Here is a 72,089-nt window from a genome sequence, read left to right as displayed (position 1 = left end):
AAATGTTCCTCATGGGCATCTTCTTCTGCCCGCTTCATGAGAACAGACTTAACTTTGGCCAAGTCATTCATGATGACAGCTTGTCTCTGTTCCAGCATTTGAATTTGTTGGAGTATCTTAGTATTCAGATCTGAAAAATTGTAAAGTTAGATTGTTATATAGCAAAGGATGCTTTATGTCTGTATAAATAAATAATGTCTAATTGATATATCACATACCAAACAATTTCTCCATGGTGACTTTGCATTTTGTTTCCTTTGGTTCCTTCCCTGTTATCAAAATTACATACATTGGTGGTTCACTTTAATTGTGGGGACATTTGCTACAATGTAAAAAAAAAACACACACGCACACACACACAATAAATCATATTAAATTATAACTCACCTGAAGAAGCAGAGCTTTTGGGATGATCATCCTCATGCATTGCCACATTTCCCTGAAGAGTATCTGTGAGAGTCATGGCACAAAATTCTCTTATAAGGTACCTTGTGATGTGTTTGCATGTGTTAAAGGGAATATCTATTGTCTCACCTAAGAATACTGGGTTGGGCTGGCTTGAGTTTAAATAACTGTCATCAGGGCTTTCATTGTTATCATCCAGACAGTCACCTGAACAATGTGAATTAGAATGATCAAATTAGCTTAACCAGATTCTATTTAAGAGAAAAAGTGTTTCATACTCACCAGATGTTTTGACGCACAGAGCTTTCTGAATAAGTGGACTCTTGACTACTTTCAAGAAAAGACATAAGACATTCAAAATCTGCAAATAAAATTATAAAGCTGATTCTGCTAAGTTCCTTAGATAAGTTAAAACACAAGCTTACCATGGTATCTGGGAGTTTTGGCCAGCTGAACATTCTTTGTCTTCAGACCAACTCGCTTCATTGCATTTCTTGACTTCTTTAAATGCACATCATCTGTTTATCACATTAAAATTAGTATGATCACCTAATCTTTTGCCATAACAAACCTTGTATACACAATGAATAAACAATGTATACACACCTGGTATCCTGGTTTGCACTGTAATTTCTTTATAAGTCATGTGATGTTGTTGAAGATCATGAAATTCTGAGAGGAAGATATAGAAGTAAGTGGCTTAATGTACATCAATACATGAATGCATGGGTTTTCAAACCCGGGGTCAGGGGACCCACAACAGGCCTCCAGAGGGTATATATATTAATATATTCAAACATTGTTACAGTCACATTTTTAAGTTTTTGATAGAGACATTTAGTGTTTATATTTGTTTTTTATCTGTAGTATGGGATTTGTATTTCTTTGTAAAACAGAATTCTTTGTAAAGCTTCTATAAAACTAATACATTTGAACTAAAAAGGTTTATCTTCAGGTTTACATGTCCAACATTACTCCTAAGCTAAAGGTTCATCATATATGGTGGGATTTGGCAATATAAAGTGTAAAAACCTCTGCATAGTAACACATTATAGACACCATTAATACATGAATTTATCTTTTGTATATGTGTGTATATGTTTAAATCACCTGAGACATCAGAGCCTGTGGGCTTGGGATCATCCTCATCTTTTTTCCCACTTCTCTGAAGAGTATCTTTAAAGATAGCTCATGCAGAAGAAAAATATTTTTTATTAAATAAAAGTTTAGTTAAAAAGTTAAGACACTGTCACACTGAACTTTCTGAATGAGCTGAATATTGACTAATGTTCAAAAGAAGAAAAACACAAACAAATAAAAAATGGATTGAAAAAACATAAAAGTGCTTTAGCAAGTTCAAAGTTCTACATCAAAGTTAAAACAGGCTAACCATGGTATATAGGAGGTTTGAGCAATGGGACATTTCTTGACTTCAGACCAGATTGCTTCACTTCATTTCCTGACTGCTTCAAGTTCTTATCATCTGTTTAGTACATACAAATAAAGAATGATCACAGAGTTATGGCTAAATTGTTTTCTGCATACCAATCATTTCAATATATACAGACCTTCACAGGAAGAGGTCTCTGAATTGATGTCACTTTCATCACAGAGCTTATTTTTCCTTTTTCTCTTCTCAGGTAATTCCACAACTGCAGGGTCTGTCATTGAATAAGTAATTAATTGAGTCCTCTGCTGCTGAGACCCCCGTTGTGTAATCTGAGATGTATTGATTTGCTTGATCATAGTCTCCTGTAAGTGGTAAATTTATGTATACTATGTGTATAATGGAAATTCTGTCAACTATTTATTCATCATAGAATACATAAATATATTATGATTAGTACATTTATAAGACCACCTATCATAATATTGAGAAAAAAAATCTTCCAGAAATGTTAAATACTTCTGTAAAACTAAAATTGTGATTGTCTTATATAAGGCACAACAACTTGAATTTGTGTTCTTATACCCCCATTTCAGCATCACATTCATTTTCAATTCAAATGCACCATTATTGCAATTTCTTACCAATTGATGGTCCAACGATCTTCACAATGTCATAAACCTTCCAGTTAGGGTTTGGTGGAGAATTGTTTTTAATGTTTGAGAGTGATGATGTCCATCGACACTTCAATGTTCCATGGTCATCAAAAATCCAACTGATTGGTACAACAGATGTCTGTCCATCACCGAATAAACAAATTCGATACTGAAAGACGCATGCACACGCACATGCACACACACACGCACACACACACACACACATTATTCATAGTCTTTGGATCAAAATCAGGATAACATGCAATAAAAAAGGCAAAAACCCTGCCTTACTGACTTACTTGACTAACTAATCAAACTGAATGCATGAGCGGTACAAGCGCTACCGCATTGTAATCATCTTTATCAATCACAAAGGTATCATGATTGCTTTATGTGTCAGTTGAGTGGTGTCAGTATGTAACATTTTAGTGTGATCCCGAAATCCTTTGAATATGCCAATTATTCTGGAGTCACATGGCTTAGTGTACAAAGGTTCCATTCTGCAAAAAACCTCACAAAAAATCAGATTTTCTTGAACTCCATGTATAAGGCAGTAGCTATCATTGGTCATTCTGTAACATTCTTTTGTCTTTGGCGTACCAGAGGTAACATTTGATTTCTTAGAACTTGATATTGCTTGCCTCTCTGCCAATCTGTTAGCTACTTGAATCAGTGGATCACTTGAACCGTGGATAAACCTCTTGATTTGACCCATATTGTTCTCAAACTTGTACGCTGAACAATAGTGTAATGATCTGTTGTAATTTGCAACATCAGTGAGATGTAGCAAGCAATGCACATTATATGAGATGAAACTCATGCTATACAGGCTGCTACCTTTTTCAACAAAATATGTTAACAGCTCATCTGCATAATCACGATGCTCCATTAGGTTTTCACTGTACAAGATGCGCATTCCAATACTAAGTGAAAGGAAGTGAATATACTTCTTCTTATCAAGAACATATTTCAAAATCACTGGTCCAGTATAAAGCAAAAATGTTCGGAATTCAGTTGCTTTCCAGTGCTTCAGTTCATCTAACCCCCTGGGTTTCCTATTGAATTCAGGAGGTATGTGATGTCGGACAGCTTGATGAAAATAAGTAATGGTGCTAAGATGTCCATCTGATAATCTATGGGCCAAAGGTCCTTCTTTCCACAGCATCAACATTCGCTTAGTCACTCCTAGATCTACACAATGCATGGGATCTATTGGGAACTTCCTGATCATATCAATGTCCAGATTCAAAAGAATGCTATCTGTTTTGTGATGTTCAGGATTTGTCTTCTGTCTAAATGACTCATTGGTTCTGAGATTTCCTTTATACAAAAAAAGCATTTTGCTCTCATGAACTCCCTTTACATCACAAAAGTCACAGCCATAGCGGCCATTAAACTGAACTATTCCTTTGATGAGGGCTCGTGCTGGTGCATCACATATGATGTTTTTGAGGACAATTCTCTTCCCTTTAAAGCCTGTTTCCATCAGTTCTTGCAGCTCCTCCATAAAATCCCTCAAAAACTCCAAATCACTTGGTTTCTTTGCTCCAGAAAACAGAGCAACAACGAAAGGACTGTTTTTCACTTCATCAACGTTGATGACAGCACACTGAAGTGGCCACATTGTGAGGTTTTTGGACTTGAAAATGGGTAGGCCATCAATATTCAAAGAAATCTCAAAGTGGTCGTATTTTGAAGTGTCTTGCTCAGACAGAGTATGTGTAAGACCTTCCTTTAATCCAAAATATGTGTATTTGCCACCTATCAAAAACAAGATTTTACAGTTCAGTGAAATTTCTGAATAATATTGCCAAATGAGTGCATGGACATTTTCAAAGTTAAAATGTACCTGATTTTTCTGTTATTCTCAAACTGCCAGAACGAGGTGTTTTCAATAGTGTTCGTCCGTCTGCTGGAACATCAATGTCATGTTCCTTAAAAATCTTAAGCAAATGAGTGAGAGAGGTCATGGAGATGTTGAATTTCATTGCCCACTCAGCTTTTTCTCCAGAGACAAAGCTAGCTCTGAGTTACTTTCACTGGTAACATCCATGGAATCATTTAGTCTATCAATTTCATACCATAGCACTTGATCTTGCATATTAATTATGGCATTCTGTTGTGATTCTGAATCATACTGTTCTTGCAAGTCTTCATTTTGATGCTGCTCCACAACATTCAGCATATTTCCTGAGTAGTCTGATTCAAGTTCTCTGGAGGAGTGTTCACTATCAGAAGTGTTTTCATTTTTTTTCTGAACAGCCAAAATGATCTTTTTTGATTTTCTACGAGCTTTTTGTTGCTGTCTTTTCAATGCCTTAATTTTTGTTTCCAAATCCTAACAGGCCAAAAAGAACTTCTGTATTAGTAAAACATTATATGAAACACATAAATCTTTTACAATTTTTTTTAGTTTGAGAAGACAACCTTAGCCACTTTCACTGATTACTGTATTTGATAATTTTTTAAGAAGTCTTCTTTGGACAATTGTTGTGTATCCTAAAGAAAGTGTGTATCATAAAGTACTTTAAACTACACTTTTGTAGATCTACACTTTACATTCTTAATGATGTAGTGTTGCATCTGATGTCTGGGTAAAGTTGCTTGTTATGTTAATAAGAGGATGAATGTCAGTCACTTTGAGTTTTGGTAAATGGGAAGTGACGTTGAAGCTTTTAACATAAAACAGCTACAGTTCCGCAGATAGAAGTTGTTGTTAAAAAACTAGTCATATAGCGTGGTGAAATAAGGCTTTTTATCTTTAATATGAGTGTCTAAGAGTAGGCGTACTTCATCTTTTTATCCAAAGAGCAATGATAGTTTACGCTATTCCACCAGTGCAGCATTCTTGCTTACTGTTGTTTTACAGTGCTTGTTAATTATTGAAATATAAGTATAAATAAAAAAGAATTAATATATTGAAATATAAAGTTAGTAATGTTGTAATGATCTGACATAACAGGCCTAACAATTCACAAATACTGATATGCAAACTAGCTGCAGCTAGCAATTTTGGTTTGATTACTGAAGATAAAATGGCTGGTGCACATGTAGAATGTGTGAGTAGTACTCTGCTAAAAAAAAAAAAAGACCAGACCACATTGCACATCTAAAAGTATGTAAATAGGCCACTCACCATTTCTCCGGTGTAACAATACCATGCACAACTTTTTCTTCTTCTTTACATGTTTTATGGTGGTTGGAAGACCAGCTTAGATGGTGCATTTACCACCGCCAACTGGACCGGAGTGTGAAGCATTCACAATGAGCTCACGCTTTACACACATGCTGAGGATCACAGTGTGAGGATCAGATGAACTCACGCTTTACACACATGCTGAGGATCACAGTATGAGGATCAGATGAACTCACCTTGAGCTCACGCTTTACACACATGCTGAGGATCACAGTGTGAGGATCAGATGAACTCACCTTGAGCTCACGCTTTACACACATGCTGAGGATCACAGTGTGAGGATCAGATGAACTCACCTTGAGCTCACGCTTTACACACATGCTGTGTCAGGAGAAATGGGCAGGATTCAGATGCGGGTTTACGCAAGGCTTTATTTAAAGCAGAGGAGGCAGATCAGATGAGTCACGTTCACAGGATTACTCGTAGTGACTGGAAGAATAGTCGAAGCAGATGAATCAAACCGATGAGTAACGTTCCACAGTTATTTGTACGACCACTGAGACCGGAGGGATGACACTGAAGCTTCCAAGAGCTCTGCGCTGGGGAACAGGGGGCAGAGAAAACAGCTAAGCACACTGGAGCCTGAGGACAAGACACGACAAAGGTGAGTGCTAAGAACAGCTAGAAGATCCGAGCTATTGAAGCGAGTAACAACAGTCTGACAATAGGCAGAGAAACACAGGGAATGATAAAGGTGTAAAATTAGAAGAACATAGAAAACAGGTGGCGAGCAATTAAGGTTCACAACACAGAAACAAGGAGGGCGGGGAAAACTCAAACAGGTAGACACGGTGAGCTGACAAGTGATAAACACACACACCAAAAAGGCAGGTGATTAGCCCAGAGACCCGACAGTACCCCCCCTCCCAGGAGCGTCACCTGACGCTCTAGGAAGGGCCCTACCTCGATGTCGCCGGAAGTCCTCAATCAACGAGCGGTCCAGAATGTCCCGGGACGGCACCCAGCACCTCTCCTCTGGGCCATACCCCTCCCAGTCCACAAGATACTGAAACCCCCTGCCGCGGCGCCGCTCATCGAGTAATCTCTTAACCGTATAGGTGGGAGATCCATCCACAAGACGAGGGGGCGGGGGGGTGGGCCGACTACAAGCAGGATTAAGGGGGGAAGAGAACACCGGCTTGACCCTGGAAACATGAAATACCGGGTGAACCCGACCAAAAGTTGGAGGGAGCTTGAGCCTGATCGCCACCGGACTAACCACCTTGGTGATGCGGAATGGCCCAATGAATCTGGGTGCCAGCTTACGAGAAGGCGCCCGGAGAGGCAGATCCTTGGTAGAAAGCCAAACCCGCTGACCACACACATAGGCAGGAGGAGAGGACCGGCGACGATCAGCTGCGGTCTTGGTTCGGCCAGAGGTTTGGATCAGAATCCTCCTGGCTTTCTCCCAGGTGCGACGGCAGCGCTGGACGAAAGCCAGGGCGGATGGAACCGCTGCGTCGGGTTCCTGTGAGGGGAACAAAGGTGGGTTATAACCAACAGAACACTCAAAAGGGGACATACCTGACGCGGCCACCGGAAGTGTGTTATGAGCGTATTCTGCCCATGAGAGCTGCTGGCACCAGGAACTCGGATTGTTGGATGCTAGACAGCGGAGCATTCTTCCTAGATCCTGGTTGGCCCGCTCACACTGCCCATTGGTCTGGGGATGAAACCCTGAAGACAGACTTGCGGAGGCCCCAATCTGTCTACAAAATTCCCTCCAGAACCGGGAGACGAACTGGGGACCCCTATCAGAAACCACATCCACCGGAAATCCATGGAGACGGAAGACGTGGTCCACCACCAGTTGGGCGGTCTCCCGGGCGGAGGGCAGCTTGGGCAGGGGGATAAAATGAACAGCTTTGGAAAAGCGATCCACCACCGTGAGAACCACAGTGTTACCCTTCGACGGAGGAAGCCCAGAGACGAAATCAAGGGCAATGTGTGACCAAGGACGGGAAGGGATAGGGAGAGGGGTTAGCAGACCATCAGGAGGACGATTGACCGGCTTACTTTGGGCACATGTGGGGCAGGCCAACACAAACTGTCTAACATCGGCAGCCATAGTAGGCCACCAGAAACGCTGTCGGATGGCAGACAACGTTCTCCGAATACCTGGATGGCAGACTAACCTGGATGAGTGACCCCACTCAAGGACCTCAGAGCGCAGCGCAGCCGGCACCGACAACCTGCCCGCCGGGCACTCTCCTGGCACCTGCACCCCTCGACCGGCCTCCTCAACTCGCTGCTCGATACCCCATGAAAGAGCCCCGACCACCACCCCCTCAGGAAGGATGGCCTCGGCCGCAACCTCCCCCCCTGGAGCATCGAACAGACGAGAGAGGGCATCAGGTTTGGTGTTCTTAGAGCCCGGCCGGTACGAGAGGGTGAAGTTGAACCTGGCAAAGAAGAGTGCCCAACGGGCCTGGCGCGAGCTCAGCCTCTTGGCCGAACGGACGTATTCCAGGTTCTTGTGATCCGTCCAGACCAAGAAGGGCTGCACTGACCCCTCCAACCAGTGACGCCACTCACCCAAGGCCAATCGTACCGCCAACAGTTCTCTATTGCCGATGTCGTAGTTACGTTCTGCAGGGCTGAGACGACGAGAGAAGAATGCACAAGGGTGGAGCTTCCCATCGTGGAGGGAACGCTGAGATAGAACTGCGCCAACCCCGACGTCCGAAGCATCAACCTCCACAATGAACTGGGCCTCAGGATCTGGAACTAACAGAACAGGTGCAGAGACAAAACGGGACTTTAAAATGTCAAAGGCTACCTGCGCCTCCCGGTTCCATCTGAAGGACACCTTGGTGGAGGTTAAGGCTGTGAGTGGTGCAGCGATCTGACCAAAATTTCTGATGAATCGCCGGTAGAAGTTGGCAAAACCCAGGAATCGCTGCAGAGCCTTCCGGGAGTCAGGGACCGGCCACTGGGCGACAGCTTCAATCTTAGCGGGATCTGGCTTGATCCCCTCCGTGGAAATAATGTGGCCAAGGAACGTAACTGACTCAGCGTGGAATTCGCACTTCTCCGCCTTGACAAACAACTGATTTTCTAGTAAGCGCTGGAGAACCCGTCGGACATGCTGGGTGTGTAATTGGAGAGAAGGGGAGAAAATCAAGATATCATCCAAATACACGAAGACAAATTGATTGATCATGTCACCCAACACGCTGTTGACGAGTCCCTGGAAAACGGCTGGAGCATTGGTAAGACCAAACGGAAGAACCAAGTACTCGTAGTGTCCCGAAGGAGTGTTAAACGCCGTCTTCCACTCATCCCCCTCCCGAATGCGCACCAAGTGGTAGGCGTTGCGCAGGTCTAACTTGGTGAAGACGCGAGCTCCCTGTAATAACTCAAAAGCAGAAGACATTAAAGGTAGGGGGTACCTGTTCTTAATAGTAATGTCATTCAAACCTCTGTAATCAATACAGGGGCGCAGGGAGCCGTCCTTCTTCTGAACAAAGAAAAAACCTGCACCAGCGGGAGAGGAGGAATGGCGGATGAGCCCAGCTTGAAGTGACTCACGTATGTATTTGTCCATGGCCTCTCTTTCAGGACCCGAAAGGGAATATAAACGACCCTTAGGCGGAGAAGAGCCCGGGAGAAGATCAATGGCACAGTCGTAGGGGCGATGCGGGGGTAGCGAGGTGGCCCGGGCCTTACTGAAGACCGCCCGAAGATCATGGTACTCCGCAGGAACACCGGACAGGTCAGAGGGATCCTCCTGAGGAAGACAAGACACAGAGACAGGAGGAAAAACAGCACCCAAACATGACACGTGACAAGACTGACTCCAGGCTAACACGGAATTGTTGACCCAGTCAATGTGAGGATTGTGTTTGTGCAGCCATGGGTGTCCCAGAATTAAAGGGGCCTTAGGGGAATCAATAATAAACAACTCAATCAGCTCGCTATGGCTATCAGCAATGTGAAGGTTTAACTTGGGGGTGATGTGAGTGATGGTGGTAAGGGGACGGCCAGCTAATGACCATGCTGATACGGGACTAACTAAGGGGATAAGTGGTATTCTCCATCGTTGGGCAGAAGCAGCATCGAGGAAGTTCCCCTCAGCCCCTGAATCCACAAGGGCGAGTCCAGCGTGAGATTGACTCTGGACGGAGAGTTGGAACGGCAGCTGAGTCCGTGCTGCAGGAGAGCTTGAACTAAGAACCGTGCCCACCAGGACGCTCCGCCTCACTGGTGGCCCCTGGCCCTTTAACGAACAGTGCAGAGCGAAGTGACCTCCCCCGCCGCAGTATAGACACGCCCCCGACGACAGACGCTCCTGCTTCTGTTGTGGTGTAAGCCGTAAACGACCCAACTGCATGGGCTCCTCCTCCGAGGGCTGTCGGTCGGCTGAACTGGCTGAAGAGGACTCTAGGTGGCGCCACGGGGCGGGAGTTTGCCGTTGCTTGCGGCGGCGGCTGAGACGGCCCTCAATACGGAGCGCGAGATTAATGAGGTTATCCAATTCCCGCGGGAGCTCTATGGCCGCGAGTTCATATGAAATGGCGAAATCCAACCCCTCAAGAAAGCGGGCGCGCAGCGCGCTCTCATTCCAGCCACAGGCCGCCGCTAAAGTCTGGAACTGGATGGCGTAGTCCGTGACAGAGCTCCTCCCCTGAGTCAGACGCGATAACTGGGCCGCCGCCTTGTCTCCCTGAGCTGAGCGATCAAATAATTTTGCCATCTCATGACTGAAGTCCGCGAAGGTTGCACAACAGGAAGCCCGCGATCTCCACACGGCAATCCCCCATTCGCGGGCACGGCCCGAAAGAAGTGTAAGTACGTACGCAACTTTGGCCTCTTCTTTTGCGTAACGCCGGGGCTGCAGAGCGAACACCAGCGAGCATTGGGAGAGGAACGCTTGACAGGCGTTAGGATCGCCATCATAGACCGGCGGATTGTTGGCATGAGGTTCGGGCTCGTGGAACATACCGGTGTGAAGAACGGATCCGCTCGTTGCTTCTCGCCGAAGACCGTCCACCCGTGCGATGAGCTCGGAGACCCGGGCAGTGAGAGTGTCCACTTTCCGCGCGGTGGTGCCGAGCTGGGTGGCATGCTGTCCCAACAAAACTCCCTGCTGAACGAGAGCCGAGCGGAGTGGATCAGATCCCGCTGAATCCATGATCTGGTCAGACTGTTATGTCAGGAGAAATGGGCAGGATTCAGATGCGGGTTTACGCAAGGCTTTATTTAAAGCAGAGGAGGCAGATCAGATGAGTCACGTTCACAGGATTACTCGTAGTGACTGGAAGAATAGTCGAAGCAGATGAATCAAACCGATGAGTAACGTTCCACAGTTAATTGTACGACCACTGAGACCGGAGGGATGACACTGAAGCTTCCAAGAGCTCTGCGCTGGGGAACAGGGGGCAGAGAAAACAGCTAAGCACACTGGAGCCTGAGGACAAGACACGACAAAGGTGAGTGCTAAGAACAGCTAGAAGATCCGAGCTATTGAAGCGAGTAACAACAGTCTGACAATAGGCAGAGAAACACAGGGAATGATAAAGGTGTAAAATTAGAAGAACATAGAAAACAGGTGGCGAGCAATTAAGGTTCACAACACAGAAACAAGGAGGGCGGGGAAAACTCAAACAGGTAGACACGGTGAGCTGACAAGTGATAAACACACACACCAAAAAGGCAGGTGATTAGCCCAGAGACCCGACATGCTGAGGATCACAGTATGAGGATCACATGAACTCACGCTTTACACACATGCTGAGGATCACAGTATGAGGATCAGATGAACTCACGTTGAGCTCACGCTTTACACACATGCTGAGGATCACAGTGTGAGGATCAGATGAACTCACGCTTTACACACATGCTGAGGATCACAGTATGAGGATCAGATGAACTCACCTTGAGCTCACGCTTTACACACATGCTGAGGATCACAGTATGAGGATCAGATGAATTCGCCTTGAGCTCACGCTTTACACACATGCTGAGGATCACAGTATGAGGATCAGATGAATTCGCCTTGAGCTCACGCTTTACACACATGCTGAGGATCACAGTATGAGGATCAGATGAACTCAACTTGAGCTCACGCTTTACACACATGCTGAGGATCACAGTATGAGGATCAGATGAACTCACGTTGAGCTCACGCTTTACACACATGCTGAGGATCACAGTGTGAGGATCAGATGAACTCGCCTTGAGCTCACGCTTTACACACATGCTGAGGATCACAGTATGAGGATCAGATGAACTCGCCTTGAGCTCACGCTTTACACACATGCTGAGGATCACAGTATGAGGATCAGATGAACTCACGTTGAGCTCACGCTTTACACACATGCTGAGGATCACAGTGTGAGGATCAGATGAACTCACCTTGAGCTCACGCTTTACACACATGCTGAGGATCACAGTGTGAGGATCAGATGAACTCACCTTGAGCTCACGGTTTACACACATGCTGAGGATCAGATGAACTCACGTTGAGCTCACGCTTTACACACATGCTGAGGATCACAGTATGAGGATCAGATGAACTCACGCTTTACACACATGCTGAGGATCACAGTATGAGGATCAGATGAACTCACCTTGAGCTCACGCTTTACACACATGCTGAGGATCACAGTGTGAGGATCAGATGAACTCGCCTTGAGCTCACGCTTTACACACATGCTGAGGATCACAGTGTGAGGATCAGATGAACTCACCTTGAGCTCACACTTTACACACATGCTGAGGATCACAGTGTGAGGATCAGATGAACTCGCCTTGAGCTCACGCTTTACACACATGCTGAGGATCACAGTGTGAGGATCAGATGAACTCGCCTTGAGCTCACGCTTTACACACATGCTGAGGATCACAGTGTGAGGATCAGATGAACTCGCCTTGAGCTCACGCTTTACACACATGCTGAGGATCACAGTGTGAGGATCAGATGAACTCACCTTGAGCTCACGCTTTACACACATGCTGAGGATCACAGTATGAGGATCAGATGAACTCGCCTTGAGCTCACGCTTTACACACATGCTGAGGATCACAGTGTGAGGATCAGATGAACTCGCCTTGAGCTCACGCTTTACACACATGCTGAGGATCACAGTGTGAGGATCAGATGAACTCACCTTGAGCTCACGCTTTACACACATGCTGAGGATCACAGTGTGAGGATCAGATGAACTCACCTTGAGCTCACGCTTTACAAACATGCTGAGGATCACAGTGTGAGGATCAGATGAACTCACCTTGAGCTCACGCTTTACACACATGCTGAGGATCACAGTGTGAGGATCAGATGAACTCACCTTGAGCTCACGCTTTACACACATGCTGAGGATCACAGTGTGAGGATCAGATGAACTCGCCTTGAGCTCACGCTTTACACACATGCTGAGGATCACAGTATGAGGATCAGATGAACTCGCCTTGAGCTCACGCTTTACACACATGCTGAGGATCACAGTATGAGGATCAGATGAACTCGCCTTGAGCTCACGCTTTACACACATGCTGAGGATCACAGTATGAGGATCAGATGAACTCACCTTGAGCTCACGCTTTACACACATGCTGAGGATCACAGTATGAGGATCAGATGAACTCACACTTTACACACATGCTGAGGATCACAGTATGAGGATCAGATGAACTCACGTTGAGCTCACGCTTTACACACATGCTGAGGATCACAGTATGAGGATCAGATGAACTCACCTTGAGCTCACGCTTTACACACATGCTGAGGATCACAGTATGAGGATCAGATGAACTCACCTTGAGCTCACGCTTTACACACATGCTGAGGATCACAGTATGAGGATCAGATGAACTCGCCTTGAGCTCACGCTTTACACACATGCTGAGGATCACAGTATGAGGATCAGATGAACTCGCCTTGAGCTCAAGCTTTACACACATGCTGAGGATCACAGTATGAGGATCAGATGAACTCGCCTTGAGCTCACGCTTTACACACATGCTGAGGATCACAGTATGAGGATCAGATGAACTCACGTTGAGCTCACGCTTTACACACATGCTGAGGATCACAGTTTGAGGATCAGATGAACTCACCTTGAGCTCACGCTTTACACACATGCTGAGGATCACAGTGTGAGGATCAGATGAACTCACCTTGAGCTCACGCTTTACACACATGCTGAGGATCACAGTGTGAGGATCAGATGAACTCACCTTGAGCTCACGGTTTACACACATGCTGAGGATCAGATGAACTCGCCTTGAGCTCACGCTTTACACACATGCTGAGGATCACAGTATGAGGATCAGATGAACTCGCCTTGAGCTCACGCTTTACACACATGCTGAGGATCACAGTATGAGGATCAGATGAACTCGCCTTGAGCTCACGCTTTACACACATGCTGAGGATCACAGTGTGAGGATCAGATGAACTCACCTTGAGCTCACGCTTTACACACATGCTGAGGATCACAGTATGAGGATCAGATGAACTCACCTTGAGCTCACGCTTTACACACATGCTGAGGATCACAGTGTGAGGATCAGATGAACTCACCTTGAGCTCACGGTTTACACACATGTTGAGGATCAGATGAACTCACGTTGAGCTCACGCTTTACACACATGCTGAGGATCACAGTATGAGGATCAGATGAACTCGCCTTGAGCTCACGCTTTACACACATGCTGAGGATCACAGTATGAGGATCAGATGAACTCACGCTTTACACACATGCTGAGGATCACAGTATGAGGATCAGATGAACTCGCCTTGAGCTCACGCTTTACACACATGCTGAGGATCACAGTGTGAGGATCAGATGAACTCACCTTGAGCTCACGCTTTACACACATGCTGAGGATCACAGTGTGAGGATCAGATGAACTCGCCTTGAGCTCACGGTTTACACACATGCTGAGGATCAGATGAACTCACGTTGAGCTCACGCTTTACACACATGCTGAGGATCACAGTATGAGGATCAGATGAACTCACGCTTTACACACATGCTGAGGATCACAGTGTGAGGATCAGATGAACTCACGTTGAGCTCACGCTTTACACACATGCTGAGGATCACAGTGTGAGGATCAGATGAACTCACCTTGAACTCACGCTTTACACACATGCTGAGGATCACAGTATGAGGATCAGATGAACTCACGTTGAGCTCACGCTTTACACACATGCTGAGGATCACAGTGTGAGGATCAGATGAACTCGCCTTGAGCTCACGCTTTACACACATGCTGAGGATCACAGTATGAGGATCAGATGAACTCACCTTGAGCTCACGCTTTACACACATGCTGAGGATCACAGTATGAGGATCAGATGAACTCGCCTTGAGCTCACGCTTTACACACATGCTGAGGATCACAGTATGAGGATCAGATGAACTCGCCTTGAGCTCACGCTTTACACACATGCTGAGGATCACAGTGTGAGGATCAGATGAACTCACCTTGAGCTCACGCTTTACACACATGCTGAGGATCACAGTGTGAGGATCAGATGAACTCACCTTGAGCTCACGGTTTACACACATGCTGAGGATCAGATGAACTCACGTTGAGCTCACGCTTTACACACATGCTGAGGATCACAGTATGAGGATCAGATGAACTCACGCTTTACACACATGCTGAGGATCACAGTATGAGGATTGTGTGATGTCACTGTGATCATCGCATGATCTCACATGTTGACTGGGAGAGTAAAAGCAATATTCCTGAAATGATTTGTTTGCCGGGCAACTTGTTTAAAAAAACTATGTTTAGCCTCAAATCTTATTGTCCATAAACCCACAAGAGGGCCAAAGCATGTGATCAAGTGCGAGTAGTGCTTAAGATAGTGGTGTTTAGGTTTCAGTGTTTCACCAGGGATTAGCTCAAGTAATCTCTCCCTGTGCTCCAACACTTTGACATCAAGGTAGGCGATTGTCTCTCTGGTGTGAACAGGTGCCACAACTAACTCTACAATTTCCTTCAGGTCTAGTATAACTTGCCCTGTCTCCTATCAGAAAGGGAAGTAAACGTATAAGGCACCAATTCTCATGAGCGTTGCCACCTACTGTCTTCCTTCTGAAACAGGTTTGTGGTATAGGATGAGGCCGATTCTTTTTGTCGCTCCACTTGAAAGGAAACTTGAGGATACGTGTGTTAAGAGACTCAAGACTGAAATACTTTTTAGAAATCAGAATGTTCAAACACAGTGCTAGCTCAAATGCGACTATCCCTTCAAACAAATCATGCACTAAGTCTGGGGGATAGCCTTTGCTGACATGAAAATGTTTGAGATGCTCAGTTAAAGGGCAAGCTCGCTTCACTCCAAAGCAACTTGTTTCAGTGTCCTGGGCAGTCTTCAGATGTGTGCCATGTATTTCTTTGGATTTCAGAGAAAATGCACCACAATAAACATCAGTTTTCTGGATCTCTACTTTTTGAGCAGTACAAAAGCGACAAATGTAATGCCCCAAGAAGCTTTCTAGAAAACCAGCCAAAGAATGGGCACCCAAATTGTCAGCAACTACACAGTACACTGTGCCCTTGACAAAACTGTGAAACATAAACACTGTGCTCTTCTAATGTGACAAGATCATGTAATAGTGGCTCTAATATTTTTTTATATCCATATGTCTTTACATAATTACTTTTGCACAAAACTGCTAAATAAATAGAGGTGAGTGCTGAGTGGGAACCGGGTTCCAAGTTATTGAGAATCCAATATATGCTGCACAACTTGTGTTTCTTCCTTGAAGTGCCCAAAGAATTACACAATTCAAAGTCATCAATGTATAAAGTTAAAGGGGGGGTGAAATGCTATTTCATGCATACTGAGTTTTTTACATTGTTAAAGAGTTGGATTCCCATGCTAAACATGGACAAAGTTTCAAAAATTAAGTTGTACGTTTGAAGGAGTATTTTTGTTCCCAAAATACTCCTTCCGGTTTGTCACAAGTTTCGGATGGCTCTGTGTGACGTTAGATGGAGCGGAATTTCCTTATATGGGTCCTGAGGGCACTTCTCCCGGAAGAGCGCGCGCTCCCGTATAGCAGAGCAGAGACGAGACATTCACTGACCATAGCGAGAGCGAAATGTCACAAAATAAGTGTGTTTTTGGTTGCGAGGGCAAGACAACACTGCACAGATTACCAGAAAAAAAAACATCAAGGGACCAGTGGACGGTGTTTATTTTTAAAGAGCATCAACGGAGTTGTGCAAGTGTTTTTGTTTGTTCCCTGAATTTCGAAGATGCTTGTTTTACAAACAAGGCCCAAAAGTTTTAGTGGAACTTATGTTACGAGATTTCGATAATTGGTTATGATATAATGTATTAAAGCAGTGTGAGTGAAATTAATTTTAATTTACTTGGCTATACTTGTGACATCACAATCCAGTAGCAGAACATCCTGTCCAGTAGAACACATTGTGACTTTGTGTAAATGTATGAAAAATACTTAAATCACAATTAGCCTTTTGTGCAGAGTATATACACTTTATTAAAAAATGTTTTAAATGGCTTTTCAACTCAAAACAACTGATAGCAGCTCTCAGTGATATGTGTCGGGTCCCCGCTATAATAGCAGCAACATTCACAAATGCTTACAGAACAAGCGGGAACCCAGTGTGCCTGTAGCAGGGGATATATTACAAATACAATAAAGTATACTTTTTTCACTAGGGTTTACATTACATATCTCAATCTTGAAATCTTGAATGTTATTAAACTTTTGTCAGTCAAGTTGTCATTTAAAATCAGGACATCATATGTTATTGTTTTAGTGATTATGCAAACAAAAAGTCATTTTATTTGTTGGTTGTTGATTTTTAAATATAAAACCTGGTTAAGTGATTTATGTGAATCTACTTTCCAGCACATTATAACAATACCATGATAATACTGATGACTCTGATCATTTTGGTCACTATAATCGTGATAAGAAATTTTGATCATGTTACATCCCTAGTCCTCTGTAACCTAAAAGTGTCTGAATTCTGTGCATCATAACTGAAGGTAGCAGGGTTTGTGGACAAAGGTTCATCGTCAGCAGCAGGATTTTGTGAGGTGCTGCTACTATTGGAGAGCATATGGCATCAGCTTACACGTTATTCAGCTTTTATAGTGGTGGGACATCACACACACACACACACACACACACACACACACACATATATATATATATATATATATATATATATATATATATACAGTATTGTTCAAAATAATAGCAGTACAATGTGACTAACCAGAATAATCAAGGTTTTTCGTATATTTTTTTATTGTTACGTGGCAAACAAGTTACCAGTAGGTTCAGTAGATTCTCAGAAAACAAATGAGACCCAGCATTCATGATATGCACGCTCTTAAGGCTGTGCAATTGGGCAATTAGTTGAATTAGTTGAAAGGGGTGTGTTCAAAAAAATAGCAGTGTGGCATTCAATCACTGAGGTCATCAATTTTGTGAAGAAACAGGTGTGAATCAGGTGGCCCCTATTTAAGGATGAAGCCAACACTTGTTGAACATGCATTTGAAAGCTGAGGAAAATGGGTCGTTCAAGACAATGTTCAGAAGAACAGCGTACTTTGATTAAAAAGTTGATTAGAGAGGGGAAAACCTATAAAGAGGTGCAAAAAATGATAGGCTGTTCAGCTAAAATGATCTCCAATGCCTTAAAATGGAGAGCAAAACCAGAGAGACCTGGAAGAAAACGGAAGACAACCATCAAAATGGATAGAAGAATAACCAGAATGGCAAAGGCTCAGCCAATGATCACCTCCAGGATGATCAAAGACAGTCTGGAGTTACCTGTAAGTACTGTGACAGTTAGAAGACGTCTGTGTGAAGCTAATCTATTTTCAAGAATCCCCCGCAAAGTCCCTCTGTTAAAAAAAAGGCATGTGCAGAAGAGGTTACAATTTGCCAAAGAACACATCAACTGGCCTAAAGAGAAATGGAGGAACATTTTGTGGACTGATGAGAGTAAAATTGTTCTTTTTGGGTCCAAGGGCCACAGGCAGTTTGTGAGACGACCCCCAAACTCTGAATTCAAGCCACAGTACACAGTGAAGACAGTGAAGCATGGAGGTGCAAGCATCATGATATGGGCATGTTTCTCCTACTATGGTGTTGGGCCTATTTATCGCATACCAGGGATCATGGATCAGTTTGCATATGTTAAAATACTTGAAGAGGTCATGTTGCCCTATGCTGAAGAGGACATGCCCTTGAAATGGTTGTTTCAACAAGACAGTGACCCAAAACACACTAGTAAACGGGCAAAGTCTTGGTTCCAAACCAACAAAATTAATGTTATGGAGTGGCCAGCCCAATCTCCAGACCTTAATCCAATTGAGAACTTGTGGGGTGATATCAAAAATGCTGTTTCTGAAGCAAAACCAAGAAATGTGAATGAATTGTGGAATGTTGTTAAAGAATCATGGAGTGGAATAACAGCTGAGAAGTGCCACAAGTTGGTTGACTCCATGCCACACAGATGTCAAGCAGTATGGCAAGCCAAATTAACTTTTATTCATTCGCAGGATATGTATTCTTGATATCAACAATTCAATTTTCACTAGTAACAATTAGAATTTTTGATATCAACAATTACATTTCCACTAGTAACAATGTAAATTCTTGATATCAACAATTACATTTCCACTAGTAACAATGCTAATTCTTGATATCAATTATTTTTAACCTGGGAATGCCAATAGGCAAGCGAAATTAACTTTTATTCATTCGCAGGATATGTATTTTTGATATCAACAATTCAATTTCCACTAGTAACAATGTTAATTTTTTATATCAGGAATTAGATTTCTACTAGTAACAATTGCTATTTTTGATATCAACAATTCAATTTCCACTAGTAACAATGTTAATTCTTGATATCAGGAATTGTATTTTCACTAGTTAAATGTCACCATAGGCTTCCATTCAAATTTAATTGTTGATATCAAGAATTGCTTTCTTACTAGTTGAAATTCCGATCTCACATATCAGAAATACAATTCTTACTAGTAAAGACCTTTATTTTTGATATCAGTAATCACATGGTTACTAGTAAAGACGTCTATTCTTGATATCAACAATTTAATTGTCACTAGTGACAATGTTCATTTCTGATATCATGAATGTGATTGTTACTAGTAAGAAAGCCATTTTAGATATCAGAAATTATATTGATATCAGAAATTATTTTTCAGATATCAAAAATAACAAGTGTAACATGTTGAAATACATTTACTGATATCAAGAATTAACATTTCAACTAGTAACAACTAAATTGTTGATATCAAGAATTCACATTGTTACTAGTAACAAAGTAATTATTGATATCAACAAAGGCAGTTGATATCTGAAATCGTCCTTGCAACTAGTGAAAATAGAATTACTGATATCTTAAATAACATTTTAACTAGTAAAAATACTTTTACAGATATGTAGAAATGCCATTTTTACATGTAAGAATAGCTATGGTAATGAGATCATGAATATTAATGAGATTTTCGACACTCCTCCTTTTTCAGCATTTGCCAAAGATGGCAGAAGAACGTCCACGTGCAGAAACGGCTCCTCTTTTATTTATTTTTGTCAGTGAAACTTGAAAAATTATATTATGGCCGGATTCATTTGTAAAAAAAATTGTTAATTGTAAAAAAAAAACAAAAAAACATTTATGCTGTTTCCTTTTATTGGCCACCAAGTCCTTCGGATAATTAAAGGAAAAGTGAACAAGGCATTAATTTAGTTTTATAATAACTTCATGTCGCTTTTTCAGGTGTTTATTTTTGTTTTTATTACACTTTCTTCTGATACATCAAATAAAAAACACATCTAAAGGAAAAAATATAACAGATAACAATGCATCATACAAACAGTTTACTGGACTTTTTTTTTTTTTTTTTTTTTGAATATCGTTGGCTACATTGAATGAGTCGTGTCCTAAAAGGAATAATTTTTTATATAACATGTTATCCGGTTCTTGAAGCATCGGTGGACAAGAGGAATGGTAAATATATGTACACTGTTATACAAGCTGTATACTCACTACTTTACATTGTAGCAAAGTGTCATTTCTTCAGGTACTGTCATATTAAAAGCTATAATAAAAATACGAAACGTGAGAGGTGTATTCAAATCCAGTCAGGCCATCAGTACCTACAATCTGTAATGCAAGACTCTAGAAAAAGAAAAGCACTTATTTTTGTTACACCCACAATCTATACAGGTGTTCCGGTAATACTTTAAAGTTAAAGTAATGCACAGAACCGATTAAACAAGGTACAATTCACAATGACGGTGAAAAAAAAAAAAAAAAAACATGTTTTATTAAAATAATCATTCTGAATAATTCATACATGACAAACAGCTGAAAACGATAATAAATACAAACATAACTGTATAAATAAAAGCGGAAAAAGATTAGAAACATGCACATCAGCACCACACTCTATTTAGCATAACACCGCCTGCAATAGGCTACTGGGTGAACTGAAATGTAGTGACATATTCCTAGTACACAGATTCCACATATTCCACATAGCCATTTCTCTCTAAATTGCTTTCGATATATAATCGAAAAAGTGTCTTAAATAAATGTTAAGTAATGTAACGTCATAAGTCTGATTGCAAATTTTAATCGATGTATTTCTAATGTATGCAATGCACACTAATGCTATTTAATTTGAAATTAAATGCCATCCAAACGGTAACTTTCCGGAGCTCCTACAACTAGCCCTAACCTTACCCAATATCCATGTTATTTTTCACTTTTCGATAATTTCGTTGAGTTTTATTGAATATACATGCCTTTCCGATGTGATACGGGACGTGGATACATAGACAGTAAAATAAATGGACACAGCGACCCCATTGGAACTCAATTGAGACAAATGAAGCCCAGTTTTAGCGTTTTTTAGCACTTCCGTTTCTGACGCGCAGACTCAAACTAAGCTCGATGACGTCAACAACCTGTCTGACAGATGTAAATCTTCTAGTAGCTGTGCGTGCAAACTGCCATCGTTAATCTTGCAGAGACGGCGAGCTTGAGCGGGGAGTTCTTTGTCGTGAGTGAGCAGGAGTAAGTATTCTGATTAATTATTTTGTATAGTATTTTAAAATGTAACACCAGTACGCCATATTAAGTTAATTGCCTGCGAGCTTCTCCTCCTGTCTGTACGGTAATGCGACAGAGAGCCGAGTGGTTATGACGCAATCGTTAGCCTATTTTTTACAAAAACTGTTTATACGGGGCCATAATGTAACATAGAAGGTAATGGAGCCCTTTATACATTGTCGTGTATCTTTAGAAATAAATAATGGACAAACAGAGTCTTTAAACGCCTCAGATGTAAAGTTATTCACTGTCAAAGTGACGCCAAAATGAATGGGAGTCAATGGGAATGCTAACGCAAGTGAAGTTCTGCTAAAAGATGGCAGCCCCCACCCGACTTCAACTTCCGGTCGAGTTCCTTGCCCCTTGCGTGAAAAGGATAAAGCAAGAGCTCGGCAAAAGGTGGAATCGAACCCAGGTCCGTCGCGTCAAAACGTACATGCTTGGCGCTTAACCATCTGCGCCACAGAAAACGATAATACTCCAATGTCTTTTAACATCTTTGACAAACACTAGCCTACGTTTGTAGGTGGAGTTAAATTGTCCCTGTCGAAATAAAAACAAAATAATTATTAAAAATAGCCTACAGGAGCGTTTTATTTTCATAAGAGGGCAATCGAATGTGCCCATTCTCTTTTGTGCTCTGTATCTTGAAGTTTATCCGCCATAAACATTCATAAAAGGTTGCACTCGTCATTAAATTATGCACATATCCAAAAAGGAGTTCATTGCTATGCACATATCCAAAAAGGAATTCATGATAACTAAAATAACAATTTTTACTAGTGAAAATGTAATTTTAACATGTAACAATTAAGTTAAAGATATCAAGAATTATGTGTATTACTAGTTGTAATTTCATTTTTGATATGATAAACGCATTTTTGCATTTCTGATGACGTCATTTGTGATATCAAGAATACGTGTCGTTACTAGTGGAAATGTAATTGTTGATATCAACAATTCAATTGTTGATATCAAGAATTGACGTTGGTACTAGTAACGTGTGATTACTGATATCAAAAATAAAGGTCTTTACTAGTAAGATGTATTTCTACTAGTAAGAAAGTAATTATTGATATCAACAATTAAATTTGAATGGAAGTCTATGGTGGCATTTAACTAGTGAAAATACAATTCCTGATATCAAGAATTAACATTGTTACTAGTGGAAATTGAATTGTTGATATCAAGAATTAACATTGTTACTAGTGAAAATTGAATTGTTGATATCAAGAATTAACATTGTTACTAGTGGAAATTAAATTGTTGATATCAAAAATAGCAGTTGTTACTAGTAGAAATCTAATTCCTGATATCAAGAATCAAAATTTTAACTAGTGAAAATCGAATTGTTGATATCAAGAATTAACATTGTTACTAGTGACAAATAAATTGTTGATATCAAGAATTAAATTGTTGATATCAAGAATTAAATTGTTGATATCAAGAATCGACGTCTGTACTAGTAACCACGTGATTACTGATATCAAAAATAAAGGAGATCATGAATATTAATGAGATTTTCCGACACCCCTCGTTCAAGCGTCAGCATTGGCCAAAGATGGCAGAAGAACGTCCACGTGCAGAAACGGCTCCTCCTTTATTTAATTTATTTTTTCGTTGAAACTTCAAAATTATATTATGGCTGGATTATTATTATTATTTTATTTTTTTGTTAATTGTAAAAAAGTAAATTGATGCTGTTTCTTTTTATTGGCCACCATGTCCTTCGGATAATTAAAAGGGAAAATAAACAAGGCATTCCTTTAGTTTTAAAAGTGACTTCATGTCGTTTTTTCAGGTGTTTATTTTTGGTTTTATTACACTTTCTTCTTATACATCAAATAAAAAATAAATAATAACCAAAAGGAAAAACATTAAAGGGGATAATGCATCATACAAACGTTTTACTGGACTTTTTTAAAATTTTTTTGTAATATCGCTGGCTACCTGAATGAGCCGTGTCCTAATATGCATTATGAAGCAGCGGTGGACAAGAGGAATGATAAAGTCTATTGAACCTCTTACTCATGTCTGTCTCAGCCATTTCACTGTTATGAAAGCCCATGAAACCTTGGGCTTGGATTTCTCCAGAGCTTCACATTTTGCCACTGGAGTCCTCTTCCAGATCTTAGAGACCTTGTGCTCTTCCACCTTCCATTTGAGGATGCCCATGCTTGACCAATCCATCACCTTTCACCTCAGCCTCTTTAGCAATGCAGTGGTCGTCTTGAAGGTGTGTTTGGGGTTGTTATCCTGTTGGAATACTTCCCTGTGGCCCAGTCTCCAAAGGGAGGGGGATCATGCTCTGCTTCAGTATTTCACATTACATGTTGGCATTCATGGTTCCCTCAGTGAACTGTATCTCCCCAGTGTCGGCAGCACTCATGCAGCCCCAGACACCATGACACTTCCACCACGCTTGACTGAAGGCAAGACACATTGTCTTTGTACTCTTCACCTGGTCGCCGCCACACGCTTGACACTATCTGAAGGGAATACGTTTATTTTGGTCTCATCAGATCACAGGACATGGTTCCAGTAATCTATGTCTTTAGTCTGCTTGTCTTCAGCAAACTTTTTGTAGGCTTTCTTGTGCATCATCTTCAGAAGAGGCTTCCTTCTGGGACGACAGCCCTGCAGACCAATCTGATTCAGTCTGAGCACTGACAGGCGAGGCTTGTTTTGAGTGAAACCTCTCCTGTTAAACCACCATGCTGCATCTCAGTTTCAGTGTCTTGGCGATGTTCTTATAGCCTACGTCATCTTTATGTAGAGCAACAATTCTTTTTTTCAGATCCTCAGAGAGTTCTTTGCCATGAGGTGTCGTGTTGAACTTCCAGTGACCAGTATGAGAGAGTGAGAGCTATAACACCAGATTAACACACCTGCTCCCCATTCACACCTGAGATCTTGAAACACTAACGAGTCACATGACACCAGGGAGAGAAAATGGCTAATGGGCCCAATTTGAACATTTTCACTTAGTGGTGTCCTCACTTTTGTGTGACATTAATGGGTATGTGTTGAGTTATTTTGAGGGCACAGTAAATTTACACTGTTATACAAGCTGTACACTCACTACTTTACATTGTAGCAAAGTGTCATTTCTTCAGTATTGTCACATGAAAAGGTATAATAAAACGTTTACAAAAATGTGAGGAGTGTACTCTGTATATTTATGTATATATGTATACTGTATATTTAATCAAGTTTGTTTTATTGGGGTAAATTATCTACAAGCTTTAAACATATTTCTATGCACACCAATAATATTAAACTACTGTCGCTACACTACGGTTATACACATTTATTGCATTTATTTTCAATTCAGTCAGAAACCTATGAGTTATGATGGATCATCAGTTAAACTTCACAGACCACATTGCTACAACGAGCCGGTCCTGCAGATTTGCCTTATACAACATTAGGAAGATTAGACCCTTCCTGTCAGAGCAAGCCACAGAACTTCTTGTCCAAGCTCTCGTACTCTCCAGACTGGACTATTGTAATGCTCTCCTGGCTCTTCCTGCATGTACTATCAAGCTTTTGTAACTGATCCAGAATGCAGCAGCAAGGGTTGTCTTTAATGAGTCAAAAAAAGCTGACGTTACTCCTCTCCGCATCAAGTTACACTGGCTACCAGTAGCCACTCGCATCAAATACAAGGTACTGATGCTTTCCTACAAGACGACCACTGGCATGGCACCAACATACCTAAACTCTGGTTAAATCTGGTTAAATCATATGTGCCCTCCAGAAGTTTGCACTCTGCAAGTGAATGACGCTTGTGGTGCCATCCCAAAGAAGTTCAAAATCACTCTCACAGACCTTTTCCTGAACTGTGCCCAGCTGGTGGAATGACCTCCCAATCTCAATTCGTACAGCTGAGTTTTTACTCATTTTCATGAAATATCTTAAGACTCATCTTTTTCGCCAGCACTTAACCAACTAATACTAGCACTTTTCTTTCTTTTCATATTTAATTAAAAAAAAAAAAACCTTGCTATGCATTCTGTACTAGACTAACTGAGACTTGTCATGGCACTTGTATACTGTTTTTGTTCTCTTGTTGACCTGACTGCTTCTATTGTTCTCATTTGTAAGTCGCTTTGGATAAAAGCGTCTGCTAAATTATTAAATGTAAATTTAAATAAAACTGAAAAAGGCTTAGAAGAATCCTTATAATCTGAAAACAACAGCCTTAATCTTCCAGTTGAATTGGCTGATAGTTTAGAATTAGATTTTGGCAGGGGCTATTTGAATACAATGAGTTATATTTACACTAAGTGAAAATAGCATATTTTATAAGCAATAGATTCTATTTACACTTTTTAATAAATATGAGTATTTTCTTACAGTAATAGTTTGATGCTGTTCATGCTACTTACTGCAAGTAGTGACCAATATGTGCACCTCATTATTGTTGTAGGCCACATTATAAAACAGTATAGGCTACAATAATATGATAGCCTATTGAGTGTAAATTATAATTTTTATTTACAAATGATTAAATGGCAGTGGTGGACAGTAACGGAGTAGCTTTACTTCGTTACTGTACTTAAGTACATTTTTCAAGTATCTGTACTTTACTGGAGTAGTTTTATTTTGAGCAACTTTTACTTTTACTTCACTACATTCCAAAGCATAAAATCGTACTTTTTACTTCACTACATTTCATAAAACATATCGTTACTCCCTATAATATCACGTGCTCCGACACGCAGAAGCGGTGTCTGATTCATCATGAACGAACTGAATCTTTTCAAAATAAACTTTTAAATCGGATCGCGAATCACACCAAACGATTCGTTTACGAATTAGAATGATCCGATTGCAGCTGTTCTGGAGTCGACCGCTCACTGATTCAAATGAACCTTAGTGCGAGTCACCAGAAGTAAGAACCGGGAGATCTTGTGAGCGCGCGTGCGTCTGACGTTGCTAAAAGTAAGTTATTAATGTCGAAATTTTGGATTAATTATTGTAACTGAAAATCATATTTAGGTCAAAACTGTCAGTTGTTTGGAAACTAAATCCGTTGTAAAGAGTGATCTATTTAAGCCCACTGAAATGCTCGAGTGCAGACGATGCAGACACATCAATTCTAGGTAAAAAAAACAACAACAACAAAAAAACCATAAAATAACACAGATTAAGTACAATAACTCGTGCACGTTCAAATTCCCCGCTGCCGTAATGTTAACAGTTTTATTAAAATGTCCTATGTTACGTCTGTTTTTATATTGTTTATCGACAGTAACGTTATACATATGTATATTGTTTGGATTAACTAGACGAGTAGACAGACATGAATGTTCATCGTACTGAAAATAAGTAAATATTGTTAGCTGATGCTAACTGTCTAGCTAACAAGCTTGTTGGTGCTAAATTGATGTAATTTTTATAAATAATGTCCAAATATTTTTATTCAGCCACCTATATATATATATATATATATATATATATAATATAGTTTACATCTGGTTAGAAAAGAAAGGATGTGATGTTCAGAACATGGTAACTACAGTAATTATCAGTGGGAAGAGATGCACCCCGTTTGGCCAGGGGTGTTTTTAAACCACAGACAAGATTTGAGAAGGAAAAAATCATTATCTTGATTTACATTTTTTTTTTAATTTTTTTCTGTAAAATGTTCTTCCTAACTTCAGGCCTTATTATCATGTCATATATACAGTACAGACCAAAAGTTTGGACACACCTTCTCATTTAAAGAGTTTTCTTTATTTTCATGACTATGAAAATTGTAGATTCACACTGAAGGCATCAAAACTATGAATTAACACATGTGGAATTATATATGGAATTATATACATTTCAAAAAAGTGTGAAACAACTGAAAATATGTCATATTGCAGGTTCTTCAAAAAAGCCACCTTTTGCTTTGATTACTGCTTTGCACACTCTTGGCATTCTCTCGATGAGCTTCAAGAGGTAGTCACCTGAAATGGTCTTCCAACAGTCTTGAAGGAGTTCCCCGAGAGATGCTTAGCACTTGTTGGTTCTTTTGCCTTCTGTCTGTGGTCCAGCTCACCCCTAAACCATCTCGATTGGGTTCATGTCCGGTGACTGTGGAGGCCAGGTCATCACTCTCCTTCTTGCTCAAATAGCACTTGATGCCTTGAGTGAGACTCTACAATTTTCATAGTCATGAAAATAAAGAAAACTCTTTGTATGAGAAGGTGTGTCCAAACTTTTGGTCTTTACTGTAACTTTGATATTCTGTAAAACAAACAAACTTTAAAATACTTTTTTCTTACTGGTGAAAATCAGATGGTCATCTCTGTTTTCTCTCGGGTACATCACAGTGTAAGCTTCACAGTGAACATTACTCTCATCAGCGTAGTCCATATCAACAACAAAAATATATCTTGACTCCATATAGTGGTTATTTTGAAAAAAATCCAAGGTATTTTGAGCAGTAGGATTATAAAAAGAATATGTGCTAATATAAAATTAAATTAAGTAGCCTATATAAAATTGCAAACATCTATCTTGCAGTACTTTTTTACTTAAGTACATAAAAACTCGAGTACTTTTGTACTTTCACTTGAGTAAAATTGAAAAAGGAGTACTTTTACTTTTACTGGAGTAATATTTTACCATATGTATCTGTACTTTTACTCAAGTACTTGATTTGTGTACTTCGTCCACCACTGTTAAATGGACACTGCCCCTACAACTAGCCCTAGCATTACAAAATATCCATGTTATTTTCCACTTTTCGATAATTTCGTTGAGTTTTATTGAAAATATTTGCCTTTCGATGTGATAGGGGACGTGAAAAGGGTGAAGAAACAGATCGGCAGAATGCGGAATCGAACCCGACGACTCCAAAAAGCAACTGCTTTGTGCTCTACCATCTGCACCACAGTGATCGATAGCTTACAGTCGTCTTTTTGCAGTTTTGACAAACACTACCTAACGTTGGTAGGCGGAGTTAATAGCCTCTGTCAAAATAAAATAAAACTATTTATTAAAAACAGCCTACAGGAGCGTTTTATTTTCATGAGAGGGCAATCGAATGTGCCCATTCTCTTTTGGGTTCTTTATTTTGTCGTCTATCAGCAATAAACCTTCATAAAGGTTTGCACTCGTCATTAAATTATGCACATATCCAAAAAGGAGTTCATTGATATGCACATATCCAAAAAGGAATTCATGATATCTAAAATAACAATTTTTACTAGTGAAAATGTAATTTTAACATGTAACAATTAAGATAAAGATATCAAGAATTATGTGTATTACTAGTTGTAATTTCATTTTTGATATGATAAACGCATTTCTGCATTTCTGATGACGTCATTTTTGATATCAAGAATACGTGTCGTTACTAGTGAAAATGTAATTGTTGATATCAAGAATTCAATTGTTGATATCAACAATTGAATTGTTGATATCATGAATCGACGTTGGTACTAGTAACCATGTGATTACTGATATCAAAAATAAAGGTCTTTACTAGTAAGAATTGTATTTCTGATATGTGAGATCGGAATTTCAACTAGTAAGAAAGCAATTCTTGATATCAACAATTAAATTTGAATGGAAGCCTATGGTGACATTTAACTAGTGAAAATACAATTCCTGATATCAAGAATTAAAATTGTTACTAGTGGAAATTGAATTGTTGATATCAAAAATAGCAATTATTACTAGTAGAACTCTAATTCCTGATATCAAAAATGTACATTGTTACTAGTGGAAATTGAATTATTGATATCAAGAATTAACATTGTTACTAGTGGAAATTGAATTGTTGATATCAAAAATAGCAATTGTTACTAGTAGAAATCTAATTCCTTATATCAAGAATTAACATTGTTACTAGTGAAAATTGAATTATTGATATCAAGAATTAACATTGTTACTAGTGGAAATGTAATTGCTGATATCAAAAATAGCCATTTTTACTAGTAAAAATTCAATTCCTGATATCAAGAATTAACATTTTAACTAGTGAAAATTAACAATTTCCCATAAGTCTATGCTCAATTTTGGCGCCTGCAACGTTAGTTGTTCGTTTAAGATGGAGGAAGAAACATCTACATTAGGGCAGGAAACGGTGGATTCGGCTGTTTCTGCCTTTGATAGAATTTTTAATGTCGCAAATAGAGCAAGAATGGAACTTATACAGAGTTCATCGAACGAGAACTTGCTTGCTGCTACAAGGAGGCTGTTTCGTCGGTCTCGAAATCGACATTCAGGTAACGTATCTTTTGCCGTTCTAAAAAGCTCTTTTTCCACCGAGATACCATTCCTATGCATGGGGATGCAATACATTGAACTTTTTCTGCATTCATTCAATCTCATTAAATTTGGATGTTTATTTTTATATATCGCTGGGGAAAAAATTAACACTAAGACTAGTTATGTGTGCAATTTTTTTTGTTAATTTTGATTTCATGTAGACTAGGGCTGTGCAAAAAATCGTATGCGATTTTCAGGCACATTTCATCAGTAAAGACGCTCCAGTAATTAGAAGTATATACCCAGCACGTGTGTTCAGATCAGGGTTGCCAGGTTTTCACAACAAATCCTGCCCAGGTGTTTCTTAAAACTAGTCCAAAACTAGCCCAATTGCGCTTTCAAAAGGTTCCCCGATAAAACATTGCTTCCCGGGGTAAATTATACGTTTTTTAGCAGGGTTGCCTTGGTAAAATTCGCATTTTAGGGGCTAAATATCACTTTATTTGTATTGGGTCGCTTTGACCCGCGGACATACTTGACAGACTTGGCAACACTGGTTGGCATTTACTGCACACTACTAAACCGATAATTAACTGACAATCTACACAAAATCGATGTTAAAATCGCAGGCGATTCTTTGTCGATTTTGAAAACGATTTTGTGTTAGTTGTCGGTAGACTACGGCTCTGTGTAGTAACTGCCGCTCCACCTGAACCAGTGTTGCCAAGTCTGCGATTGTTTTTCATGTCCGCGGTTTGAAGCAACTCCAATACCAATAACGTAATATTTAGCCCCTAAAATGCGAATTTTACCAGGGAAACCCTTACAAAAAAATTATATTTTAACCCCGGGAAGCAATTTTTATCGGGGAACCTCCCGGAAACGTGATTGGGCTGGTTTTGGACTAGTTTTAAGAAGCATCTGGGCAGGATTTGTTGTGAAAACCTGGCAACCCTGATCTGAACACACGTGCTGGAGATATACTTATAATTACAGGAGCTCTTTACTGATGAGATGTGCATGAAAATCGCATTCGATTTTTTGCACAGCCCTTAATTAGACTTCATGTATGTGATGCACATAAACTAATTTTTAAACAACAAACAAAAACTGAGAAATTAAGCAGAAATATTGTTTTCCATCTTTTAAGCAATGATAAGCAAACTAATATTTAAATGAATGAATTAAAATAGTATAAAACAATTTCCTGGCTTTCAGTTTCTTGATACTTCTTTTCAGATAGTATGTCAAGCTGGTAAAATCTTGAACAGATTGTCCTGATTTTATTCACACTTTTTATTTTCTGTTTTAAAGGTACAGCCGGAAGAAGAGAGAACATTTGTTGGAATGTTGGCCTGTTTTTGCTTCCTGGACCAGCCTTTACAAAGCTACCTACAGTAGCAGAACGAAGAAAAATGACACAAATTGGATTTGGTAATAGCACAGTGAATAACGAGTCTTAAAAAAAATACTCAGTTCATCAAAAATGTATAACAAATGTTTGGACAAGTTGCCTGTTTTATAATAAAATTACTGTTACAATTATTATTGTTTTTTGCTTTTTGTTTTAGGTAGCCCTGTGGATGACACTGGTAAACAAAAAGTGGCCAAAATCCAAATGAACTGGAGTTTGGCAGATTTCAAACAGTTTATCTGTCAAAGTTTCCCAGATGTCAGCCTGAATTTGATTGGATATGAGTTAGCCAAAGCTGACAGAGGAAAGAACTTAAAGAAAGTTCAGTTTGCTTCTGTCAAAGAATTAAAGCAAGCTCTTGGCCGGAGTAGGCTGTACATTTTGCCATTAGTAGAATTATACCAGGTTTGTAATAATTGTCTTTAATACTTAAAAGCAAAATTGTGTTGTGGTGTTAATGATAACAATTACCTGCACAGGAATCAGCACCTTCTTTGTACTCATCACAAAATGAACCTGAACCAGGAACCAACTCTGAGGCAACTCCATCTGAAGTCATTGACCTTACTGATTTTACAAACCAGGAGCTTATTGGCAACACAGATGACACTGCAGACAGCACAGTGGTAACCAGGAATAAACCTATAACATTTTGAACTAGTGTGTACAGAGCCCGTGTTGATAATTAGTTTCTCATAATATTTAATTCAGATACGTTTTGATGTGTTAATAGGACATGCAGCAGTGGCGATCTTTACGCCAAGAACAAGACAAAGAATTTGAACAATCTTTAATGGAAGACAGAGCAAAAGTAAGTAACTGTACATTTGTACAACATTAAGTAATATATATACACTGCATAAGCTACTATTTTTAAATGTTGAGGTCCTCTTTCCTAATTTTGGGGAAATTGTGTTTTTGATCAGGTACAAAAAAAATGAGTTCTGTGTGAAATACCTTTTTTAAGTAAGACTGAACTAATTTGACCTTTAGTAAATGTGCCCTTATTTTTTTTCTTCACAATTTATGTTGCAGCCTTATGTTAAACTGCTTTAAATTATCTACACTCCATACACCATAATGACAAAGCAAAAAGAGAATTGTCACAACTTTGCAACGTTATTACAAATAAAAAACTGAAATAAGTGGCTCAGTGTGACTCAAGGACATTCACAGAGTTTTCCATATACCATTCTTGCTGTGTGCTTAGGGTCATGTCCTGTTGGAAGATGAACCTTTTGCACAGTCTGATATTTTCATTAAAACTTTGTAAATATTTTGGTGCATTGAGTTTTTTTTCTACTCTGACAAGTCCCTCAGTCCCTGCAACTGAAAACAGCCCCTCAGCATGAGGCTGCTACCAGCACACCTTACTTTTAAAGGCTACATGCTTCTGTGTACCTTCAATGCTTCAATACATCTTCCCCAGATGTATGGATTGATGCAGTCCTGTTTTTGAGCTCTATAGGTAGTGTTTTGACCTCAGAGCTTGGTTTTTGCTGTGATATGCATTTTCAGCTGTATGTGCCTTTCCAAATCATACCCATTCAATAAAATTTGCCACCGTTTAACTCCCCTCAGAGTAACATCTATGACCGCTCTTGAGCTAAATTTGTCACAGATACAATCAAATCATTTAAGTTTTTTATTTTTAATTATTTTGCATAGATGTTAAAAATCCTGTTTTTGCTTTGCCATTATGGTGTATGGAGTGTAGATTGATGAGGTAATAAAAAGTAATTTAAAGCAGTTTAATGTAAGGCAGCAGCAACATAACAAAATGTAAAAAAAAAATTAAGGGGTATGAATTCTTTTGCAAGGCACTGTACATTTTCTGAGTTGGCATTAAGGTCCAGATGGTGTAAGAAACATATATGGTTGAAATAGAAAAGAAAATTTGTATTTAAGAGTAAGGACACTTGACTGCCTTATAATGCTTTTCCTGAGCAAAGTAGTTATATGATATACACATTTCTGTTTAAATAGAATTCTCAAATCTTTTGATCATTAACAGGAGATGAGACGTGAATATTTAGAGGCACAAGAAAAGAGTCGACTACAGGTAGATGTTATTTTAAAAAATATAACTAATGTTTTGTTGAAGTAAAAAATGCACTGCATTCTCGTAACCTTGGTCACAAAATAGGCAATTGAAGACAGACGGAAGAGGATTGCAAGTCACGAGGAGCCCATTGATGGTGTGCCAATCAAATTCAAGTTTCCTCATGGAACCGAAAAAATTCGAAAATTCATCTTGTCAGATACAATTCAGGTAAACAGCTGCTGATTTTTTATTAAAAAGATAGACAATAAGGATAGAAAACACTAAGGAGCAGTTGGGGGTCTAACCACTAGGCCACAACTTCCTCTGAAAGATAATTGTATGATAGATTTCACCTACTAATTTTATCTCTATTTCATGTGCTTATTTACAGATCTTATTTGACTTTGTTGGTCAGGATGACCTGTCCAGTGAAGTGTTTTATGTTCAAGATGCGACATCATCTGCACCTCTTGAAAATAACCTTATAGGAACACTGAATGATTACAACATCAAGGGTCATTCAACTCTTTATGTTGTTTGGATTTCACCGCCAGATTTTCATGTGAGTAATACTCTTATATGTATAGTTTCTGAAACAATTTCAGGTTTACATCATTTTATTTTATTTATTGGTCTATATTTACAGGAAAGTCAAGGTAAACAGAACGAAGCAAGCATTGAAGTGAATTCTGGTGAAGTCCATTTCACCTCATCCTTTTCCAACCAGCTTGCATTACCACATGAACCAACTACTACTTTGCCACTGAATGATTGTCATTCCCCATCACCCCCAAACTGGTCACCTGCTCCTTCACCTGCACACTTGTCACCTGCTCCTTCACCTGCACACTGGTCACCTGGTTCTTCATCTTCTCACACATATCCCTGGTCACCTGAACACTCTCTTCCCACTCAGCCATCCTCTGTAACAACTGACAATTGTGAAAATATTTCGGATCAGTATGTTATGTTATATTTAAAAGGAATTTTAAGCAGTTAACATTTTCAGGCACATTCAGGTTAAAAAGGTTTTACTATTTTGTGTTTTAGAGTTGATCTGCAGATGATTTTGAAGAAGCTTCATAGCAGAGTCGATCTCTCATGTTGTCCTACAAGTAATCAAATAAATGTATGTCGAGACAGCATATTACAAGGTAGCCTGCAAGCTTTCAAGCGAAGGCGATTTTATCCAGAAGCAAGGCTGGATGTGATTTTTGTGGACTCTGATGGGGTTGGAGAAGGAGCTGTGGATGAAGGTGGACCGACCAGGGAATTCCTACGCTTGCTAATGAGAGAAATCCAGAGGTCCAAAATTTTTGAAGGCCCTGAAGATAATAGACTACTGGCTCTTGATACTCATGGTAAGGATTATCGTATTTGCTTTTCTTTTTTTCTAATGAAATATAAAATATACATTATATATAATTTCTCTGTATTTTTTTCAGCTCTTGAGAATGGATTGTACAGGATCATTGCAAAAATGATTGCAGTGTGCATAGTTCATGGTGGAGTTGGCCCTCATTTTTTTTCTGATCATCTTTTTATGCAACTCTGTGGTCAGTGTACACTTCCTGTTTCCCTTGAGGAAATAGCAGACAGCAGCTTCAGAGAAAAACTCTCAAAGTTTTTGTAACTTTAGACTTGTCTCATCTCAACATGGATTTTTTAATTGTATCATTTGTAATGGGTGCTTTGTGATTTCATTGCATAACAATTTTCTAATTATTTACTTGTAGATTAAAGAAGCAGACTCGGTTGAAAATGCAAATTCTGCAATCTCAGATGCTGGAGACAGTCTGTACATGATGGGAGCACTTAGGTACATCTCAACTCTTGAAGAGAGGGATTCAAAACACTTGGTCTGATTGACGAGCTCAAAAACCATCCTGAAATTTTTGAGGACTTGTTCATCAATGCAGTTAAACCACTTGTGGCAAAAGATCTTTCCACTCTTTTTGAGGTGGACTTTTCACCTCTCGGTAGCAACAAAAGACAGCTGGAAAATAAGACTGTCTGTTTCTGGAGAGACTGGTTAATTGATGTAGAAGGTAGTGTTTTCTACTGAAGTTACATTTCTTTCCAATTAAAAAAAGTTTAATATTGAATCTGATATTGCTTTAAATCTTATGTTTTGTGCATCTGGCTTTAAAACCTTAAAACATCAAGCTATTAAAACTTCAAGATTTCTGGCCAGGCTTTATTAAGTTAAGATTAAAATGAGTATTGGTTAACTATCTAGTTATTATGTATTATTTGACTACATTTTCTATTTTTATTTTGTTGTTGAAGCTTTACTTATGGCATCCCTAACGTTCTTTATCTGTGTAATTACAGAAGGTGACTGCAATCCGTTGACACTGCCAATGGTACTGGAGTTTGCTTCTGGAGCCTCATCTGTGCCTCCACTAGGATTCCCCCATCAACCAAAAATTTAATTTCTTCATACATCTGGTCAAGACACCAGAGTATTTCCAGAAGCCAATACATGCCTTATTGTTCTTAGACTTCCAATTCACAGTACTTACGAATCTTTTAGAACCTACATGGCCGAAGGTATTTTGCAGTCACCAACTTTCGGCACCATGTAATACTTGTTCATGTAAGAATGATGAACGAAATACTTCACGTTTCAGCAGTTTCACAAGTTAATGAAACGATCCTCTTAACACTTTTTCACTCTTATGCCTTCTCAAACAAGTTTTACAGTTACTGTATTTCCAGTTATTGTTGTACTATTCTTACCTTTAATGTCAGTTTTTGTTTACAGTTGTAGATACACATTTTGTTTCATTTACTCGATTTATCAACATCAGTTATATTACTTGAAATTGAAAAAATACACAACAGTAATTAAAACCGTGATCAATCTGACATCTAAATATATACCTTCATAATTGTAACAATAAAACCTGAATCAATTTTGGATTACATTTGTCTGAATTCTTTATTTATATTATAGTGTAGTAATCCATCTGAAAACATTTAGTCAAGAGCATGAGTCATACTAGTAGTCACCTAAAGGCAAGGTTTTCACCACTACAGTTTGCATGTTCAAAATAAGCTTCAAGTTTTAGGCTTTACAGAGGAGTGGAAAGAGATATATATATGGAATTCACGAATCATGTTCACGGTTGAGGTAATGAATTATTTTTTTATTACCTGTACCCTCCAGTTATTAAAACAGCGAATACAGAAAGCGAGCAAAGAACACTGACTGATTTCAATCTTACGCGATTTTAAGAACTTAAAAACAGGGCTCTTTCTTCAAGAAACGAAAACCGGAAAGGAACGAATTTTTGACTGAAACTGAAACGAAATCTAATTTTATAGTTCCGAACAAAATCGAAAATTTGAAATTTGATGTCAATGAATCATGAATTCCAGAAGTAGGGCATGCAAATGTGAAAAAAGAGTGAAACATCCTCTGAGCTGTGAACTCATCATAGGTCAGTATCAATGGCAATGCACCGCCCTTAGAGTTTATCTGAGGATATATGAGATGAATTCAACAGATCACACATCTGCAGCACTTCTTTGAATGGAGAAAACTGAAAAACGAACCCCTAGGCTTACATAAAAAGGAATATAGGCATATACACTAAATATATTTCACTTAAATCATATTAAATCATATGACACGTTCCAAAGTTTTCGGAAAGGAAAACGAAAATGCAGAGATAAGTTTTCTTTATTTTGCAAAAGCTGAAGCTTTGAACAGCCTAATGACTTGCTTAAACCATTCAGCTTTGGTGAGACCTTCACGCTGACATATCAATTTGCTTTATTAAAGCCTGTACATTAACAAAATAAAATAGAGTTAAAGAAACAAATAAAAGGTTTGACTGCTCAGTTGTTCAACATGTTGCGTTCAGAGTGACCGCGGCTCACTGTGCTGATAAAGCCGATGTGAAGGATAATAAATCATATAATAAATAATATTTTAGCATCCAGATACGTCTGAAACATGGAAACATTTGGATTCGTGCCGGATGAGAGATGCAGGCATCAACTTCAGCTTAAATTAATTTGTTTTTGGATCGAGGTTTTTATAGCCTAAACTTGTTTTGTTTTCGAGAGAAACTAATGGCTGTTTTTATAATGTTTGTAAACATTTATCTTTAGACTACAGGCATTTTAGCCTTCATTATTTCGTAAAGTAATAGGGCTAATAAAATGCAATGCCGCAAGTTTTTTTTTTCACTTTCAAAACGCAACCTTTCGTCCTTGTGTGTGTGTGTGTGTGTGTTTTTTTTTGTTTGTTTTTTTTTAACAATGAAGCAAAGATTTTAAAATATCTAAAAAAAAAAAAAAAAAAAAAACTTTTATGTCTTTAAAGTGTTGATAGATTTTTTTTTAGCCTACATTTGGCCAAAATCTAGAAAAGATTTATTGTTTATTGACTAACGTTAGAGCTCTATTTTTTTCTTTTTAAGTAAATAAAACGCTGTACTTTATTATTATTACATTACTATTATTGTATGGAGTGAACTCTATAACTTTAAATAAGATAGTTAAGGTAATATCGCGAGAACAGAGAGTCAGACTCGCGAATAGTCTGCGCGCAGTTATGAGTAGTGATGGGAAGTTCGGATCATTTTACCGACTCGGACTTTTGAGTCTCGTTCAGCAAAATGAACGAATCTTTTTTCGAGTCATTTCGTTCATTTCGTTCATTTTACCAAAATGTCATTAAAATGTTATGTGCTACTTCCCCAACACATCCAGTACTTACGCAAACGTTGATCACACTACAAACAATACAAAACTAAAATACTATAAGATACAGAAAAAAATATTAATTCTTTACCTGGGTCTTCAGTCTGTGACAAGCTCACCTCACCCCTTTTCTGACAAGAAGAAGTCTTCGGGTTTAAGTCATTCCTTAATCACGCGACAGACCCATACGCAAAACTAACGTGGTCTTAAGCCGGAAAGAGAATTGATTAGTTCATCTCATGAGTCTTTCGGGTCTCTCGGGTCGAGTTTGACTCGTTCCTTAATCACGTGACAGCCCCATACACAAAACTAACGTGGTCTTGAGCCGGAAAGAGAATTGATTAGTTCATCTCATGAGTCTTTCGGGTCGAGTTTGACTCGTTCCTTAATCACGTGACAGACCCATACACAACAGGTGTGTTCGACATCGACTGCGGCTGGATGCAACCGATCGGCGAGAGTAGCCGCGTGCAGGTGGGGAGGAGCTGCAAATGGAGATATGAAGCCGGACACGTTGTGGCTCCCGTAGTTTGCTGCAATTACGTCAGTCATGGCAGATCACGTGGCGTTTGCTTACTTGATCGCGTTTAAGATGCGTGTATAAGTGGTGTTTTGGAAGGGTGTCTTCCAAAACAAGATAACATATTGAATATATACTTTAGCAGTATCACATGGGTGTTTCTGCTCATACAAAATGATAAAAGTAACCTAAAAAAAATCCCTGGTGGGTATGTGTTTTTTAAGAAGGTTTCAGCAACAAGATTTACAGTACACTCCAGCTGAGCTCTTTTTAACATTTTAAACATAACACCACTGATTTTCATATACAGAAAAGCACAATTCTGTTGGATTTATATTGTGATTTAGACCAACTATTTGAAAGTGAACAGAATGTTAAGTTGAAGTTACAGCAAGTTGTTAGCAGTTTGCTAACCACATGCAGGTGAAGTGTAAACACAGCAAAATAAACTAAAGAATATGAAGAAACCAAACAAATGGAGGAACATAATGTATTATGTATCATTTGTATAGGAGCATACATTTATGACCACATTAGATTGAAAGTCATGCAAAATAAACATACACAAACTTTATATTAACAATAAAGTAAATACAGTAAAACAATATTTAATAAATATGATTTATAAGATGAAGACGACATAAAAACGTATTGAACTGTTTTAAAAATCCATATGAGAATTTCTGAAACTGAAGCCGACTCGCAATAAACTTGAAACGCACGTCATCGGTGTCATCAGTGAATCCAGCCAATCGTGGATCAGTTGTGTCGTCATCAGAACCTGTGCAGCCGCTCTTCAGAAGCTGCGCTGGCTGAGTTCTCCGGCTACCCTCGAATCGCTCTCGTGGTACTTTGACGGCACACGTCACAGTCACGTGGCGTCAGCGCTGTATCAAGTCGGACAAAATTTCTAACCGGCATGCACTGCTTCAAGTCAGCCGACGATCGGTTTGCGCAAAACTGCATGAAGTCGAACAAGCCTAACACTAACGCAGTCTTGGTCCGTGTACGTTTTGATAGTTTGTTTTTTCGATTGAAACACAAAACAAAATAACGAGAAACCACCTGTTTTTCGTTTGTCGTTTCAAACCAAAATCAAAGAAACGGTAAAAAAAGAGCCGTTCTCCCGTTTTTGGTTCTGAATCTAAAAACGAAAAATGACAAAACCAAAATCAAATAACGGTCCGATTTTGGTTTTTTGAAATTCCTTTTTCCATTTTTTCGTTTGAAGATCTACATTGAAATACAGACAGGTTGGCCACGTGACCCGGAAGTAATAGTAAATATGGCCTATCAAAATAAAAGCCAAGCTTTTAGAACGGTCATATTATGCAGCGCTAACGTTATACCAGAGTAACGTTAGAAGAAAAATCTATTAATAAATAGCCTTATATAAACCTGGACCGGAATAAATATGTTAGCAACAGTAGTTTATTACAGCTATTTAATATCGTGCCTATCCAGACATCACCAGTAACGTTTAATGAGCGCATTGTTTGGCTCAATACAGTTGGTAATATAGGTTAACCTAAGAACTTATTGTGTGTGCAGAGTTGTTACTGTTAGCGCTATATTATATAATTAAATTTATATTTAATGTGGTTTCCACCGTAATGAATAACTGTTCCCCCTTTCTACCAGCAGGTGGCAGTATTTAAATGATTGACTGTATGGTGTCTTTGGTAACTGTTTTAAATTAAGATTACTGATACAGATGTATTTATTGTTGTTCATTGTATTTTGTTTTTATTTGCCTAGTTATCATCATCATCATCATCATTCACCCAGCCCAGAGTTAAACCTGCTTCTGTTTTAACCTGATTATAACACTGCACTGCTATCAGCTTCTTATAGCAGCTCAGACAACAAACTCACATCAGACATGTCCTAATCCTAATGTAGGCCATCTAGCCAAAATAATGATTTACCAGTGTGCTATATACTGTGTGAATCTTTCTTCTCTATACACATTTCAGTTTGTATAACATACAAAACTCTGATTGTGTCATGCCAGTGAAGAGAATCCATAAAAGTCTTAAAATTTTATATAGCACATACATGCTTTCAAGGGCATTGCATGTACAATCAATGGCTGCAGAACATTTGTTAAGCCCTAAGGTAAGAACATTTTACAAGGTCCTCAAAAGAAAACCCCAAAACATAATTACATTACTAAAAACAGGCTGTCAACGCTGATTACATCAGGAATAACTGCAACAAAACGTTTCCAGTAACTTTTGATATGTCCTGCTTATTGACTTGGACGAATCTTTGCCCATTCCTCTGTACAGAACAGCTTCAACTCTTGGATGTTGGTGGGTTTCCTCACATGAGCTGCTTGCTTCCTCATCCTTCCACAACATTTCAATCATTTTAAGGTCATAACTTTTGACTCTGCCTTTCCAAAACATTCACTTTATTCTTCTTTAAGGTAGGTGGGTATATTTTGTCACAATATAATATATATAATAGTATAAAGTATAAATTGAGTTTGTATCTCCCTTCTGGTACATAGCAGACATTATCAGGCCAATATAGAAGCAATTATAAAAATGGTAAACATAAATAAACTATGATCATTGGAGCAGTGCTGAGGATGAACTATAGTTTAAGAGTCTGATAGCTTGGGGGGAAATGTTGCTCTGCAGTTGGTGCGGCAGCAGAAACTTCTATATCTCTTCCCAGAAGGCAGCAGGATGAACAGGCTGTGGCTGAGTGGGTACTGTCCTGTTGCAATGGCATATTGGATTTTAATATTTGTATCAATATAAGTGTGATGTAGCTTCAGTGAAGATGTAACCAGCAAAAAAAAAAATATATATATATATGGATGTTACTGTCATACAATATAGAAAAAGAGGCTTAGAACTACATAGATATATAGGGGATACATGGGAATGTTTAGAAATATCATTACTTTGACTACAATTTTTATTAAAATTTAATTATTGTAGTCAATGGGAATATATAACTATTAACACACTGTAACACTAACAAGTGAAATGAGACAGAGGAAAATTGCTTGAGACAACTGTTGAAATATTTGTTGAAAAATATTCTGAATCTTGCAGATGTGATGGAAAACCCAGTTGTGGCACCGTGCTGCCGCAGCCTCGTTGGATGCCGGGTCTGCGTTGAGCAGTGGGCAACTACCTCGCCGCACTGCCCAAAATGCAGGGACGAGATGTTCCAAGAAAAAAAAAATTTTAATTACAGGGATGGGGGAGATTGTGAATGTTTTGAAAGACACTATTAGTTAGGAGATTGTTTTAGTTAGTTTTTATTTTAGGTTTTAAGTTAAGTCAAATGGTTAAGTTTGGTTATGTTCATCTGTTATGTTATTTTATGCAATTAATAAATTGTTCAATTTTATTTTCTATTACTCTCACTTGCAGAACTCCTTTTGTTGTATTCATTTTATGTTATTTTATGCAAATAATAAATTAATATAAATATTTTAATAAAATAAATTATGTTCACTTTCATGACATACTGCTTGTTGTCTATTATAACACAGTAGAACCACACACCAAACTGGACTGAAGGCCTATATGTGAGACATGTTTTTAAATTTGTGAGTGTTACAGTCAACTAAAACTTCACGCAGTATAATAGCACATGTAAATCAGACAATCAAACATGAGGAGAAAGAGCTCATTTTATTGAGTAGGCTAATGCCTTAAGCAGCTGTGCTAGGAAACGTGATTTGTGAAAGCACAGTTGTAATGAAAATAATGGAAAGTGTTTTAATTACAGAACATAAAGCAATATCTCCATGACAGTAGCTCGCACAAAGCAGACACAGTGCGACACCTACTGGTGTCTGTAATCGTTTTGAACTGCCCTTGATTTTAAACTTCGTTGGATTATTAACGTTACATGGAGGACTGAGAACCTTCACATATGTCGTTTTTTATTGTATTATAAACAAACTACTATCACTATTAGTTAACTAGCCAGTTCAATACATTTATATTAACACTTTATAACGTGAGCGAGGTAACAGCGTGTCCTTGGGCTTTTTGAAAATAGATATGATGCGTTAGGATAAAATTATATTTGAGGACCAACACAAGTTTTACGAGGGTGTCAATCGAATGGCAAAGACGAGATAGGGACTGATATTTTGATGGCGGAATCCCAATCTCCCTCATTATTAGTTAGGCCTGCGCATGACGTCACGTGGGAATTCACGTTGAATCGCTGTCCATTACGGTGGAAACCACATTAAATATAAATTTAATTATATAATATAGTGCTAACAGTAACAACTCTGCACACACAATAAGTTATTAGGTTAACCTATATTACCAACTTATAAAACGTTTGTAAAAAGCTTGGCTTTTATTTTGATAGGCCATATTTACTATTACTTCCGGGTCACGTGGCCAACCTGTCTGTATTTCAATGTAGATCTTCAAACGAAAAAATGGAAAAAGGAATTTCAAAAAACCAAAATCGGACCGTTATTTGATTTTGGTTTTGTCATTTTTCGTTTTTAGATTCAGAACCAAAAACGGGAGAACGGCTCTTTTTTTACCGTTTCTTTGATTTTGGTTTGAAACGACAAACTAAAAACGGGTGGTTTCTCGTTATTTTGTTTTGTGTTTCAATCGAAAAAACAAACTATCAAAACGTACACGGACCAGTCTTGAGCCGGAAAGAGAATTGATTAGTTCATCTCATGAGTCTTTCGGGTCGAGTTTGACTCGTTCCTTAATCACGTGACAGCCCCAAACACAAAACTAACGCAGTCTTGAGCCGGAAAGAGAATTGATTAGTTCATCTCATGAGTCTTTCGGGTCGAGTTTGACTCGTTCCTTAATCACGTGAAAAGACCCATACACAATTTCTGACATTTCTGTCACTGTGTTTTTATTACTGTTTGTTGAGGATTTGTCGTTTGTTATTATTTTATAAATCAATAAAACCCTGTTATAAATAAAATATTGATCTGTAAACAAACACTAGGCTATATAATAATCCAATATTACAATAAAAAGTATTTATAGACTAGTTTGTTAATTTTTACTCCAATTATGAGTTTGCTACTATAATAATAATTTTCCTAGGGAGACTTGACATATTGGTGTAATATATGTATAAGAAGATTGCTCAAAAAAGGACATAATGACATAAATTAAAAGCAAATAACATTTTGAAATTGAATTATTAATGTTAGTTTAAAACATTAAGGTTATGATAACTTCAGCTTTAACCGTTATAACCCAAACTGAAATAAAACTGGAGAGTTAAAGAGATTTACTTAGAAATATAGTGTGCTTGGGTCACACAAAGGTTTAACCAATGGTTCAACTGAAGAACAACTGTCACTCAAGACTGTCACTAAGGGAACGGTGACCATTCCACACCCATCCCCCTTTGTTTTGCACTAGGTGAGGGGCAGAGAAGAGCCTCAGCCAGATTTTAACACCTCAGGACAATGAGCACTAGAAAAAGGAGTGATGTTTGGTCTCATTTTGTGGCAACTACAGCCACTGAAGCAAAATGCAACATATGCAAAAAAGGTTTTTCAATTAAAGGAGGAAGCACTTCTAATTTGAGAAGGCACCTTAAATCTGCACATCCTACGGTGCTGTTATCACAAGTTAGAACAGAGACTGAAGATGATAGCCCTGCTGCAGCTGGAGCGGTTTCTACCACCAGCACTTTTTCTGCTGGACCTTTGACGGCTTTAGCTGGCACGCTGACCACATCTACAGCATCCAGTACACCAGCAGCAGCCACCATCATCCAAGGAGCAGTTAGGCCAAGGAGGCCACAACAACAAACTTCAATGAGCAGTTTTGTAACAAGACCAATGGATCCATTAAGACAAAGCAAACTTGATGAGGCTCTGGTGAGAATGATTGCTTGTGACTTTCAGCCATTTTCTATAGTGGAGGACAAGGGCTTTAAGGAGTATTCACATCTTCTGGACCCTTCATACAGTCTACCTAGCAGAAAAACATTATCAAAAACTGTAATGCCTAGGCTGTATGACAAATTAAGAAGTGATATAATGGACAAAATCAAGACTGCCTCTGCTGTTTGTCTCACAACAGACTGCTGGACCTCTTTGACTACAACAAGTTACATGACTGTGACATGTCATTTCATAGAGGACTTTCAGATGACCTCCTATCTCCTGGACTGCTTTGTTTTGACAGACAGACACACTGCTGCTTACCTGGCAAGTGAGCTGACAAGGGTTACAAATGAATGGGGTGTGGGTGACAAAATTGTAGCTTGTGTCACAGACAATGCCAGCAACATAGTTTCAGCCCTGAAAGACCATCTCCACTGGGACCACATACCTTGTTTCGCCCATATGCTGAACCTCATTGTCAGAGCTGCATTGAAGGAGGTCCAAACTATATTGCAAAAGGTCAAAACAATAGTTGAATACTTCCACAGAAGTACAGTTGCTTCAGACAAGCTCAAGGCCACACAAAAACAGACGGGTCAAGAGCCGTTGAGGTTAAAACAGGATGTGGCCACAAGGTGGAATTCAACATATTACATGTTGAAAAGATTTACAGAAATCAAAGATCCGATCATCTCCACCCTGGCACTAACTAATGCATCTCTGCCAAGCTTGTCACCAGAGGAATGGAACATTTCCAGAGAAATATTGGACATCATTAAGCCATTTGAAGAGGTCACCACAGAAGTGAGTGCAGAAAAGTAAGTAGTTTTAGGACATTTTTAAATTATTATTATTCATCTTAAAACCACATTTTTTAACGTCTCTTGATGCAGCCTTTTTTCTGTAGCCTTATTTTTTTTTTTTTTTACAAAGAAGTATATGCAGTACTGATTTTTATTTTGTTATAATTAATTTATAAACAATTTGTATTTTTCTTAGGTTTGTGACTGCATCCAAAGTCATTTTGATGACAAGAGGTCTTCAGAGGATTGTTGCCCGATATCAAAGAAATCCCTCCAGCTTTGACCCTGTTAAAAAACTAGTGGATGCCCTGATGTCAGAAATGACTAAGAGGTTTGGCAGAGTGGAACACATTGAAAAGCTTGCTGATGCTACTTGCCTGGACCCAAGGTTCAAAAAGCAAGCTTTTGTCAATCACCAGGCAGCAGAAGAGACAGTAAAGAGGATTATTGCAGCTGCAGCAGCTATTAACCCAGCTCAGAGTGAGGAGGATACTTCAGATCCTGGTGCGACTGCCAGTGCAGGGGCCATGTTTTGGGAAGATTTTGATGAGAGGGTAGCAAGCTTGAGGCCTTCTGCTACCTCTTCTAAGACCTCAGATGCGATGATGGAGATGCGGGCCTACCTTGCAGAGCCACTCTTACCCCGCACATCAGACCCTCTGTCCTGGTGGAGGAGATGTTCACCCGTTTACAAAAGCCTTTCTGAAGTCACGAAGAAAAGACTTTGTATTGTGGCCACATCCGTGCCATCTGAAAGAATTTTTTCTAAAACTGGGCAGATTATATCTGATAGAAGAAACAGACTCAGCCCATCCAAGGTCCGGGAGCTTTATTTTTGAATGCAAACATGCCTTAAAGTCATGTTTGCAAAAATATAGCCACATTGTATTATTTATTTTAAAGCTTATTTATTTTTATTTATTTTAAAAAAGACTAGCGGCCTTGTTGTGCAATATTTAGTTTTTCTTTTTTTTATACGGTACTTTTAAAGTTTATTTGTTAAGGTTATTAGACCCTGTGGCTTTATTATCTTTTAATTTTAATTTTCCTCTTTGTTAAAAAGCTTTTCTGGGACATAAATAAACAATAAACAACAATTAAAAAGTATGTACACAGTGTTTTTTTTTATTTTTATGAAGTGTCATATGTTACAAAAGTATTGTTTACACAGACAACCTGATTTAATAACTGCACAATTACACAAAAACAAACAAACAAACAGAGAGAGAGAGAGAAAAAATATCAACATTTTAAGCATAACCAACTCTTTATTTCCACATTCAGTGTTATGGAAAAGTACCATCATGACAGAAATTAAAAGCAACAATTTGAAACCAGAAATGCATCACGTAACTGTAAGAGTAAATAATAACAACAACAATAATAACTAGAATTAAAAGTTAGTGAACTAACTTTGATGTTGGCTTGGCCATCTTGGCCATGGGGCAAAAGAGCCACAGTACTTGTGTGCCCAACATTCTTGAGTTGCCCCGCAGCAAAAAATAAAAAATAATAATACCATAAAAAATACACCTTATTTCAGTCTTTTTCCATGGTCCCTTGCTGTTTTCTTTTTTAATAAAAAGCCTAGGCTATGATAACAGCTACGACAGGGTTGTCTAGCTGAATGCGAAATAAGTCATGCAAAAACCATAATCTCCTAAATACTATTCAATTTAATCTTATTTTAATAGTACTGACAACATATTTTAAGTTATCACACTACTGAAAAATTAAAGAAGGGACACTATATATAGTATACTTCGGTGAGTCAAGAGCTAAACAAAAAGTTCTGTTTCATTACAAAATACTGTAACTTTTATAAACGTTATACTATCACCACAAAATTTTAATTAATATTTAAAATAAATATTTCATAAAACTGAAACTTAAATATATTATTTTTATAGGCTATACAAAACAGAAAAGAAAAAAGACTAAATAATAAGGCTGAATAAGCTGATCTATAGCATGTTAAATGGTGGTTGCCTGTCTTTGAATGGTACACCCCTCTAAGCACACAGAAGTGGTTTGACCCAAGTCCTCAGCAGCCAATTACACTGACCTGTTCAAACTGATTTTTAAGGCATACTTCACTTGTATTTCACGTGTATTTAACTTGTATTTAAAACGTGAAATACACGTTAAATACACGCTGATTTTTCATGAGTAAACAACGCGTATTTAACGCTTTAAATACGTGTTGTCTATGCGTGAAATACACGTATTTAACGTGTATTTGACCCTCTTGGCCTTCCATACACATTAGAAGGGAGACGTGAAAAAAGGACATCGCGTACTTTATCACAGAATATTTGTTCGGCAGCACTTGTTTAGTTTAAAAGTAGACATGTCAAGCTTTCTATAGATATATCTCTCATGTCTCTTCGTTGAGTATTAAGATCAGCGCAGACAAGGTTGAAGACAGCACACCTTGTTTGTTATCTTTATTTTATAAGTGCACAAAGTTTTGTTGTTATTATGTTTGTATGCAAAAAAAGTAGACCCTTTACAGATTCGATTGATGTATTGCTCTTATCTGTACGATTAAAACTGAAAATGTAATTTAAGTAATTGTCAGGGTTATCAGCAGAAAATGACTCAAAACGCGTATATGCGTTAATCGACTCCAGAGTTAAAAGGCTGTCGTGACTTTTTTCCTTCCAGTATTCATAAGCTGTATCACGCTGTCAAATTATATGTCATTTTTCACACATAAACATATCAAAAACACCTGAATTCTGCTCTTGTTGTGTTCTAATGGGTGGACTAGTGCTGTGATATTATTTTTGGAATCTCTTAAAAAATGCTGATGAAGTGCTCATTTCTCTCTCGTCTTTCTCTCTGTTCTTTGGTCAGAGACATAATTTATTAATGAGATATCTGACCCGGTAATAATAACATATGTTGATTTAGCTTGTCAGTGTGAATGAAATGTGTAGCCTATTTATTTGTCTGATCTCGCCCTAAACGCGGCTGTCATGTGACTTTTTTTTCCCTTCGCGATGTCAAATATTGCATTTTGCGCACATACACGGCTCAAAAACCCCTGGATTTTTCTCTTAGTGTGTTCTAATGGGTGGATTGTGTGCATTCGCAGGAATATTTATTTTAAGAAGCTCTTAAAAATATATATATAAATGACTTTACCATGTTGTGACGATGGATAACAATTGATGTGAGGTTCAGCCTGACAGATAAAATCTCACAATCACATATAAACACTCATTTTCATGTGTATAATATATTCTTCTAATTGTTTTGTGCCGTTTCGCTGCAGTGTTTTAATGTGACAGGCTGTAAATTCTCTTCAAGTGTTCAGAGAAATACATGGCGAGCTCACGGGCAGTTGCGCTGCCGCGAATATATCATGTTATTACTTTAAACAGTTCAGAAACATCTGATTTTAGCTCTTGGTGTGTTCTAACGTGTGAATTGCGTGCAATCGCCGTTTTAAAAGGTCTTAAATAAGAATGAATTCGCTCGTTGTGAGCTCCGTGGAGACAGCAGCAGTGATTCTTCTCTCATCTTTCTGACTGCTCTCTGCCCAGAAATCAATTATTAATGAGCCCTGACCCCTGTAATAATCAGATATGTTGGTTTAGCTTGTCAGTTTGAGGGAAATTGTATTATTTACTTGGTATTTTTAACCGGTTTAAAAGTGAAACGAAACCCGGCCGACTCCTCCCTTAATCTCGGATATTGCAACTAGGGGCGCATTTTTTCTCAGTTAATGTAAGTCTATGGGTAATGTATTTGACATTTAAAAATTAATAAAAAAAAAACTTTAAGTCTGATCAGTCTGAAAAGATATAGCAACCAGCACCGCTCTATCCCGCAGGTTTCTGCCGAGTTTGGGGCTTGTGGCTTTAAAGCCCTAGGAGGAGTAGCGTTCAGAATTTCTGTCAGAAAAATAATAATAAGAAACTAGAATTAAAAGTTAGTGAACTAACTTTGATGTTGGCTTGGCCATCTTGGCCATGGGGCAAAAGAGCCACAGTACTTGTGTGCCCAACATTCTTGAGTTGCCCCGCAGCAAAAAATAAAAAATAATAATACCATAAAAAATACACCTTATTTCAGTCTTGTTCCATGGTCCCTTGCTGTTTTCTTTTTTAATAAAAAGCCTAGGCTATGATAACAGCTACGACAGGGTTGTCTAGCTGAATGCGAAATAAGTCATGCAAAAACCATAATCTCCTAAATACTATTCAATTTAATCTTATTTTAATAGTACTGACAACATATTTTAAGTTATCACACTACTGAAAAATTAAAGAAGGGACACTATATATAGTATACTTCGGTGAGTCAAGAGCTAAACAAAAAGTTCTGTTTCATTACAAAATACTGTAACTTTTATAAACGTTATACTATCACCACAAAATTTTAATTAATATTTAAAATAAATATTTCATAAAACTGAAACTTAAATATATTATTTTTATAGGCTATACAAAACAGAAAAGAAAAAAGACTAAATAATAAGGCTGAATAAGCTGATCTATAGCATGTTAAATGGTGGTTGCCTGTCTATGAATGGTACACCCCTCTAAGCACACAGAAGTGGTTTGACCCAAGTCCTCAGCAGCCAATTACACTGACCTGTTCAAACTGATTTTTAAGGCATACTTCACTTGTATTTCACGTGTATTTAACTTGTATTTAAAACGTGAAATACACGTTAAATACACGCTGATTTTTCATGAGTAAACAACGCGTATTTAACGCTTTAAATACGTGTTGTCTACGCGTGAAATACACGTATTTAACGTGTATTTGACCCTCTTGGCCTTCCATACACATTAGAAGGGAGACGTGAAAAAAGGACATCGCGTACTTTATCACAGAATATTTGTTCGGCAGCACTTGTTTAGTTTAAAAGTAGACATGTCAAGCTTTCTATAGATATATCTCTCATGTCTCTTCGTTGAGTATTAAGATCAGCGCAGACAAGGTTGAAGACAGCACACCTTGTTTGTTATCTTTATTTTATAAGTGCACAAAGTTTTGTTGTTATTATGTTTGTATCCAAAAAAAGTAGACCCTTTACAGATTCGATTGATGTATTGCTCTTATCTGTACGATTAAAACTGAAAATGTAATTTAAGTAATTGTCAGGGTTATCAGCAGAAAATGACTCAAAACGCGTATATGCGTTAATCGACTCCAGAGTTAAAAGGCTGTCGTGACTTTTTTCCTTCCAGTATTCATAAGCTGTATCACGCTGTCAAATTATATGTCATTTTTCACACATAAACATATCAAAAACACCTGAATTCTGCTCTTGTTGTGTTCTAATGGGTGGACTAGTGCTGTGATATTATTTTTGGAATCTCTTAAAAAATGCTGATGAAGTGCTCATTTCTCTCTCGTCTTTCTCTCTGTTCTTTGGTCAGAGACATAATTTATTAATGAGATATCTGACCCGGTAATAATAACATATGTTGATTTAGCTTGTCAGTGTGAATGAAATGTGTAGCCTATTTATTTGTCTGATCTCGCCCTAAACGCGGCTGTCATGTGACTTTTTTTTCCCTTCGCGATGTCAAATATTGCATTTTGCGCACATACACGGCTCAAAAACCCCTGGATTTTTCTCTTAGTGTGTTCTAATGGGTGGATTGTGTGCATTCGCAGGAATATTTATTTTAAGAAGCTCTTAAAAAATATATATAAATGACTTTACCATGTTGTGACGATGGATAACAATTGATGTGAGGTTCAGCCTGACAGATAAAATCTCACAATCACATATAAACACTCATTTTCATGTGTATAATATATTCTTCTAATTGTTTTGTGCCGTTTCGCTGCAGTGTTTTAATGTGACAGGCTGTAAATTCTCTTCAAGTGTTCAGAGAAATACATGGCGAGCTCGCGGGCAGTCGCGATGCCGCGAATATATCATGTTATTACTTTAAACAGTTCAGAAACATCTGATTTTAGCTCTTGGTGTGTTCTAACGTGTGGATTGCGTGCAATCGCCGTTTTAAAAGGTCTTAAATAAGAAAGAATTCGCTCGTTGTGAGCTCCGTGGAGACAGCAGCAGTGATTCTCTTCAAGTGTTCAGAGAAATACATGGCGAGCTCGCGGGCAGTTGCGCTGCCGCGAATATATCATGTTATTACTTTAAACAGTTCAGAAACATCTGATTTTAGCTCTTGGTGTGTTCTAACGTGTGGATTGCGTGCAATCGCCGTTTTAAAAGGTCTTAAATAAGAAAGAATTCGCTCGTTGTGAGCTCCGTGGAGACAGCAGCAGTGATTCTTCTCTCATCTTTCTGACTGCTCTCTGCCCAGAAATCAATTATTAATGAGCCCTGACCCCTGTAATAATCATATATGTTGGTTTAGCTTGTCAGTTTGAGGGAAATTGTATTATTTACTTGGTATTTTTAACCGGTTTAAAAGCGAAACGAAACCCGGCCGACTCCTCCCTTAATCTCGGATATTGCAACTAGGGGCGCATTTTTTCTCAGTTAATGTAAGTCTATGGGTAATGTATTTGACATTTAAAAATTAATAAAAAAAAAACTTTAAGTCTGATCAGTCTGAAAAGATATAGCACACACCACCCCTCTATCCCGCAGGTTTCTGCCGAGTTTGGGGCTTGTGGCTTTAAAGCCCTAGGAGGAGTAGCGTTCAGAATTTGCCATGTATTTCTCTGAACACTTGAAGAGAATCACTGCTGCTGTCTCCACGGAGCTCACAACGAGCGAATTCTTTCTTATTTAAGACCTTTTAAAACGGCGATTGCACGCAATCCACACGTTAGAACACACCAAGAGCTAAAATCAGATGTTTCTGAACTGTTTAAAGTAATAACATGATATATTCGCGGCAGCGCAACTGCCCGCGAGCTCGCCATGTATTTCTCTGAACACTTGAAGAGAATCACTGCTGCTGTCTCCACGGAGCTCACAACGAGCGAATTCTTTCTTATTTAAGACCTTTTAAAACGGCGATTGCACGCAATCCACACGTTAGAACACACCAAGAGCTAAAATCAGATGTTTCTGAACTGTTTAAAGTAATAACATGATATATTCGCGGCATCGCGACTGCCCGCGAGCTCGCCATGTATTTCTCTGAACACTTGAAGAGAATTTACAGCCTGTCACATTAAAACACTGCAGCGAAACGGCACAAAACAATTAGAAGAATATATTATACACATGAAAATGAGTGTTTATAATAATAAGAAAAAGAAGAAGAAGAAGAAGAAGTTTAAATAGCATAACAGTATGTTGGCTTGTTGCCAAGCCAACATAAAAAAAGAAGAAGAAGAAGTTTAAAAAGCATAACAGTATGTTGGCTTGTTGCCAAGCCAACATAATAATAAGTACTACGCACCCATTTGTAAGGAAAGTAGTAAATTAACTAATTAGCCAATGTTGTCACGTCACGGGACAAAAGAACGACCAACCCGAAGAACCGAAAGATGAACTAATCAATTCTCTTTCCGGCTCAATACTGCATTCTTTTACTATCTATGGTTTTAGCGTATGGGTCTGTCACGTGATTAAGGAATGACTCGACCCGAAGACTCATGAGATGAACTAATCAATTCTCTTTCCGGCTCATACTGCATTGGTTTTAGTGTATTGGGCTGTCACGTGATGAAGGAACGAGTCAAAAACCCGATAGACCCGAACTATGAACTAATCAATTCTCTTTCTGGCTCAGATTGCATTGGGTTAGCGTGTGGGGCTGTCACGTGATTAAGGAACGAGTCAAAAACCCGATAGACCCGAACTATGAACTAATCAATTCTCTTTCCGGCTCAGACTGTATAGAACACTGCGCATGCGCGACTGAACGAATCACTCCCCGTGACGACTCGTTCTTTCCGAGTCACATTAAAGATTCGTTCAAAATGAACGAATCGTTCATGAACGACACATCACTATTTATGAGAGAGAGAGAGAGAGAGAGAGAGAGAGAGAGAGAGAGAGAGAGAGAGAGAGAGAGATGACGCACACTGTGTTATTAGATGTGGCTAATTCCTAATGTTCACCTCTTCATGTTTAATTAATCAAGTGTTATGATCTGCTGAGCTCCCTGTCGGTGTCCTCCTTCCAACAAAGCCAACGAGCTAGCGCACGGTAAGAACTGTAAAGCCTGCAAACGACGCGCCTTACTTTATTATTAGGCAAATTATAGACACATAATATTTATTTTTTTAAAAATAAATAAAAATAACGTTACTAACCGGTATTTTTTCCACCCGAACCGGTTTAGGAAAGGTAATAATTCAGAGGAACGCAGGAACAGACACGTTAAAATATCGATTCTGCTTGGAGTGAACCGATTGAACTTTGTTTTCGTTTTCAAGCCCTGCTTAAAAAAACTGCCACTGTAAATAGCAAAAAAAAAACCTCTAAACACTGTTTGAGGAGTCTCTTGTGTTTGAATGATGAATCTGTTTGAATCTCTTACATCATCTGCACTTTGTTGTATGTTTATGATGGAAGAATTTGCGAGAGCACCATAGACAGTAAAAGCAATGGACACAGCGACCCCATTGGAACTCAATTGAGACAAGTGAAGCCCATTTTTAGCGTTTTTAAGCACTTCCGTTTCTGACGCGCAGACTCAAACGAAGCTTGACGACGTCAGCAACCTGTCTGCCAGATGTAAATCTTCTAGTATCTGTGCGTGCAAACTGCCATCGTTAATCTTGCAGAGACAGCGAGCTTGAGCGGGGAGTTCTTTGGCGTGAGTGAGCAGGAGTAAGTATTCTGATTAATTATTTTGTATAGTATTTTAAAATGTAACGCCAGTACGCCGTATTAAGTTAATTGCCTGCGAGCTTCTCCTCCTGTCTGTACGGTAATGCGACAGAGAGTCGAGTGGTTATGATGCAATCGTTAGCCTATTTTTTACAAAAACTGTTTATACGGGGCCATAATGTAACATAGAAGGTAATGGAGCCCTTTATACATTGTCAATTTATCTTTAGAAATAAATAATGGACAAACGGAGTCTTTAAACGCCTCAGATGTAAAGTTATTCGCTGTCAAAGTGATGCCAAAATGAATGGGAGTCAATGGGAATGCTAACGCAAGTGAAGTTCTGCTAAAAGATGGCAGCCCCCACCCGACTTCAACTTCAGGTCGAGTTCCTTGCCGCCTGGAGAGCACATGGAACACGCAACAAAATGACTCATCCGAACGCTTCTGATTGGTCATTGAAATCATTATCTAAACAGACTTGTGTGATTGGCTATAATGTGCAACACTAAAAATGCGAAATAAGTATCATGACGCAACATTGAGCATATATAAATGTAATGCTCACTTTTAATTTCAGCCGTAATGGATTTACTCTTAACTGTGCAGCGGGATTTTTGAGTAAGCTTGTACTTTCTATAAGCGAAAACTGAGGATAGCGCAGATATTACGTTATTGAATGGCGACCATGATCATCGATGAACAGGGACGGTAATATTTTTTACTAGATAAAAAAAAATCCTTGGGAACTTTTGGAATAACGGGAGTAAGAAACTGAATGAAATATATCGCACTGTGCACATTTTGGATATTTTATTAGGAAAATCTTACATAATTCCTTTGAGATGATTAGCACGCCAGAATACATCAACCTTTTTCTGAAGCAATGTGGAAGGTGATGTTTAAACTACAAATGAATGCATGTTTGCCTGTCAGCTTATATACTACAAGAAGTTCTAAGTATGACATTAAGGAAAAGTTTGGGCTTAACATGAACTCTTGAGGGCGTGTAGCAAGAACAAACACACTGTACCAAAATGATGTGTATCAGCCATCTTGTAATATGTTTGCAATTTCTCTGCAACACGTCTGATACTTATTGTTAGCGTCTGAGATGGTCTCAATTGTCTGCAAAATATTTTGCTGCTGCTGATGGCTCAGATTGATTCTGGGTTGTTCCACAACTACAGCTGGAAAATGATCTTCGTCATCAGTCACAGGGAAGTTGTCTATGCCATGTTGTGCCAAAAGCTCTTCTAGAGTGTGTGTGCTGTACGGATCTTCACCAAAAACATTGCTGATGGCTCTGCAGTTTGCCTCCATGTTGGAAAGCATTCCTGCAGTCCAGATTTGGACCGGTGTTTTGTTGTTTTCTGTTCTCATTTTGTGGTGATTCCATCCATTCCTAAACAGATCCAATCTCTTTTGTATCTCCGGCAGGAAAACGATTTGCAGGGACATCTTGTGGACGTCATCATCTGGATCAAGGACCTCAGAATCCTCTAGACTGTGGAACAAATTGTAGAAGTACTGAAGCACATGGAGGAAAACATCTCTCCAAAGGCGCTCTATGCGCTGATTGTGAACAGATTCTCCTGTTATGTGACTCCTCCGTTCCACCCCTTGAACGAGATTCATGAATAGGGCAATTCGTGAATTTTCACCCCCATGGTCTGATCGCACTCGTGACGGAAGCCCATAAAGACATGTTGCCTTCACAAACTGGGTCAGCACGGTGGAGGCACGGTTATTTGTGTTGCAGCTCAAGTAGGTTATAAGGCGAAATTTCCCATCGATGGCTCCATGAACAACAAAGCCCCACCTTGCATAAAATAAAGCATAGAAATAACAAAAGGGTTAATTAAGCAAAAAAATTCAAATACATGCATAATATGTTAAAAGGACTAGTAGCTCCTAAGCATAAATTAAAGTCTGGGCAGATCCTGGGTCGTAGCAATAGATAATGATTAAGTACTTGTGTTGTAGAGAAGCATAATAAAATAAAAATTCTTGATATTTTCCAGGATGCTACCTGTTTGTGTCGTGTAGACTGGTCATTGACCACCAAAAATTAAATAAAGGAGTATTTTGTTAATTATTACATATTTATATTTTTACTCATGTGATAAAATATATAACATTATTATAAAAACCTGCATTATATTCATTTGAATTGTGAATTTTAACCTTTAATAACAATAATAAAAATTATATCAGCTGACAGGGCTCCATGTATGTCAGTATAAGTTGAGAGATTTATTTTTCTTGATATACATCTACATTTTATTACATGATATTTATCCAAATATATTAATATTGAATTAAGAATGGAATTGAATCGAGCTTATGAATTGAAATTGTAAAATTTGTTAAAAACAGTAGCCATGTAAACATTGTAAAATGTTGTCAACAACAAATTGTTTAGTTACCAAATGTTTTGACAGTCACAATATACCCCCCCCCCCACAATTCACCTATTCTTACAATACAGGCTATTGTACTTTTCTGCTTGACCTGCACTTTGCAACAACACAACCTTGTTTTTGCAGTGACTTTCAGCATGTTTTATATAACAATGTCTCAACATTTACATAGTGTGAGAAAGTGAACTAAACCACACAAAATCCAATAAAAGCAGTTGCAACATACATATTAGCACAGCTCAAAACAAAAAAATGTAAATAAGCAACAGTTTTAATTAAATGTGCATCCTTGCTTTATTTTACAAAATCAGAAATGTTCTGTTATTATTTTTAGTGTGAAAAAATAAATGTAAACACTTTTGCTTTTGAATTTGGCCATGTCATTTATCTGTACGACCAAAAATTATGTATTTTATGTTTCAGCTGGTTTGATCACACCGGAGCTTTGCACACGTGCATGCACACACAGGCACAAACCTCAAACTCGATATCGCAGTCTGTTCGTTATCAAAATAAAATAGTCAACCTAAAAATATAAAAGGTTACACTGGTAAATAGTCCTTGGTATTACTGGTCCATTTTGTATGCCAAGCACATTTTTGCTCATGTGAAGAGGATATTCTGTCGATATACCAACAAGCGTGAAGTACAAAGCTCTACATTATAAATAATAGTTTCATTCAAATACATAACGAATATGGAAACATGGATTTGTGCTGAATGAGAGGTAAGTGAGCCCAATTAATGCCTGGTATTTTCAGTTTCGCTTTTTTTTTGGTTTTTTAAACTGAAGAGTTTAAACTGAAGAAAAAGAGGAGGGAGGGGAATCTAAATAACAAATATAAGTAAAACTATTTACGGACAAACAGTAATAATTGAATGCATTGCTACACATGCAACAGATAGTGAATCAGTGTCCCTTGCAAACTGGAAGTTTGCAATTTTTGCAAAAACTGCCAATTTTAACATGCTTTGAACCAGCAGTGGAGGAACCAGCTGCTATAGCAGTGCAATAGGTCGTAGGTTAAAATCCCAGGTAACACACATACTGGTAAAAAATTTATAGCCTGAATGCACTGCAAGTCACTTTGAATAAAAGAGTCTTCTAAATGCATAAATGTAAATTTAACTATGACATCAGAACTATTCTAATAATTCACAGGGGGTTCCTTTAAGATTCACCTATTGGTTTTTTTTTATTTTTTTATATACACAATGTAAATTACACATCCATACTCAAAATACACATTTTGAAACAGATATGCTAATTTTTGAAAACGTATGTTTTTATTAATGAATTAGATAAGAAGATTTGGACTAGAGGGCTGCATTGGGATTGAGTCCCGCCGGGTCCCGCGGGATCCAACGCAAATCTCGCGGGAGCGGGCGGTTTGAATTTTGGTGCGGGCGGGAATGGGCGGCTAAAAAAAACACGGAGGTTGCCTAGCGACATGATGGAGAAGATGTCAATAGATGATGTAGAAAAGAACCTAATGTTATTTATTAGTGTTGTTTTTTGAGCACAGCCCCTCGTTGCCATTTGTTAATTAGGTCAAGAGGCATGATGATGCCAGTGGTATTGAGCAGGCTGCCTAAGTTTGAATGTTTTTATTCTTATTTGTATTTTTCAAACAGAAAAGCTGCGACATTTGGCTAATAATTGTAAAACTGCTGTTTTTCATGTAGCCTAGTTTATCATATTATGTATATATTTTTTTTTTGCAAAGCAGTCCATTTTTATGTGCAAAACGAAATTATATTTGAATGTATTATGTGTTTTGTCTTTTTTTATTATTATTTTTTTTTTATATGCAGGCCAGGGAAACTAAACAAACAACCCCATGAATCTCTTTAATAATATCAATACAAATACGTGTTTTTTTTCTTCCCTGCGGGACAGGAGAAGACACAAAATCAATGTGCAGGAATAAATTGTCAGAGTTTTGCGGGTGCGGGCGGGAGTGGACATACCCCAGATAGCATACATATCCGGGCCTCATCTGGGCCAACTATGGCACATCTGGCTCAGTTCTGGCAGCGGCAGAGGTTATATGGGCCATCTCTGGCCCACACATATCAAGCCGGTTTTAGTTTGAGTTGTGGCATGCTGTTTCTGGGCCAGATCTGGCCCGTGTGCGACAAACCGGCTTTAATTTGAGTCGTGGCTTGCTGTGTGTGGGCCAGATCTGGCCCGTGTGCGACAAACCGGCTTTAATTTAAGTCGTGGCTTGCTGTGTGTGGGCCAGATCTGGCCCGTGTGCGACAAACCGGTTTTAGGTTGAGTTCTGGCTTGTTGTATGTGGGCCAGATATGGCTTATACCAGGTGACCAGATGTGCCATTTTCTGAAGACACATCCTGGCAGATCACCTTACTTTACCAGTCAGTGGTTCTAAAACTATTTTGAGTACTGGACGCCCATAATATTTCAGGACATGTAATATAAATACATACACACATTTATTTGACCTACACGGACCTGTTATGAAGCTGCAATGTTATTCGATTTTTTTACATTTTTGTACCATGTCCTCTGGTGTGACACCATGTCCTTTGAACTTTTTCGGAACCACTACAAATTTTTTATGCTTTGTTGTGCATTAATATGACACCCCTAAATTATATATATATTTTTTTATTAAAAAGTGCATGTTAAGCTACATAATCCTAGAAAATTTTGCAAATGTGTCTTGCTTGCCACTAATGACAGGTTAGCTTGGAATAGCAAGGTCATTAATTGACAGAAAAGGCTGAAATGTCCTTTGGTGTGATAAAAAAAAAAGTCCTCCATTGTGACACCTGTACTGTCACACCACAGGACAAAGTTTCTTTAAAAATCATTTTAAATAATTAAATAATATTTGTTTAACTCCTTTTTATACTTTTAAATGCAATAATTACATTCATTAAATTAAGCTCTAATCATCAAAAAAAAAAATAATTATGAATCTTTAGAATAAATATATAATAATATATTTTTCATAAAAAAAAATTATATTCATGATATTCACATTTCTTATTCACAAGATATTCATGTCATGATATTCATGATATTCACATGATATTCACAAGATGCACCTTATACACACACACACACACACGCATACTTGTTTGGGGTGCCTCGTGGGGGCACCAGTTATTTACCACATTTTGGGGACACCACTTTCCTGACATCCTAGAGACTAGATAAACACATCAAAAAATCTAAAAAAAAAAGTTTAATAAATATCTCACTTAAAATGTAATTAATTCATTAAAATAAGGGTAGGTGATAATCTGGGGACAGGTCAGGTTAACACATGTGGGGACACGGGGACAACTCCTTATATGGGCATTAACGGAAGTCCCATCTGGGGACAAAACCCTGACCAACTAGTGTATGAGTAAGTACACATGGATGTCCAATCTGGGGACAAACCAGTGTAATCTACAGACAAAGAAAGGTCATAATATGGCCAGCTGGCCAATGCATAATGGTATTTCTGGAAGTTATATTGGTTTGTTAAAAATAGGGTGGTTTAATAAGTTAGTTCATCTTAACTTCAAAAATGAACTTGAACAACATGCAATTTTCAACTGCAAGCCATTTCAGTCCACTAAGACTGCCACAATCATATACTGCATTTAACTCATTCTTACACAATTTAGTTGCTAAATTTACTGATTATTATGACCCATGAGAGACGTACGTTGAATGTGATTTTGCTGCTCTTATCAAAGTCAATCTAATATATATTATAAAGCCCTTTAAAATAAAGTTGTCACAGAGTGCTTTTACAAACACCCACCCTAAACCTGACAGAGCACACAATAAGTAAATACACACAATTTTTTTTTTTTTAATTACCATACCAATTAAACGTATACATGGTAAGCTTACTTTTAAAAGTATGAATTATGTTTGAAGTAAAGTTAAGTATCCTGTAGTTAACCAGTAATAACACATTCGGAAAGGTTAGATCAGAGCTACAATTCTTAAATTGTCTAAAATTATGAACATTATCAGTGGAATGTTTTTTTTTTTTTTTGTCTGGTTTTGAAATGCTCTAAGAATTTAATCTTTAAGTCATTAAAAGAAATCCAAGAGAAATAAAAACGACCTTGATACAAATTGAATCTACAGCCAAATTTAATCAGTACAGTATGGGTTCAGTGCTTGCCATCAGATATTACAACATAGTTTTTATGATGCGTTTCGTCTAATGTGCCATCAGAAAATAAATTTATCAATTTACAATTAAAATGTGAAACGTAAAGGGGCCTGAATAAAGGGATTGAATACTATAGACACTCACTCTGTCGTATGGCTACTGTACAGTAAAACTAATCTACGCAATTAGAAAAAACATTTACACCAACTGCTTATCACTTGACACAGCATTAAAAACAAGGAAGTCCAAGCACCAAATTTACAACCAACATCAAGCCGTTTTAACTCTTTCAAAACTTAAGTTACATTATAATGTTTCAACTACGGTATTGAGTAGGGCTGCACGATGTGTCGTTTAAGCATCGATATCGCGATGTACAAATTCACGATAGTCACATTGCAGGATGTGCGATGTAGGCTGTCGTAGTTGATCCGTTATTCATTAACTGTATGGGCAGCTGCTCCCCGGCCCTTGACGAATGTGATTCGCGGATTAATTGCACAGTTTAAGTCCTAGCAGTTTAACACAGCGCATAAGAACGAGCAGAGAGAGAGAAAGAGCACGAGAGAGAGAGAGAGAGAGAGAGAGAGAGAGAGAGAGAGAGAGAGAGAGAGAGAGAAAGAGCACGAGAGAGAGAGAGAGAGAGAGAGAGAGAGAGAGAGAGAGAGAGAGAGGGCCCAGCCACGCGCTCACGCCCACCTTCACCGTCTTCAAACAACACAAGCGTTGTCTTGCTCTCTCCCTCGCGCAAATTTATCAAAATCAAAAAACGATGTCGGAAAAAAAAATTATAATTCTATGACGTGTTCTGTGTTGTCAAATCTTGTTTATTAAATTAATAGCAGTAACTGCACAATAAGTAGCCTACATTCAATACAAACACAGATGGTACAGACATCAGCATTTAACTTTTGTTTTTGAATTGGGTTGAAACTACAGAGAACTGGCCTTAAATAAAAGATTAACTGTAACCATGTGAAATTAAAGGTAACAACTGCATAGTTCTACAGTCCAAACAACACAATCAACACACATTCAATAAGATGTTTCTTGATCAGCATTCAGTATTTTAGTTTTTAAATTTGGTTTTAAGTTAAAAAAAAAAAAGGTCTTTACCAGTGAGACTAAATAAAAGTATGCTATATAAATACATTTTCCAAAATGTTAAAATCAAATAATGTTTGTGCGAATAAAACAAAGATGCAAAGGGTTTCATTCATCCAATAATAATAATAATTAAAAAATAAATAGGATAATGACTCACATCTATATTTTTTTTACTTGAGCCAGTGAAAAATAAATAACTTGTTGACTCAAGTAAAAAAAATATAGATGTGAATCATTACCCTAAAATATTTTAATTAGATGAAATACTTTTTTTCAGTGTGCTACAGCAGATGATTTTTAAATTAAATTAAGTCTATTTTAGGGTAAAATAAAAATAATCATCCTAATTCAGAACTGAAGTTTATTTCTGGCTTTTCAAACATGAATGCAAGTTCTAATAATAATAATAAAAAGTAAAATAAATAAATAAAAAATAATTCTGTTTTGTCACAGTTTAGTCCGTTTCGTTTCTCATCCAACACGTGAGAAGTTGAGCTGAACATCTCTTCACGGTCTACTTGTGTTCAGGGCACGGACAGATACAGTATACACTCGCGCAGCTTCAGTGTGCAGGAAAGGCTCTTATTTGTGCGGCAGTACAACAGCGGCTGTTCACTTCCTGCCATCTGTGCCTCAGACATGAAGCTCTGCATTTCCGGTACTGATCGACTGCCTGTGTCCTGCGCACAGATTTCGAAATACTCTTCCACACAAATTACATAGCAAACGATTACAATGTAGTCTGTGCACGCGAGCGCACTTCCGGAAAAATCGGCCGGAAAAACACCAAAAACGGGCGATTGCGTATTTTAAGCAAAAACCGGCCGGTTCCGATTAATGGCCGGTCAACCGGTGCATCCCTACTGTGAAGTAACATTACCAAACAATGAACAGCTGTGTTTAAGATAACTAAGATAAACAAAGATTAAAAAATATAGTAACACAAGTATTGCTCATGGTAAGTTCATGTTAGTTAATGTTAACAATTCAAACCATATCCTAAAGTTACAAACAAATAATTTACTCTAATTTAAACAATACTCTGATGTTTAAATCATTTAAAATGAGAATGTATGTGTGCTCATGCCATTTTTGTTTGTAAGAAAAAATTAGATTAGATATCATATCGCAATATATATCGCAGAAAAATAAGATATCGCAATGTCCTTTTTCCCCAATATCGTGCAGCCCTAGTATTGAGACCAAAAAAAAAATATTATAATTCAACTAAAACGCAAAAACGGAATCAACAACCAAAATCAACCTTACTTTTTAGTGGTCTTTCTCTCATATGCTGTGATTCTGTTTTTTATATAATACTTCACCGCCTGCCAGTCTCGTTCACAGAGGGCTTTGGGGGCTGCTGTAATGCATGCAATGTAGTCGACTTTTCCAGGTGTAACTCCCGAGTGAATAAATTTCATCATTGTCTCTTCTACAGCCGCAATCTCCACCTCACTCCACTTTCTCTTCCTAGGAACTAATGACAAGAAAATTACATTAATTGCACTGCATGTGTTGTAGGTGCAAGACTGGATTATTTTTATACTACTGTATTCTTTATGATGTTGTTGACTTTTTATAAATAAAGTAAATAAAAACTATTACAGGACAGGTTCCTTACCTGATGTTACTTTCATGACCTCCCGTGACCTCTCTGGAGATCCTTTAGAAACACAATCATATACATTTCTAAATCAAACTACTAATTACTGATAGGCTGTTTGGGGGGGAATTCTTGATATTCTAATTGCATTAAACATTTAACTGCTTGTTCATACGTCTTACCTTCATTCGTGTTTACTGGCCTGCTGCTATTCACTCCTGAAGTGCCTGCTTGAAGGCATGATTTATTATTATTTAACTAATGGAAATTACAAACATCTTAAAAAAATGTGTTTACAAATCTTTACCTGTCTCACTTGACGTCACGTCATGAGAATGATCTGACAGTTCTGTTTCACTCTCCATCCCAGGATCAGGCTCAACGCACTCTGAAATATAGTCTTCGTATTCAGAGATATGCACAGATTCTTCCAAAGTCACTAGGACACGCTTGACAGGTAGTTTAAACTCGATTAACAGGTTACATACCCTGTTAATAGTGTTCCCTCGGGTAATCTGTAATATTTCCTGTGGATACGAATATCATGTCCCAGGATATCAGCAAGTTGGTCCATTTCGGTGTCGTTCATGTTAAGAACCCTAACCCTAGTCCATGTTGATTTGGAAGACAACCTGTAATCAGACAAATATAAAGGTCTTGAGAATTCTACACAAATTATATTATGCATATAATGCAATCCCCATTTAAACAAGGTGTCCCCATAAAGACAGTTAAAATACAGGTCAATGCATGTCCCCAGAAGGTATCAAATATCATCACTTGTTCGTTCTATCCTCAATTTACACATGAGCACAACAGCAGAAATAATAGCCTACAATTTGATGTTGGCCGAGCATGAGTTGGGGTAATTTCTTGTAATTCTCATCATGACATTACGATAAATAATCTTACTGTGGTTTTGTCTCTTACAAAGAGATCATTAGAGACATATTGGTTTAACGTTTAGACATTATACAGTTGTATGCAGAGCAGTACACAATCAAAATATTTCTTGGCGAGTCGTATACCTTTTAAATAGTGTTGTCACGGTACCCAAATTTCAGTATTTGATACCGATACCAGTGAAAATCCATGGTTCTCGGTACCAAAGCAAAACACAAAAATATGCCAATTAAAAAAATATATATATTAATAAAATAATAAAAATAAAACCAATGCCATTTATACTTATTTACAATTGTGTTTACAATTTTTCTACAGGTTATATAATTATGAAAAACAGTAAATAAGTTTCACCCAAATTTAATTTGTCTTTTAATTTATGAAATTTAAACATTTTATTTTTGGTAAATAAAGGGGATTTGCTATTAAAATTAAAACATGGAAGAAATAGTGATTTATTTCTTTAAAAAATAAAGTTTAAAAAAATTTTAACAGTAGTAGCAGTATCACATACATTTTACTAAATAATAGTAATATTTAGTAGCACAATGCCTTTATGTAAAAATTAACTTTTAGGCCTAATGAATGCATATTTGTCATTTTAACTGAACTTAAGACTGGTGGTGATGCTTAAGATATTTTTGGTCATTTAGGGTTTCTGTAAGAAAAATAGTAATAGATCATAATTATTATTAAAGGATAATTTTACTATCATACTAATGTATATACAATGCACTATGAATTGATGAGCTGCTGGGTTCATGAATATTAATCACGTTGTCTGCGTTCGGTCAAACTGATTTGCTGAAATCAAAACAGGGTCGGTGCTAGTTGAGCGTCAGCCAATGAAATTGCCATTTGCACATTAGCTCCGCCCACTACCGGAGAAACCGGTATGTCTTCTGCTTGTTCGAAAATTAATAATTGTAAATGAACTCCATTATTTTGACAGGAGAAGACAACAAAGAATAGTTTACATATAGCGTGTCGATTCAGCGTGGTAAGACTCTCGCGCTCTCTCTCTTTGCATGTGTGAGAAACAGCGCTATCAGTAAAGCGACGGTGAGTCGTGCGCCTTCACACAGAGTTTACAGAGCATCAAATACAGGTGCGCTGTGCGTCCATTGAGATGAACTGAAAAGTTCAGATCGCTTGATGGAGAGAGAACTCTGAAGCTCAGATGCTGAAATTAATACAAGCGTCATGCGCTTCAGTCCATGTAGTAAACAAACCTGCACGTCTCTGCCATTCATTGATTCACACAGAGACGCGCAGAACACGGATTTTTTTGCGGCTTAACATTTACAGATACTGGTCCATACGGAGATTTGATTTGATTAATTTACGCTAACTTTGACAAATTCCATGACTGTCCATATTAAAATGTAAGTTTCATTTTCATGACTGGATTTTGAGATTCCATCCTCGTTTTCTGCTTCACGGAAATCATAGCGCTGAACCGGGTTTGAACGAGACCTCGGTACTACCAATACTTAAAGAAACCTGGTACAGTCACATTTTTTAAAATTTTGTACCGACTTGGTACCAAAGTACCGGGTCTTTTGACAACACTACTTTTAAACCCGGTCACAGTTAAATGTGATCTTCAGACCACAAACTTTCAAGAATAGGGAGTTAAAAAGGTAGATATTTTATGTAACCCTAATGGACAGACTTTGGACAGGCAAGTAATTAATGTTGTTACTTACAAATACACTCCGTTCTTTCCAGTGGTGGTACACATTCGCTGGTTGGAGATGCATGGTCAATTTCTGACCATACCTGTAATAAAAAATAATTATCATTTGAGGCTATGAAATTACAAAACAGATAAGGCACTTTATTGAGACTGAATAACAGTATTACAAAACAAAAACAAGGGGAAACAACACTTTTCCTTTTGCTAGAAATTATTAGGGCCAACATATTTTATTGTTTTTGCTCTGTACACAAGCACAGTGGATTTAAAATAAAGACCTGAGGTTATTACCAACTTCTGTTTAGAGAATGTTTCTATCCATCTTTTATGGACAGTGTATGAGGGTAGCCATTTTAAATACATGGTCTCCAAATTTCAGCGGACAAAGTAATTAGACGAACAATATTTTAGGATTTATAATGGTTTTTACTGACGGATGTACCCAATGAACTATATAGGAAAACTGCTACGGTGCACCTTATAGTTTGCAAAAAACAGTAGGAGGATCATAATAGTTTTTAGTTGTATAAATAAACAAAAATTGTATCAGCAAGAAATTACATACGAGTTCCAATGGTTATCCTTAAGAGGACTAGGATTCCATCCTCACTAAGCCAAAGTGTCCCCATAAGGACAGTTAAAATACAGGTCAATGTCCCCAGAAGCTATCATAAATACTCATTACTACCTATTAGGTTTAAGTGCCAACCAAACTTTCAGGATTGTTTAGAGGGCGTTTGAATCCATCGTTTGTGTTAAGTTGTTTAAAATGTAGAAACCGATATAATTATATTACAATTTGTCATTCATAAATGTAAATACGTTTCGTAAATGTGCGCAAAAAATCCAGTATGCCCTAACAGGGTTGGGACAAAGCCTGTAATAATGCCATCCTCGCATCGTTCTGTCAAACACATTCTGATCAACATTGTTGCTGGGAAATAATTACTATAATATAATGTATAATGTGCAGCTCTGAAACTAAATGGTTATAAAAAAACCTGTCTTATTACCTGTGTGTCTGTTGGTGAGGGTATCACAGAATCTTCTGCTGTTTAAGTGACTGGATGTGATTCTGGGCCCAGCTAAAAATCAAATAAATAAAAAATTCAATGCTACAGAAAGTGTAGAATGATTTTTTAACTAAAGTACATACAGGTCCTCCTCAAAAAATTTTCATATTGTGATAAGTTCATTATTTTCCATAATGTAATGATAAAAATTAAACTTTCATATATTTTAGATTCATTGCACACCAACTGAAATATTTCAGGTCTTTTATTGTTTTAATACTGATGATTTTGGCATACAGCTCATGAAAACCCCAAATTCCTATCTCAAAAAATTAACATATCATGAAAAGGTTCTCTAAATGAGCTATTAACCTAATCATCTGAATCAACTAATTAACTCTAAACACCTGCAAAAGATTCCTGAGGCTTTTACAAACTCCCAGCCTGGTTCATTACTCAAAACCGCAATCATGGGTAAGACTGACCTGACTGCTGTCCAGAAGGCTATCATTGACACCCTCAAGCGAGAGGGTAAGACACAGAAAGACATTTCTGAACGAATAGGCTGTTCCCAGAGTGCTGTATCAAGGCACCTCAGTGGGAAGTCTGTGGGAAGGAAAAAGTGTGGCAAAAAATGCTGCACAACGAGAAGAGGTGACCGGACCCTGAGGAAGATTGTGGAGAAGGACCGATTCCAGACCTTGGGGGACCTGCGGAAACAGTGGACTGAGTCTGGAGTAGAAACATCCAGAGCCACCGTGCACAGGCGTGTGCAGGAAATGGGCTACAGAGAAGCAGCACTGGACTGTTGCTCAGTGGTCCAAACTAGTTTTTTCGGATCAAAGCAAAGTTTGCATGTCATTCGGAAATCAAGGTGCCAGAGTCTGGAGGAAGACTGGGGAAAAGGAAATGCCAAAATGCCTGAAGTCCAGTGTCAAGTACCCACAGTCAGTGATGGTCTGGGGTGCCATGTCAGCTGCTGGTGTTGGTCCACTGTGTTTTATCAAGGGCAGGGTCAATGCAGCTAGCTATCAGGAGATTTTGGAGCACTTCATGCTTTCATCTGCTGAAAAGCTTTATGGAGATGAAGATTTTGTTTTTCAGCATGACCTGGCACCTGCTCACAGTGCCAAAACCACTGGTAAATGGTTTACTGACCATGGTATTACTGTGCTCTCCTGACCTGAGCCCCATAGTGAATCTGTGGGATATTGTGAAGAGAAAGTTGAGAGACGCAAGACCCAACACTCTGGATGAGCTTAAGGCCGCTATCGAAGCATCCTGGGCCTCCATCTCACCTCAGCAGTGCCACAGGCTGATTGCCTCCATGCCACGCCGCACTGAAGCATTCATTTCTGCAAAAGGATTCCCGACCAAGTATTGAGTGCATAACTGAACATAATTATTTGAAGGTTGACTTTTTGTATTAAAAACACTTTTCTTTTATTGGTCGGATGAAATATGCTAATTTTTTGAGATAGGAATTTTGGGTTTTCATGAGCTGTATGCCAAAATCATCAGTATTAAAACAATAAAATACCTGAAATATTTCAGTTGGTGTGCAATGAATCTAAAATATATGAAAGTTTATTTTTTATCATTACATTATGGAAAATAATGAACTTATCACAATATGCTACATTTTTTAGAAGGACCTGTACAATTGTAAACTGCAAAAAAAAAAAAAAGATGTTTTTTTAAAAGTGATCATTTTTGTTATGTACATGCAATGATTTTCTGTTCTCTACATTTATAATTAGTAGTCACTTCTCTAAAGTAATGATCCAATTTATTTGAATTGCGATGTGATTGTATTAGAATTTAGACATGGACCAGAACAGATTAATAATCTAGTTTAATATATAATTGCAAAAATGAATGCAAGTTATGAAGTATGAATGGGTCTCAAGTATCAAACAAACATTGAAAGAGTTGCCTTTTAAACTGTTACAAAAATCAGTCAAGATAAACTTAATGAACTCTCCAAACTTTTATGAACTGTGGCCATCATCTATACTTTCTTACCTTGGAATTGGAGTGGGACACATTCCCATCTTCTGCAGAGCTGGAATATGTGTCCATGTTGTGAAGGAAGGCAACCTGTAATCAGTCAAACATGACAAATATAAAAGGTCTTGAGAATTCTACACAAATTATATTATGCATATAATGCAATCCCCACTTAAACAAGGTGTCCCCATAAAGACAGTTAAAATACAGGTCAATGTCCTCAGAAGGTTTCATGGAAATAATGCAATCCCCACTTAAACAAGGTGTCCCCATAAAGACAGTTAAAATACAGGTCAATGCATGTCCCCAGAAGGTATCAAATATCATCACTTGTTCGTTCTATCCTCAATTTACACATGAGCACAACAGCAGAAATAATAGCCTACAATTTGATGTTGGCCGAGCATGAGTTGGGGCAATTTCTTGTAATTCTCATCATGACATTACGATAAATAATCTTACTGTGGTTTTGTCTCTTACAAAGAGATCATTAGAGACATATTGGTTTAACGTTTAGACATTATACAGTTGTATGCAGAGCAGTACACAATCAAAATATTTCTTGGCGAGTCGTATACCTTTTAAATAGTGTTGTCACGGTACCCAAATTTCAGTATTTGATACCGATACCAGTGAAAATCCATGGTTCTCGGTACCAAAGCAAAACACAAAAATATGCCAATTAAAAAAATATATATATTAATAAAATAATATAAATAAAACCAATGCCATTCTTTATACTTATTTACAATTGTGTTTAAAATTTTTCTACAGGTTATATAATTATGAAAAACAGTAAATAAGTTTCACCCAAATTTAATTTGTCTTTTAATTTATGAAATTTAAACATTTTATTTTTGGTAAATAAAGGGGATTTGCTATTAAAATTAAAACATGGAAGAAATATTGTGATTTATTTCTTAAAAAAATAAAGTTTAAAAAATTTTAACAGTAGTAGCAGTATCACATACATTTTACTAAATAATAGTAATATTTAGTAGCACAATGCCTTTATGTAAAAATTAACTTTTAGGCCTAATGAATGCATATTTGTCATTTTAACTGAACTTAAGACTGGTGGTGATGCTTAAGATATTTTTGGTCATTTAGGGTTTCTGTAAGAAAAATAGTAATAGATCATAATTATTATTAAAGGATAATTTTACTATCATACTAATGTATATACAATGCACTATGAATTGATGAGCTGCTGGGTTCATGAATATTAATCACGTTGTCTGCGTTCGGTCAAACTGATTTGCTGAAATCAAAACAGGGTCGGTGCTAGTTGAGCGTCAGCCAATGAAATTGCCATTTGCACATTAGCTCCGCCCACTACCGGAGAAACCGGTATGTCTTCTGCTTGTTCGAAAATTAATAATTGTAAATGAACTCCATTATTTTGACAGGAGAAGACAACAAAGAATAGTTTACATATAGCGTGTCGATTCAGCGTGGTAAGACTCTCGCGCTCTCTCTCTTTGCATGTGTGAGAAACAGCGCTATCAGTAAAGCGACGGTGAGTCGTGCGCCTTCACACAGAGTTTACAGAGCATCAAATACAGGTGCGCTGTGCGTCCATTGAGATGAACTGAAAAGTTCAGATCGCTTGATGGAGAGAGAACTCTGAAGCTCAGATGCTGAAATTAATACAAGCGTCATGCGCTTCAGTCCATGTAGTAAACAAACCTGCACGTCTCTGCCATTCATTGATTCACACAGAGACGCGCAGAACACGGATTTTTTTGCGGCTTAAACATTTACAGATACTGGTCCATACGGAGATTTGATTTGATTAATTTACGCTAACTTTGACAAATTCCATGACTGTCCATATTAAAATGTAAGTTTCATTTTCATGACTGGATTTTGAGATTCCATCCTCGTTTTCTGCTTCACGGAAATCATAGCGCTGAACCGGGTTTGAACGAGACCTCGGTACTACCAATACTTAAAGAAACCTGGTACAGTCACATTTTTTAAAATTTTGTACCGACTTGGTACCAAAGTACCGGGTCTTTGACAACACTACTTTTAAACCCGGTCACAGTTAAATGTGATCTTCAGACCACAAACTTTCAAGAATAGGGAGTTAAAAAGGTAGATATTTTATGTAACCCTAATGGACAGACTTTGGACAGGCAAGTAATTAATGTTGTTTACTTACAAATACACTCCGTTCTTCCAGTGGTGGTACACATTCGCTGGTTGGAGATGCATGGTCAATTCTGACCATACCTGTAATAAAAAATAATTATCATTTGAGGCTATGAAATTACAAAACAGATAAGGCACTTTATTGAGACTGAATAACAGTATTACAAAACAAAACAAGGGGAAACAACACTTTTCCTTTTGCTAGAAATTATTAGGCCAACATATTTTATTGTTTTGCTCTGTACACAGCACAGTGGATTTAAAATAAAGACCTGAGGTTATTACCAACTTTCTGTTTAGAGAATGTTTCTATCCATCTTTTATGGACAGTGTATGAGGGTAGCCATTTTAAATACATGGTCTCCAAATTTCAGCGACAAAGTAATTAGACGAACAATATTTTAGGATTTATAATGGTTTTTACTGACGGATGTACCCAATGAACTATATAGGAAAACTGCTACGGTGCACCTTATAGTTTGCAAAAAACAGTAGGAGGATCATAATAGTTTTTAGTTGTATAAATAAACAAAAATTGTATCAGCAAGAAATTACATACGAGTTCCAATGGTTATCCTTAAGAGGACTAGGATTCCATCCTCACTAAGCCAAAGTGTCCCCATAAGGACAGTTAAAATACAGGTCAATGTCCCAAAAGCTATCATAAATACTCATTACTACCTATTAGGTTTAAGTGCCAACCAAACTTTCAGGATTGTTTAGAGGGCGTTTGTATCCATCGTTTGTGTTAAGTTGTTTAAAATGTAGAAACCGATATAATTATATTACAATTTGTCATTCATAAATGTAAATACGTTTCGTAAATGTGCGCAAAAAATCCAGTATGCCCTAACAGGGTTGGGACAAAGCCTGTAATAATGCCATCCTCGCATCGTTCTGTCAAACACATTCTGATCAACATTGTTGCTGGGAAATAATTACTATAATATAATGTATAATGTGCAGCT

General features: G+C 38.0%; 3 protein-coding genes and 2 long non-coding RNA genes across 8 annotated transcripts in view; 2 read left to right on the top strand and 3 right to left on the bottom strand.

The window, feature by feature from the left end:
• LOC113046569 (uncharacterized) overlaps positions 1-2,630 on the bottom strand; it is a 3,259-nt gene extending 629 nt beyond the window's left edge. Inside the window, exons 1-11 of one of the 2 annotated variants that reach the window (XM_026207385.1) lie at positions 2,437-2,630; positions 1,974-2,157; positions 1,796-1,888; positions 1,516-1,581; positions 1,012-1,077; positions 831-923; positions 688-735; positions 535-612; positions 388-450; positions 219-269; positions 1-130 (exon numbers count right to left, since the gene is read on the bottom strand). The exon at positions 1-130 is cut by the window's left edge and continues 86 nt beyond it. In XM_026207385.1, coding sequence (XP_026063170.1) covers positions 1-130; positions 219-269; positions 388-450; positions 535-612; positions 688-735; positions 831-923; positions 1,012-1,077; positions 1,516-1,581; positions 1,796-1,888; positions 1,974-2,151 — 866 coding nt within the window. In that variant the 5' untranslated portion in view covers positions 2,152-2,157; positions 2,437-2,630. Of the gene's footprint in view, positions 131-218; positions 270-387; positions 451-534; positions 613-687; positions 736-830; positions 924-1,011; positions 1,078-1,515; positions 1,594-1,795; positions 1,889-1,973; positions 2,158-2,436 lie in introns of both variants that reach the window. The other variant, XM_026207386.1, reaches the window with a different exon arrangement.
• Positions 2,631-2,637: 7 nt separating this feature from the next.
• On the bottom strand, positions 2,638-5,823 carry LOC113046568 (uncharacterized). The gene is made up of 2 exons (XM_026207383.1): positions 4,298-5,823; positions 2,638-4,209 (listed from the first exon to the last, which is right to left on the bottom strand). Exons 1-2 carry the CDS (start codon positions 4,434-4,436, stop codon positions 2,816-2,818), a joined length of 1,533 nt encoding a protein of 510 aa, XP_026063168.1. The 5' UTR covers positions 4,437-5,823; the 3' UTR covers positions 2,638-2,815.
• Positions 5,824-40,627: 34,804 nt separating this feature from the next.
• Positions 40,628-42,132, top strand: LOC113046567 (uncharacterized). The gene is made up of 2 exons (XR_003276123.1): positions 40,628-41,078; positions 41,719-42,132. It is a non-coding gene; the product is annotated as an uncharacterized LOC113046567 (long non-coding RNA).
• A 3,001-nt stretch (positions 42,133-45,133) lies between these two features.
• Positions 45,134-55,559, top strand: LOC113046530 (uncharacterized). The gene is made up of 3 exons (XM_026207342.1): positions 45,134-45,334; positions 45,516-46,062; positions 55,494-55,559. The coding sequence occupies exons 1-3, from the start codon at positions 45,171-45,173 to the stop codon at positions 55,557-55,559; spliced, it is 777 nt and encodes a 258-aa protein (XP_026063127.1). The 5' UTR covers positions 45,134-45,170.
• Positions 55,560-63,024: 7,465 nt separating this feature from the next.
• LOC113046566 (uncharacterized) lies at positions 63,025-71,147 on the bottom strand. 3 transcript variants are annotated; one of them, XR_003276121.1, is made up of 9 exons: positions 71,132-71,147; positions 68,980-69,054; positions 66,955-67,026; positions 65,952-66,024; positions 63,828-63,971; positions 63,647-63,727; positions 63,522-63,569; positions 63,358-63,399; positions 63,025-63,213 (listed from the first exon to the last, which is right to left on the bottom strand). It is a non-coding gene; the product is annotated as an uncharacterized LOC113046566 (long non-coding RNA). The 3 variants fall into 3 exon arrangements; XR_003276120.1 differs by having other exon boundaries at positions 63,026-63,213; positions 63,522-63,566; XR_003276122.1 differs by lacking the exon at positions 63,647-63,727 and having other exon boundaries at positions 63,026-63,213; positions 63,522-63,566.
• Positions 71,148-72,089: the final 942 nt, after the last annotated feature.

The sequence above is a fragment of the Carassius auratus genome, chromosome 28, assembly GCF_003368295.1.
Source record: "Carassius auratus strain Wakin chromosome 28, ASM336829v1, whole genome shotgun sequence".
In the NCBI taxonomy this organism is placed as follows: Eukaryota; Metazoa; Chordata; class Actinopteri; order Cypriniformes; family Cyprinidae; genus Carassius; species Carassius auratus.
Note: the sequence above shows the minus strand (reverse complement) of the source record. Positions and strands in the feature narration are given on the sequence as shown.

What these genes read in the sequence shown, in the direction of transcription:
- LOC113046568 (XM_026207383.1), bottom strand. Translation starts at nt 4,436, where the DNA reads ATGAAATTCAACATCTCCATGACCTCTCTCACTCATTTGCTTAAGATT. An exon ending in GAGAATAACAGAAAAATCAG is followed by an intron (nt 4,210 to 4,297) that starts GTACATTTTAAC and finishes TGTTTTTGATAG; the next exon opens with GTGGCAAATACACATATTTT.
- LOC113046530 (XM_026207342.1), top strand. Translation starts at nt 45,171, where the DNA reads ATGTTGAAAAGATTTACAGAAATCAAAGATCCGATCATCTCCACCCTG. An exon ending in ACAGAAGTGAGTGCAGAAAA is followed by an intron (nt 45,335 to 45,515) that starts GTAAGTAGTTTT and finishes TATTTTTCTTAG; the next exon opens with GTTTGTGACTGCATCCAAAG. An exon ending in TTTGTATTGTGGCCACATCC is followed by an intron (nt 46,063 to 55,493) that starts GTGCCATCTGAA and finishes TATCTCCGGCAG; the next exon opens with GAAAACGATTTGCAGGGACA.